Raw genomic sequence first — 66,499 nt, 5'->3', positions numbered from 1 at the left:
TCTCACTGTGGAAATTTTTCACAGATGAAATCACTAGGGATCTGTGCTCATCTATCTATAAAATGAGTCGCTTTGACTGGATAATCTCCAAAGTCCTTTCCAGCTTAGTCTGTCTTCAGGTGGGCAATTGGGAGTAAGGTGAAATTGGAGCTTGGGTAAGGAGCCATTGAGAGAAAGAAATGAACACAATCCCAGAATCTGAAATTGTATTCTGGAGCCAGAACAGGAATCCCCTCCATACTATCCCGAACAAGTGATGATCCAGCCTCCTCTTGAAGATTTCCAGGAGGAGGAGGACTGAGATTGAGGAGTTTAATTCAATCTCATTTATCATGCCCTTCAAAATGGACTTTGAAATGAGAACTATAAGAGGGAGAACTGTGAATCATTGTTTATTAATAATCATTGGTTATTAATAATCATTTGTTTTATTTCTCAGAGGAGTTAAGTAACTTGTTCAACATTGCAAGGTTAGCCACGGTATCTAGAACCAGGACTCAGATTGAGCTTTTGTGACTCAGAATTCAGTTCTTGTGATTGTGCCATGTTAACTCTGCATTCCATGATGCCCCTAGGCCTCTCCCAAGGCATGGGGACTTGTATGTAGTAAGCTATCAATAGCTATTGAATTGAATTCTATGCTCCTGCTGCCTCGCTTACAGTGGAGAAAGCCTGTCTTGCTGTGACAGCAGCAGAACTGTTTCAGGGCTCGCAGGGAACTCTGAGCCATGATCCATATCATGCTGACTGCATCTTAATGGGGTTTCTATTATCTCTTGCAGACAGCATGTGGGAGATTCTTAAAGGTCTGCCCCGCTCTTGGAAGGGCACGCCATGGTTTTTCTTCCTTCTCCCATCTGACACCACCTTTTCTGAGATTTGAAATCATGCTTCCAGAGAAAGGTCTATGATTCAGGCAGAAGCTGTTTTGAAGATGATAAATATGAGAATAACATAATCAAAGCCAAGGTGTTTGGAACTGATTAGATTGTTTCAGCTAGGGGAGAGATATTGTGGAGAGCATCAGAAAATGGCCAAAATGAAGAAAATCTGATAGCATCACAAGAGAAAATCTGAACAATATGTGTGGTTGGTCTTGAACTCACAAACCTTGGGCAGCCAGAGGTCTTGAGACCTTGGTGATCAGTCAAAGGAGTCTTGCAATCAGAGGTATCTATATCCTTGAAGCCGAAGGTCACGGGGTCCTTGTAATTAGAGATTGTGAGATCCTGACTGTCAAAGCAGGTGGGATTCCAGCAGAGACTGAGATCCAGAAGTCAGAAGTTATGGGACCTTTACCACATGAGTTTCAGACTCCTGGGCAGTGGATGCTTTAAAAAAATTTTTTTTAATTTAACATGTTTTTCAAAGAAAACTCAGTAATTTGACCTTTTGAGGACTAGTTTTGCAAGAAATCACTGTTATATTTTTATGATATTTAATCTTAGGAAAAGTAAAAAAAAAATTACAGGGCTATTGATGATCTAATATCTCTAGTTTCTGTTGTTTTGTTTTGTTTTGTTTTTCTGAAGGAATTGGGGTTAAGTGACTTGCCCCAAGGTCACAAAGATAGGAAGTGTTAAGTGTCTGAAACCACATTTGAACTCAGGTCCTCCTGACTTCAGGGCTGATGCTTTACCCACTGTGCCACCTAGATGCCCCCTAATATCTCATAAAATCCTGAGCATGTGTCCTGGATTTGGCCAGCAGTGGGCTGAGGAGAAGACTAGTTAGTTGGTCAGTTAGAAAGAGGGTGTGGTGAGAGTCTAGTAGGAATTTGTCCAGTTCTTGACCCCAGGGTGGAGAAAGCCTTATGCAGAATAAACACCAGCTGGCTTCGGTTGAGCTCAATCTTAGTCTTCTCTGATCATGATTCTTGGCCTAGAGTCCCTACTAAGATGGTCTGTACGGCACCTTCTCTCAACAAACCCAAGCTCTAATGGGAATTCCAAATCTGTAAATAGACTTTAAGTGCTACAGAAAACGATTTAGCAATCGATCTTTGCCCACCTGGGCCTGATGCCCTTAATCAGGAACTATACTACACATGCACACATACCAAAACATGGACACTCTTCATCTTCACTTCTGTAGAGAGCTTTCTCCAGCTCCAGCCATCTTTGGTAACAGGATTTGACAATTGCGTCTTTTTAACCAATTGTGTTAGGAGAAGTAAAATAGCTGGATTGCCTGCAACCTGACTCAGAATATGTTGGGGTCATCCCTATGTTTGGGTCACATTAAGAAGGGGATTTTCTAGAGGGGATATGTTGGGTCCCCTCTGGTTTGAAAATGTGGTCTTTGATCAATCATGACTGGGTTGAGGGAAGCATATAAGATGTGCTTTATCAATGCTTGTTGGACGAATGAACAAATGACACGCAATCCTTAATCCAAAGGAGAATTACATTGGAATTTTCCACACACCAGTGGGGCATTTTAAAAAATTATGGTGCCTTTGATATGTCCTACAATATTTTTTAGGGAGGAAATGTGTTCATTTTACAAGTGAGTATATTGAAAAATGGAGTGGCTGATCCAAGACTCAACTGAAGCAATCTTCCCTTCACCTAATAAGGAAATTCCTGTCCTACCTCTCTTTGCTTTTAGTTGCTTCTCTTAAGGAATTTGTATCAGAGAGAAGGAACTACATGACCAGCTCTCTCAAATTCCTCTGCTGTACCATCTTGGAGGCAGGAGATGTGGCCTCCTCTGGCAGCCTTTAGCCTTTCTTGAGTTAGAGCTTCTCAGAGGCTACATAGTGAGCCCTGAAACAGTTCTGCTGCTGTCACAGCAAGACAGGCTTTCTCCACTGCAAGCGAGGCAGCAGGAGCATAGAATTCAATTCAATAGCTATTGATAGCTTACTACATACAAGTCCCCATGCCTTGGGAGAGGCCTAGGGGCATCATGGAATGCAGAGTTAACATGGCACAATCACAAGAACTGAATTCTGAGTCACAAAAGCTCAATCTGAGTCCTGGTTCTAGATACCGTGGCTAACCTTGCAATGTTGAACAAGTTACTTTTCTCTTCTCTTTCCCTCTCCTTTCTAAACAGAAAATTGATCCAGTATAGGTTAAACATGTGCTAATTCTTCTAAATATATATTTCCGCATTTATCATGCTGCACAAGAAAAATCAAATCAAAAGAAAAAAAAAAAAGCAAACGAACAAAAAAGGTGAAGTTCCCTATTTTAAGGGGTAGGGCCAAATTCTCATTCTAAATTATTTCAATTTTGAGAAGTGTGAGATTCATGACTAAGTCACTGCAAACATGTTAAATTTTTTGATAATTGATTAATTTTATAATTATAATTTGACAGTACATATGCATGGGTAATTTTTTTTTTTTTTTTACATTATCCCTTGTATTCACTTTTCCAAATTTTCCCCTCCCTCCCTCTCTCTACTCCCTCCCCTAGATGACAGGCAATCCCATATATATTAAATGTGTTACAGTATATCCTAGATACAATATATGTGTGTAAAACCAAATTTCTTGTTGCTCTATAAGAATTGGATTCCGAAGTTATAAGTAACGTGGGTAGAAAGGCAATAGTGCAAACATTTTACACTCCTTTCCCAGTGTTCCTTCTCTGGGTGTAGCTGTTCCTGTCCATCATTGATCTATAGGAACTGAATTGGATCTTCTCTAAAACATGTTAAATATCACAGAACATAGTTTTAGCCATTCAATCTATTCTGAATCTATCTAATTGTAGGAGTGTCTACTTAACTTTTTACAAAAGGAAGATAGGGAATCTTATCAGCTGCTTTGACTGTGACTAGTTTTCCTTCTCTCTGTTGGGGTTGAGATACTATGGAGGCCAAATCCTAACATTGGCCAAGATCAGCATGCCACATTGTTGTTTTTGTTTTTGTTTTTGTTTTTTTTTTAATTGTTTTTGTTATGAAAAACCTGTGAAGAAATTGTTGTAGTGTAAAGAATAAAAAAAAATTGTGTAGTACAAAGAACAAAAAACATTCAAAAAATCTTAAAAATTATAATAAAGTCATGTTAACTTCACCTATAGCATTTCTCTGGTCTGCCCATCTAATAATCTTTCCTAAAAAATAAAATAAATAAATGTAATATTTTTGATGACACATTACTGATTCTATGGGATCACTACTTTCCTTTATAGATAATCACTTACCATCCCTAGATCTAGAATTTTCAAGTTTGTGTTTTATCTGTCTGTAGTCCTATAAAATCATTTCTTTTTTCCTAATTAAAGCTTTTTATTTTCAAAACACATGCACAGATAATTTTCAACATTCACCCTTTGCAAAACTTTGTGTTCCAAATTTGTTTCTTTCAGTTTTCTTCCTCACCCCTTCCCCTAGATGGCAAGTGATCCAATATAAACCATTTCTCTTTTGGCACTTTGGGATGTATGTCATCTGAGACATGTGTTTTGAACTCAGCAAGGGGACCCAGGTGCTCCTTTTAAAAAAACAGATCTATTTACTTAGGTTGGGGATCAAATCTCCCATCTTTTTCTATTTACTTACTTTGAGTATTAAATTCCTATGATCTCACCAGAAAACATCCTTTTCTCTTATGAGGTAGGGTTCAGCTGTTAATTGCAAGGGACCCTTTTAACAAGGGGGAACTAAAGCAAATTCTCATATTTCTTATGTCTGAAAAATGTATGTCTTATTCTGCATATTGAGTCCATCATCTTTCTGTCAAATGACTAGTGTGTTTATTATTCTAGAATTTCATTGATCAGATTTCTCTTTCAAAGTTTTTTTTTACAAAGTTGTTGTATCTATTATTCTCATGGTTCTGTTCCTTTTGGATTGGTTCATACAAATCTTTCAGGTTCATCTTTCTCTTTTTTCATTTGCTACATTACAATAATATTCCTTTGCATTCACTCATCTTAGCTTGCTTAGCCATTCCTCAACTGATTATTTGAGGACTCTTAAGTTTTCCAGTTCTTTATTATAACAAAGAGAGCTATTCTAAGTATTTTTGTAAACTTGAACCCTATTTTTCTTAAAGACCACTCTCCTCAAATTATTTTTTATTTACCACTTACTGTGTATAGTGTTGTCTTGGTTCTGCTCACTTCACTCAGCATCAATTCATCTAAGTCTTTTCAGGCTTTTCTGAAATCAAGCCTGTGATGAGTGGGCCTTGTTACTAGAGCTCAACAGTGAATTCTCTTTCTGTCTCTGTCTCTGTTTCTATTCCTCTCTGTCTCTGTCTCCTTTTAAATAGCTTGTTTCATGTTAATATTTTCAAAGCCTGCTAACTTCAAGGTTAATATTCCCATGAAAGATGTGAGTCAGATTTTGATATTCCCAATGGAGATTTCTGAATAGTAGCAAAAAATCACAGACTTTCTTGTTAAGAGAGATTGAAAAACTGAATGTTAAAATCCTAAGACTGAAACCTTCCAATCTTCAGAAGAGAGAGGACTGGCGAATCCATGAAACATGGGATTATTGTTGTTCAGTCATTTTCAAATATTTCCCACTTTTCATGACTCTATTTGAGTTTTTCTTGGCAAAAATACTGAAATGATTTGCCATTTCTTTCTTCAGCTAATTTAACACATGAGGAAACTGAGTCAAAGAGGGTTAAGGGATTTACCTAGATCACATAGTTAGCAAGTGTCTGAGGTCCGATTTGAACTCAGAAAGATGAGTGTTCTTGACTTCAGGCTTGGCTCTCTGTTCACTGCAGGACCCTAGCTATCATAAAATATGGGTTATAATGACTTAATGCTGATTGCACTGAGCTTCAGAACACTACAGGACCTCTTTTGATAAAATCCACAATTCACAAAGACAATTCACACAGAACACTTTGTTCCATCCCACCTTCATCTCTTGACAACTCAATGTAAAAGTACCAAAAAGGTACAAAAAATGAGGATGTATGGATGGGTTCAATAGAGTACCCAAAGTGATGAGGCCACAGATCTATTGATTTATTGGTGTATATTTGGATACTTGCTCATCATTCTAACATTGCTTTTCTCAGAAGGCCCTGAGCCTAGATGAGATGTCCTCTGTTCTTTGGCAAAATCCACATGGCTTAGTGCAAGACTAGGGAGCTAATGTCTCAATGGAATGGAAGACGTACAAAAGAAATAAGACCTTGAGTAAGCATGGTGGCACTTTGGTAGAGATCTCCCATCAAAACATGGGTGCCATGGATTGTAGTCTGCACTGCCGGAAATAGTCGTCACACCAAAGAGATCATGAATTCATTGAAGTATAAGAACATATTTTCTCCTAGTACCAGCTTCATAAAGATTTATTTTTCAAGGACTAAATCATATACATCTCTTTATATAGTTATATTATATAGTTATATTTTGTATTTCTGGTTTTGGTACTACCATCCCCCCAGTTATCCAAAATTGAAACCTTAGAATCATTTTTGACTCTTCTTTGTCTCTCATTCTGCAGATACAAGATCTGTGAACTTTTTTTCTCCTTTTCACCATCTTGCAATGGACTCCCTCTTTTTCTCATCCTAAAACAAGCTCTTTTAATTTCTCACTTGGGTTATTGCAATAGCCTTATAACAGGTTCTCTGACTCCAATCTTTACCCAATATCACTTGGACTGGGTCTAGAGGAATCTTCCTAATGTACTACTGTGATGTTATTACTCTTCTACTCAAAAACCACCAATAGCCCTGCAATGACTGCATAGGAGGGACCAGGCAGTGATAGATTCCTGAAGCAAGTCTTACGGAGGTTCACTTACAGAGTCAGTACAAATACTGCTCTTTGTAGAGAATAATTAAGTGAAGTTAAAATTGCTTCTTTAGCACAGTCATTCCATCTCTTGCCCATTTGAGGGCTCAATGAACACTTATGAAATAGCTACTATTTGACTCTCACAGTTGGCTGTGAGATACAAAGTTAATCCCTACGTCTCAAGGAGCTTATTATAGTCTCTAGAGAGAAACAACATATACATTCACATAAAGAATAAATGCCAAATGAATATAAAGTAGTTTCCTTCTTTCCTTCTTTGTTAATTTTGTCTTCTAGCTATTGATGTATGCCATTAGTCTTTTTAGGTTGTGAGCCCTTGAGGGAAGATCTCTGCAGCTCTAATGTTTCTCCATGTACTGTACATAGAAAGTGCTTAATAAACATTTGTTGAATGTAAGTAAACTGCACTTTGAAAGATTATCTTTTAGCTGAAAACTTTCTAGTAACCCATCTTAGCCACCATTTGAGGGATAGTACAAATAGGCCAGCAGAAGGATTCTTGGGGGCAGAGGCAATTTTTGGCTTTTCCTTTTTTTTTTTTAAAGAACAAATTGTCTGCAGGCTTTGTGATGAGATAATTGTATCTAGGAAGCTATACTTCCTTTTTTTTGATGTTGGGAGGACATTTTTTGGATGTTGGGACTACAGAGGCAGTCATGAGGCATGAAAAAAAACTGGGTGTCTGAATTTCAGAAATTCACAACTGAATGTTTCTGAATTGTAGCTCATACATTCCAATGTATCCCTAAGCACGAGTCTTTTTGGAAGTATCCCTGACAAGGGACAAATATCCCAGATACACTTTGCTTGAAGACTTCCAGAAATTCACTCACATGAGTACATAACGGTATAGTGTTAGCTAGCCAGGTAGTGTAGGGTGGGATGTCAGGACCCAGGGTCCATACCTCTGTATGAATGGTGTTAATTAACTTCTTTCCTCATCTATCAAATGGGCATAATAAGGAAGTTGTTGTAGGATTAAATGAAATTACATCTATTCAAAACTTTTTTGAACCTTAAAGGGCTCCAGAAATGCTAGCTTACTTGATATTAGTGTGCTTATGAGTGTTTGTTCCATCCCTCTAGAGGGATTCAGGCCAAAACATCCAAAATTTCAGTATAAAAAAGGACCTCACAGGCCATACCCTCTCCAAACAGCCTCTTTCAGTTTGGGACAACTGTAATTTGGGGGAAGTTTTTCCTTCCATTGAAACCAAATCCATTTCCTCTTGCTTCCCTTCACTGCCTCCAATCTTTCTTTCTGCATCCTAGCAGAACAAATTTCTTTCTTCCCCCTCAAGCCAATCCTCTGAATGAAGACAGTTGTTATGGATTATTAGAAATGGAATCGGCCAAAGGGGTCATTTTACAGATAAGAAAGCTTAAGACTGGAAACATCTATGGGCCTCAGAAAGGTCATTGAGTGGTAAACCTCATATTTGAGTCTGGCTTCTTTCTCTTCAGAAGAGAACAGTGTTATGAAAACCCGTGGAAGAGCAGACACGTAGGAAGAAGAGGGGTGGGCAAGAATGTCAAATATTGTAGAGAGATCAAGGAGCAAAAAGACCAGGAAAAGGCCATTGGATTTGTCAGGGAAGAGTTACCGTTAATCTTGCAGAAAGCAATTTCGAGATAAAACTAGAACCAAATTACCAGAGTTTGAAAGGGAAAAGAGAAAAAGTGGAAGCAAGAAATGTAGATTTGGTTTTTCTAGTTTTGCTGCATATAAGAGAGGAGAGATAGTAGGTAGAATAAAATGAATTGTGAATGTTTAAGGAGATTTGACCATGTTTGTAAGCAGGCAGGAAGGAACTAGTAAATCAGAGGAAATGGATAATTAGAGAGAATGGATGGTGAAAGGCTCCCAGGACAAAGGGAGGGAGCTAACAAGGAGTTAGTATTTGCAAGAAAGAATAATCTTTCTTTGTGATTCTAGAATAATGAGGGGCTAATGGGGAGGGGAGTTGTGCTGAGTTGAGAGATCTCATGATGGATTGCCTCTGTTTTTTGTTTTTGGGAAAGCATTTGGTGAAATCATCTGCAGAGATTTGAAACAACCATTGTGTGGAGCAAGATAAGAGAGTAGATTAAGTGAGAATAAGCATGGGCTCGCAGCATTGCATTTTAAAACACAGTTGTTGGACCTCTTCCATCTGTGGTTAACAGCACAGGTAAAAGTGCAAAAGATGGCAGGCTAGTCCAATAGTCCAGGACTAGAATTTGGAAAGCAATAGGACAAGGGGACAAGGTTCACAAAGTTGGAAGTCAGTGTAAACTTGGCCTGGGTTAATTACCTAGTCTCACTTGATGATTAACATTTTGAAGGGAAGAAAGATCAGAGTAGGTGGAATAGCCATGGAAAATGGAGTGATTAGCGGCTACCCTGATAATGAAGAAATATCATGAGGGTAGAGCAATAGATTTGAAGTGAAATGAAGAAAACGTGATTTCAAAGTCTACCCCTAATAATTAATATGCCATGTGTTCATAGATTTAGGACTCTTTGTGCTTCAGCACCCCTCTAGTCTTTTCTAATAAGTTCTAGATGGATAATGATCTGAATGGATACTTAAAAAAAAAAAAAAAAAAAAACTGACCAATCTCAGACAGTATCTTGGGAACAGCTGCATTTAGTCCCATATTCCAAGCTTCTGACACTAGGCTTTTATTGGTTAAGTAAATTCACTCACACACATATATATATAATAAAGCTAGCATTTCTATCACTCTTTAGGATTTGAAAAGTGTTTTATGGCTATTAGTCATTTGATCCTCAGAACAAGCCTATGAGATAGATGCTATTATCCCCACTTTACAGATGAGGAAACTGAAGCAGATAGAGGTCAATTCATTGGCTCAAGGTTTCAAGGGGGTCTGAGAAAGGATTTCAATTCCGCTCTTCCTGATTTCAAATCCAACACTCTATTTACCATATCATCCATCTGTCATATGAACATCCTGAAATCTGTAATAACAATAATATATTTATGTAGCTCTATAAATATTTCAAATAACTTAAAGTATGATCAATTCATATAATTAACTTAAAATTAAAAGGAATTCTCAAATATATTTTGAGCATTGGAGGATTTTATAGATCTTCTGTTTCAATTGATACCTGACCAAGAAAACAATTTCTACACACAAGTACCTAAAAATCCCTAAAATGGTCAATTTCTACACACAAGTACCTAAAAATCCCTAAAATGGTCCTCCAGCTTTTCCTTGAAGATGTCCAAAGACAGAGTTTCTCCATACAGTTCATTGTAGTTTGGAATAGTTATAATTGTTAGAACTGTTTACGTTACAACCTGTCTCTGATTTTGTAATGTCACTTTTGCTAGTTCTGCTTTATGGGGCCAATCTGAAAACAAATCTCTCCTTTCCTTCACATAACATGTAATTCCCATAAGCAGATTAGGTGGTACAATGTATAGAACATTGGATCTAGAATGAGGAGGACCTGAGTTCAAATTCAACCTCAAGAATGTAGTAGCTCTATGATTCTGGGCAAGTCATTTCACTTCTGTCTCCTTCAGTTTCTTCTGTAAAAATGGGATAATAATAGCAACCACCTCCCAAAGCTTTTATAAGGAAATATGATAATATTTGTAAAGCACTTTGCAAATTAATTTACAAATAAGATAAACTAAGGGAATCTATAAAGCCAAAATGTATATACTCAGAACTTAATATGAACGTTTTATAAATATGTAATATGTAAGTGACAGTTTTTGAGTGGTCTAATCTCTCAATAAGCTGCATTACAGCTTTTGACCACTAGGTAGAGCCAAAAGACTGATTGTTAAGGTTCATATTGGGTGCCCAAAGCCCTGTAAATGCCTTCTCAGATTACCATTTCTAGATTACTAATCTAGGAAATAAAAGATCATAATATTTAAAACATGAAAATTACTGCAATTATCTTGACTCTATTTCCTGCTCTTTGTGACAATTTATTCCCTGTATCCATTGCTTAGGAGATAACATGAAGATCATTGCTGATTTCCTATTAAGGAAATACAGAAAAATTCTCTTCAGGGGGTAAAGGCGGGCGTTTTAATATTTATATTTTCCCCTTTCCCTTCAGTCTTCAGTTTGGAGGAAGCTCTGTGAGGATGGGGGAGGGGAAAGGATTTTCACAACATTCCCCAGGAGCAAAGGGATGAGAAGAATATGGAAAGCCTCTTTGGCTCACCAGTCTGATCATTAAATAGCATTGTGTTTCTGCAGATCTTGGCGTCTTGGCTTGGGGTGTGTGTGCGCACACGTGCCTCTCTTACCTTCCTCACTGGCTTTGTCTTTCTTTCCTTTTGTACATAATTTCATTCTGAGAGCTTTTCATCCCTTTTGGGATGAATGTACCTCTAAAATTTAAAATGACAGGATGTTATTTATTCTTTTTATTATCCTTTCTATGTGTCTCCCCCCCCATCTCAGTTGTTTGTTGGCCTATAACCAACTATCTTCTCCATCACAAATTCTAAGATGCCATGGTCAGTTCTCCAAGATCTCCAAGAATCCTTTTCACCTGAGTTTGTTTTTGGTGAGAATGAGAATTGACACATCAATTTTTGAAACATGAAATCTTCTCTTAACTAAGTCAAGACATTGACTTTTTTTTGGTGGGGGAGTAGAGACAGAGACAGAGAAAAGAGAGATAAGAGTATCAAGGATATAAGAAGAGATAGGGAAGTATAAAAACAGAAAGATATATAGCAAAAAGAGAACAAAGAGAGACAGCAAAATACAATGATAGAGCAGAAAGAGACAATCATACCTTACATTTTTATAGTACTTATTATGTACTAGGCATCGTGCTTAGTATTTTACAATTATTTTATTTGAACTTCACAACATCCCTAGGAGGTAGGTGTTATTATTATTCCCATTTTACAGAAGAGAAAAGTGAGACAAATAAAAGTTAAATAAATTGGCCCTTTAAATAAAGGGCCACAAGCTAGTAAATGACTGAAGCTACATTTGAACCCAGATCTGATTTTGAAGTCTCCAATCACTTTTATTTCATACCTCATCTTCCCAAACTCCTTGATTGTTTTCTCTTTCCTTCTAGGTAACTCAAGTGACAAAATTATTTTTCTTTTCCCCTCTGTTGTTCTTCTTTCCATTTTCCCCTTTCTGTAATTCCCTTACATGCTGCTGTTCTTTCCTTTCCTGACTCTATCTTTTTCCCTTTGAATATTGCATACTCTTATTCCATTTGGATCTCACCTTACTTTGTTTCTCTGTTACCAAAAACATCAAATTTCCTTCCTTGCAAGAGAATCTATAGTTCTTTTCCTTGGCTTTTATGTTTTGTGAATAATTCTTTAGAGCTCTGAGGCCATGGATTTTTATTTGGGGATTTTCCCATAGATAATGGCCTTATTTCTATTTCCATCTCAAGGTATATATTGCTATTACTTTTTGTCCCTACACTCTGTGATAGATATACATAAAAACTACATAGTTTTCTTTCCCCTCTTTCCTTTTTAAACTTAATGATAAGTTGAATGCTCTAGATAATCCAATTTTACTAGGCGAATTTGTAGATCTTGCCTTGGTCACTAACTTTTGGCTAGAAAAAATGACCATTTTAATGTCCTCTTGGGTTTCTTCTTCACTACTTAATCGGATTATTGTTATACATTTTTATTACAATATATGTGGAGATAATTTGGCTGTATGTCTTTTTGCCCCTCCAGCAAATTTAAATATGCCTATTTCTGAATTTAAAAAAATAATAGCTTACGTTTCAAAATACTTGGATAGTTTTCAACAGTCATCCTTGCAAAATCTTGTGTTGCAAACTTTTCTCTCTCCCCCCAGACAGCAAGTAATCCAACATAGGTTAAATATGTGTAATTTTTCAAACATATTTCCACATTTGTCATGCTGAGCAAGAAAAATCAGATAAAAGGGGGAAAATGAGAAAGAAAGAAAAAAAAAAGCAAACAGCAGCCAAAAAAGATGAAAATACTATGCTTTGATCCACATTCAGTCACTGAAGTTCTCCTTCTGGACACGGATGACTTTTTCCATTCAGAAGTCTATTGGAATTGCCTTGAATCACCTAATTTTTTTTCTTTTTTTTCCCAATTTTAAAATTAATTTTTATAATTATAACATTTTTTGACAATACATATGCATAGGTAATTTTTTTTACATTATCTCTTGTACTCCCTTCTGTTCCGAATTTTCCCCCTCCTTCCCTCTACCCCCTCCCCTAGATGGCAGGCATTCCCATACATATTAAATATCTTATAGTATATCCTAGGTACAATATATATGTGCAGAACCGAATTTTTTTGTTGTTATTGTAGCAAAGGAAGATTTGTATTCGGAAGGTAAGAATAATCTGGGAACAAAAAAATATTAATGCTCACAGTTTACACTCATTTCCAAGTGTTCCTTTTCTGGATGTAGCTGATTCTGTCCATCATTGATCAATTGGAATTAGAATAGCTCTTCCCTATGTTGAAGATATCCACTTCCATCAGAATACATCCTCATACAGTGTAAGGGGCCTTTAAATGGGCTGCGCCACAGCGCATCGGGAGATTGAGGCCCGGAAGTAATTTCTGTGGATATTAGGACTGCCCTTGGGCGGGATCCTGGCCATATTGAGATAGCTTCATAATGGGTGACTCTCTCGCTGATTGGCTGTGTGTGTGACCTCACAGGCCCTATGTAAGCCCACTGCAGGCAGCAGGCGGTCCTCTTTAACCTGGCGTTCTTCACCCTGGCTTCCTAGCCCGGGTGGCCAAGCCAAGATGGGTAGCCAAAAGAGGTAAGGGTTTTGGTAGTGAACACTTGGGTCTTCTGACCAGGTGTTCACTAGGGAACCAACAAGTCAGGGCATCAGGGCATTATGTGAGTAGGTATAATAAAGGCTTTTAAGATTACACGTGGCTGTTCTTGAGCGCGCTACCGGTTATTAAACTATAGATTCAAGAGATTGTGGCCAGAGACCTTAGAAGGCCTCAGAGGAGGCGAGCTGGGTAGAGTTCACACTGCTAAGCACAGTGGTCAAAGGTACTCTGGTGGGCCTAGGACAGACTAGCAATAGTAACTGCCAGGAGAGCACGTTACAATACAGTATCATTGTTGAAGTGTATAATGATCTCCTAGTTCTGCTCGTTTCACTCAGCATCAGTTGATGTAAACCTTTCCAAGCCTCTCTGTATTCCTCCTGTTGGTCATTTCTTACAGAACAATAATATTCCATAACATTTATATACCATCATTTACCCAACCATTCTCCAATTGATGGACATCCATTCATTTCCCAGTTTCTAGCCACTACAAAAAGAGCTGCCACAAACATTTTGGCACAAAAAGGTCCCTTTCCCTTCTTTAGTATTTCCTTGGGATATAAGCCCAGGAGTAGCACTGCTGGGTCAAAGGGTATGAACATTTTGATAACTTTTTGGGCATAATTCCAGATTGCTCTCCAGAATGGTTGGATTCTTTCACAACTCCACCAACAATGCATCAGTGTCCCAGTTTTCCCACAGCCCCTTCAACATTCATTGTTATTTGTTCCTGTCATCTTAGCCAATCTGACAGGTGTGTAATGATATCTCAGAGGAGTTTTAATTTGCATTTCTCTGATCAATAGTGATTTGGAACACTCTTTCATTTGAGCGGAAATAGTTTTAATTTCATCATCTGAAAATTGTCTGTTCATATCCTTTGACCATTTATCAATTGGAGAATGGCTTGATTTCTTATAAATTAGAGTCAGTTCTCTATTTATTTTGGAGATGAGGCCTTTATCAGAACCTTTACCTGTAAAAATGTTTTCCCAATTTGTTACTTCCCTTCTAATCTTGTTTGCATTAGTTTTGTTTGTGCTCTTCTTCTTCTTCTTCTTCTTCTTCTTCTTCTTCTTCTTCTTCTTCTTCTTCTTCTTCTTCACCAGATGTATTTTGTTGGGTTTTTTAAGTCTTAGTTTTGCTTATCACTTCAATAGTTTTGTTACTTTCAATTTTATTAATCCCTCTGTTGATTTTCATAATTTCTAGTTTGTTATTTAACGGGGATTTTTAATTTGTTCTTTTTATAGCTTTTTAATTGTAAGCCCAATTCATAGATTTCCTCTTTTATTTTATTCATGGAAGCATCTAGAGATATACAATTTCTTATTAAAACTGCTTTGGCTGCATCCCATAAGTTTTCTATGTTGTCTCATTATTGTCATTCTCTTAAATGAAATTATCAATTGTTTCTATAATTTGATGTCTGACCCACTCATTCTTTTAGGATTAGTTTCCAATTAATTTTTGGTCTGTCTTTCCATGGCCCTTTATTAATATAATTTTTATTGCATCATGATCTGAAATGGATGTATTTAGTATTTCTGCATTTGATTGTGAGGTTTTTATGCCCTAATACAATTTTGTGTAGTTGCCATGTACTATTGTACTATCCCCATTCAATTTTCTTCAAAGATCAATCATACCTAACTTTTCTAAAATTCTATTCATCTCCTTAACTTCTTTCTTGTTTATTTTGTGGTTAGATTTATCTAGTTTTGATAGAGGGAAATTTAGATCATCTACTTGCCTTGTCTATTTCTTTTTGCAACTCATTTACCTTCTTTTTTGGAAATTTGGATGCTATATCACTTGATACAAATATGTTTAGCATTTATATTACTTCATTATTTATAGTATCTTTTAGGAAAATGTAGTTTCCTTTCTTATCTCTTTTAATTAGATTTATTTTTTCTTTTGCTTTATCTGAAATCAGGATTACTACTCCTGCTTTTTTTTAAAATTTCAGCTGAAGTATAATATATTCTGCTACAGCTTTTTCCTTTTACTCTCTATGTATGTCTCTGCTTCAGATATGTTTCTTGTAAACAACATATTGCAAGATTCTGATTTTTAATGCAGGCTGACATCTGTATCCATTTTTATGGGAGAGTTCATGTCATTCACATTCACAGTTAAAATAACTGATTGCATTTTCTGCCTTTCTATTTTTCCCAAGTTATACTTTTCTCTCTTCTTTGACTTTTCATCTTCTCACCAGTGCTTTGTTTCTGACCACCACTTCCCCTCAAGCTGCCCTCCCTTTTTTTCAGCATTACCCTTTCTTATCCCTTCTCTTTCTACTTCTGGCCTTCCTTCTTTTAGTCTCCCCTTTTCTTTCCTCTCCTACTTCCCTAAAAGGTGAGACAAATTTCTATACCAAACTATGTATTATATTCTGTCTTTCAGCCAAATCAGATGAAATTAAGTTTCAAACAGTGCTCATCCTCCTCCCTTCTTTCCCTCTACTCTAATAGATCTTTTGTATCTCTTTACATGGCATAAGTTACCACATTTTACCTCCCCTTTCCTCTTATCCCAGCACTATACTTTTTTTCCACCTCTAGTTTCTTTCTTTCTTTTTTTTTAATTCATCCCATTAAAATCAACTTATACCTATGTCCTCTAAGTACACCTCTTCTACCAACTTGGAAAAAGATACAGTTCTCAAGAGTTACATATATCATCTTTCCATGTAGTGATGTAAATATTTTAACCTTTAAAAATAAAGTTTTTCTTCTCTTTTTACCTTTTTATGCTTCTCTTGAGTCTTCTATTTGAAGATCAGCTCTGATCCTTTATCAAAAATGATTGAAAATCTCCTAGTTCATTTTATGTCCATCTTTTTCTCTGAAAGATAATGCTTTAGTTTTTATTGTTTGCTTGGGTTTTTTTTGTTTTTCCTCTCATTTTCCACTTTTTGATCTGATTTTTTTTCCTTATGCAGCATGATAAATGTGGAAATATATAACTATAGAAGAATTACAAATGATTAACATATGTTGGATTCCTTGCTATTTAAGGGAAGGGGGGTGGAGGAAAGGAAAGAGAGAAAAAATTGGAATACAAGGTTCTACAAGGCTGAATATTGAAAACTATATTTTCATCTAGTTTGAAAATGAAGGGCTACTATTTAAAAAATAATCTGTATGACCCTGAAAAAAATAAAATTAGGTTCTGTTCCAAAGCTTCAGATTTTTATTCCAGAACTGGTTCTAAGTGTCTGTTAGTAGTATGACTTAAGGAGACCTATGGTCATTACTCTATTTGTCTTTACTCTGGCTTGTGAATAACTACAAGCACTATTTTCTCCCTGGAAATAGCTCCCCTATGTCTCTGAGTTCTACTATTTTTTTTTCCTAGAATTGTGCAATGCAATAGTTTTTTTTACCTAGTGCCAAATAAGGGTCCCCCTAAAATCTTCTTTTGGTCCAAACAAAGTTATTCCCTGTGGCTGAGTGCTCCAGAAGTCACTATTACATTGTTCCAGGGCTCCAGGTCTCACTGCTGGCTTCTTGATTCTAGCCTCACAGATTTGAGTTAGGCTTGAGCTGAATCTCAGGGCTCCTCTGCTGGTTTATTTCTAGGATGCTGGCTTGTTCTACGGTATGGGACTTTGCTGCTCATTTGCCTGATACAGTATGTTGTGGACTAGAAATCCCCTTTTATCTCACTGAGACTGATCTTTTGGGTCTGTTATATTTGGGTCTGTTAGGATAACACTGAAGTTGTTTTGGGCTGGAATATTTTATCAGCTGGTCATTTTATTTGTTTTGTTGCCCCTTGATTTTTTCTTAATTTTTTCTTAAGTTCTCAATAGATGAAAAAAAAAACCTTTTGACAAAGCAGAACTATTTTATGCTAAAAGTTCTATAAACTTTAGGAATAGAGACTTTTTTTCAACTTTAAAAGGATCTACCTAAAACCAAAATCAATCATATCATATACAATGGAGATATGATAGAATGATTTTTAATAAAAACCCAAGTGAACCAAAAATGTCATTCTTCCCCACTATTGTTTGATATTGTTCTGGAAATGCTAGCAACAGCAGCAAGATCAGAAACAAAAACTATCTCCTTTCTTATGATATGATGGTTTACTTAAAAAAATCTAAGATTCTGCAAAGTTAATGATTCAGAGAACGTTAGAAACAAATTGACTCTGAAAGTCAGGCAACAAAGAAATTGTATTGAGAAATAAAGTTCAGAGATAATTGGATGTTTCTGGCCAGAAGCAGGATTTGCCTGGGAAGAGGGAGAATCAGGTACAGAAGCAGACAAGCTTTATGCTGTTAGCTTGTCGCAGTTCCCTCTCCCCAAAAATGGATTGGTTAGTTCCCCTTAGGGTTACATAATTTCTTACATCTTACCTCCCTCATCATGTATCCTATGTTCTATTAATGAGGTTCTAATTCTATGTAGGGTGTGTCAGCTTAGATGCATGAGACTTATTAAGCAAGCTCAATAAAGAAAAGCTTTTTCCAGGTCCTTGAACCTGATCAGTTCCTAGCTTAGATATCTTTTTCAAAAGTTTGGAGCCAAGTGCATCTCTTCTGAAAGCTCATTGGTTAGACATAATGTATTATCTTACATTACCTCGCATCTTTACAACATTCTGTGGAATCTTAGCTTTTCAATATTTCTCATTGTCTGCACAAGGTTTCTGAGGAATTTTAACTATTCTTTTTTTCCCTGAGGCAATTGTGATTAAGTGACTTGCCCAGGGTCACACAGCTAGAAAATGTTAAGTGTCTAAGGTCAGATTTGAACTCAGGTCCTCCTGACTTCAGGGCTGATATTCTATCCACTGTGCCACCTAGTTGCCCCGAATTTTAACTATTCTGTGGAAATTTAAACCCAGTTTGTATCTCATAATAGTTAATAGCTTCAGCAAAATTGCAGATAACAAGAAATGCTCAAAAATCCACATCATTTGTATATAATAACAATAAAACCTGAGAAGCAAAAATAGGGAAACCCCATTTCAAATAAATATAAAATGTATAAAATATCTAAGTATCAACCTACCAAACCACACAAAAATTTGAATAAATTTAATTATAAGAACAACTTGAATAGCCATAGGAATGTTCAGTATACATGACTAAGCTATACTCAAATGATTAAAAAAAAAATAACCTTTTAATGTTCTAGAAAGTATATCACCAAGAGAATATTTTATAAAACCTGATACTATAACATCAAAATTCATTTGGAAAAACAAAAGACAAGGAATATCAAAGGAAATGATGAAAAATGAAGAGATGAAGGGAGAATAACACTTCCAGATCTCAAATTGTATGATAAAGAAGCAATCATCAAAATCATCAGGTATTAGTTTAAACAAGAGAGCCAGATCAAAGGAATATACTAGAGGAGGGAGAAACAGACATATTGAAGCTCAATTGCTTGGAGGCTGATAATATAGGAAAAAATATAAAACATTTAGGAAAAAAACTCATTTGGTTTTTTAATTTTAAAAAATTAATGCTTTTTATTTTCAAAACTATGCATATATCATTTTCAACATTCATGTACGCAAAACCTTGTGTTCCAATTTTTTTCCTTTCCTTTCTCATACCCCTTTCCCTAGATGGCAAGTAATCCAGTATGTTAAACATGTAAATCTTCTATACATATTTCCACAATTATCATGATGCACAAGAAACATCAGATTAAAAAAAGAAAAAAATGAGAAAGAAAACAAAATACAAGCAAATAACAATAAAACAAAGTGCAAATGTTATGTTGTGATACATACTCAGTCCCCACAGTCTTGTCTTTGGGTGCACATTGTTCTCTACATCACAAGACCATTGGAACTAGCCTGAATCACTTCACTGCTAAAAAAAGCCACGTCCATCAGAATTGATCATTGTATAATTTTGCTGTTACTGTGTACAATGTTCTCATGGTTCCATTCATTTCACTTAGCATCAGTTCATGTAAGTCTCTCCAGGGCTCTCTTAAATCATTCTTCTGATCAAAACCTTTTTATTTGAAAAAAAAAGATATTGGGAATGCTATTCAGCAATATAGCAGAAATTAAGCTTTCAATGACACTTTATACACTATTTCATAATGCATTCTAAATGGATATGTGAGCTCAATAGATATCAGATCGTATATTTTTCATAGATATGGATAAGGAGATGTCATAACCAAACAAGGGACAGAGGCAATTACTAAATATAAAATAGATAATTTTCATTATTTGAAATTGTAAGGCTTCTGCCCAGACTCTAAACAATGTACATGTTTTCAGGCTTTTTCTTTTTATTTCCTTCTTCCATCTCTTTTGTCTCTTCTGTCTCTCCCTTCCTTCCTTCCTTCCTTCCTATTTCTTAATGGCACAAAATGTTTATAAGTACAGTTTATATACATATCATGAACTGCATATAACAGTACAAAGTATTAATAACTAAATGAATGAAGAATGCAAAATCACTTTAGCTCACTTAATTCTAATCATTTCATCAAATGATTCAATTTCTGGAAAGAATCTGAATAGTGTTTTGTGATCCTAGGCAAGTCACTTAACCCCAATTGCCTAAGGGGAACTGAATGGTGGTCTTCAATGTTTTATTTTCCCAATACAGTGAATGCTTTATTACAGCATGCTAACTTGCTCAATTTTTCACTGTGCAGATTTATGCATTTTTGTTCTTGATCCTGTTTACAAATGTTTTAAGCCAGTTTTCATTAAACATAAGAAAAATGAAGCCTACTTTTATTCCCAAAATTGTAAATAGCATAAAGGTTTTAAATTGGGATTTTTCAAAGTAATGATCAGTGTAGCGAGCTGTTGTCTCTAGAAGCTGCCGGATCACTCTCTGGGAAGAGATCTGCTGTGTCTTCTACTCAAATCTCTCCAACAGATTCTTCTTCCTGTAGTGAACCGTTGTCTCCATGTAGTTGCTGTTAACTCTTGTCCAGAGAAGTGACTTCCCTTCCTGCAGAGAGCCCCGTCAAGCCTGATGCAATGCAGAGTCTTTTTTTTATCTCTGGGAGTCCTCTCTTTTATTCTCCCAGAGAATGGGCGTGGGATAATGCAAGGGCTTCTGGGAAGAACCACCTCAGCCAATGAGCCTGCTCCTTCCATCAAGTCAACCTGAGTTCTCACCTTGTAATTGTCCAACCTGAATTCTCACCTTGTCACTATCCAGACAACCTGAGTTCTCACCTAGTAATCCCAACATCTCCCCCTTTCTTTTGATTTAGAACATAGGACAGTCATGATCTTGAAACATAAATCCATCAATATGGGAAGTATTACACATAATTACATAAATTACATAAGCACATAGTAACATAGTAGTATAATACATGCTAGAAGTATATGACAAATAACATAATCAAATAATCATAAATTGAAAATTTATAAATGTCCATATGTCCATTGTCCATTAGTCTCATCTTGTGTGAGGAAGTCCAATGATTCCTGCTGGTTTTTAAAGTTCTTTAACAGTCTTCTTATTATCCATGCTCTTTCAGTGTCAGATGTTTCTTAGATCTTCTCCTTTATTTTGAGGTCTTTCTCTTTTTCTGTCTCTCTCTGATGGACAAGGCGAATATGACTCGTTGGCACCCATCTGATTCCTTCTCCTGCTGAAGAAATACAAGCAAACCCTCTCCCCCAGGCAGTTAACCTATCTGGTCCCTTCCATTCACCACTTTCTGGATCTCTCCACATCACCTGGCGATTATCTAAGGACAGTGGAGATGCTCGCACTGGACACTGCCCTTCTGGTGGGTTATAAAACCTGTCTGCTGGAGCCAGTGCATCTTTGTCAAAAATTAGAAAATTAATGGTATAGAGAACTAAATTTAGAAGTTCCCTAGGGCTACCTGTGGCTCCCCCTTTCTTTTGTTTTTGGAGGAGTGTCTTAATATCTCTGTTTCTTCTCTCTACTATTGCCTGCCCTTGAGGATTAAAGGGTATGCCCGTGGTATGTAAAATCTTATACTGTGCACAAAAGTGTGTAAAATGTTTGGACGTATATGCAGGTCCATTGTCTGTTTTTATTGCTTGTGGCACACCCATAATTGCAAAAGCTTGTATAAGGAATTCAGTGACCACTCAGGCTGTCTCTTTTGCTGCTGGCATTGCAAATGTGAATCCTGAAAAGGTGTCTACCACGACATGAATAAAAGATAGACGACCAAAAGATTTATAATGGGTCACATCCATTTGCCAGATTTCATTGGGTCTCAAACCACGAGGATTCTTCCCTGGAGGGAGTGTAGGAGCATGGAAAGGAAGACAAGCTGTACAGCTTTTTACTATGCTCCTAGCTTCCTCTCTTGTGATTCCAAATTGTAAACGTAAAGCTCGAGCAGCCTGATGATATTTAGAATGAGATTCTTGTGCTTCCTGAAATAAAGGACTACTGGCTAACATGGTTAGAAGGCTATCTGCCTTTGAATTTCCATCAAAAATGGGACCTGGAAGTCCACTATGTGAGTGGACATGCAAGATATAAATCTTGCCTGGATGTTTTCTCACTTGCTCTTGAAGTTCCTTAAAGAGTTGATAAATATTGGAGGCTGCAAATTTTATTTGGGCTGTGGCAATTCTTTGTACTACACCTACTGAATAGGCTGAATCAGTAATTATATTTACGTCTCCTGGGTAATAAGTAAGAGCTAGCATGATAGCAAATAATTCATTCTGTTGAGTGGATTGAAAAGGAGTCCTGATTACTCTCTTTATGGTTAAATCATGAGAGTATATGGCACAAATATTTTCTTTGGAGGCATCTGTAAAGATTGTTGGTCCTTTAAGAGGAACCTTAGAAACCTTTTCTTCAAAAATCCATCGCCAATTATGTAGTAGCCGGGTAATCTTTAATGGAGATCCATGTGCAAAATTTGGAGCGGTGGCCAATAAAATTTGCCATTCTGGGATGGTCTCACAGCATACATTAATTTGTGCCTTAGTATAGAATGTGTATATTTTTTCAGGACTTATTCCAGATAATTGTGTTACTCTCTTAATAGCCTTTAATAAAATCCTAGCCACAAGCACTGGGTAAGGTGTAAGGCTTTGTTCTGGTTGTGCTGGGAGGTTCACCCACTCAATCACTCTGTCTCCTTGATGAAGGACTGCTGTGGGTGCCTCTTTTGTAGCAAAAACTGATATTTCCAAGGGTTTTTGAGTGACTCTTTCAACCACATTGGATAAAGCCAGTTCAACTTCTCTCAAAGCCTCTTGTGCTTCTTTTGTAAGCTGGCGTGGTGAATTTAAAGCACTGTCTCCCCTTAAAATGTCATATAGAGGTTGTAGTTGATTGGTAGTTAAGCCTAACACTGGACGCATCCATTGGATATCTCCTATTAATTTTTGAAAGTCATTTAAGGTGTTCAACTTCTCTGTTCTTAAAGAAAGCTTTTGTACTGTGAGTGTCTTAGGATATACTTCATATCCTAAATATTGAAAAGGAGCATGTCTTTGAATTTTTTCTGTAGCTATATGCAGTTTGTAGTACTTTAATGTTTCCATGGTCCTTTGTAGACATGCCTCTAACATTTGTTCCTCAGGTGCACATCCCAAAATATCATCCATATAATGTAACAATATTACTTTTGGAAAGGCTTTTCTTACTGGAGCAAGAGCAGCTGCGACATACATTTGGCACATAGTAGGGCTGTTTTTCATTTCCTGTGGCAAAATTGTCCATTCATATCTTTTATAAGGCTCGGCCAAATTAACACTAGGCACTGAAAAAGCAAATCTTTTCATATCCTCCTTATCTAGAGGAATAGAATAGAAACAATCCTTAATGTCTATAACCCATAGAGGCCATTCTCTTGGCAACTGAGTAGGAGATGGAAGTCCAGGCTGAAGAGTTCCCATAGTTTCCATCTGTTCATTTACTCTTCTTAGATCTGTTAACATCCTCCATTTTCCAGATTTCTTTTTCACCACAAATACTGGGGAATTCCAAGGACTTAGAGAAGGCCGCAAGTGTCCTTGGTCAAGTTGTTCTTGCACTATGTCTAATAAGGCCTGAATTTTATCACTTCTTAAGGGCCACTGTTCTACCCACACTGGTGAATCAGTCTTCCACTGAATAGGAACTGGTGAAAGTGCAGGTAGGCCTTCAACAGCAGCCCTGCCTAAAAAGCCGAAGTGCTTATTTGTAATCCTATCTGCTGTAAAATGTCTCTTCCCCACAGATTGATGGGGATTTTTTCAACCACAAAAGGAGTAAAAGCTCCTGTTTCTCCTTCAAATACCCATCTCAAAGGCCTAGCACTAACTTCTGCTGCTATTGATCCTCCCACCCCAGACATATAGGTGTCTGCTTTAATCTTTGGCCAGTGACTGGGCCAATTGGCACCTCTAATAACTGTACGATCTTCACCCGTGTCTACCAATCCTTCAAATGGTATTCCGTTTATATAAATAGTAAGCATAGGTCGGTCAGCTGTCACAGCTGCTGTCCAATATATTTCCCTGTTCGGGCGCCAAATTGCAAAGGTCTGGTCTAGCTCCTCTTGTCAGGATAAGCAAAAGTCCTTGCCCCATGTTGGGCGCCAATTGTAGCGAGCTGTTGTCTCTAGAAGCTGCCGGATCACTCTCTGGGAAGAGATCTGCTGTGTCTTCTACTCAAATCTCTCCAACAGATTCTTCTTCCTGTAGTGAACCGTTGTCTCCATGTAGTTGCTGTTAACTCTTGTCCAGAGAAGTGACTTCCCTTCCTGCAGGGAGCCCCGTCAAGCCTGATGCAATGCAGAGTCTTTTTTTATCTCTGGGAGTCCTCTCTTTTATTCTCCCAGAGAATGGGCGTGGGATAATGCAAGGGCTTCTGGGAAGAACCACCTCAGCCAATGAGCCTGCTCCTTCCATCAAGTCAACCTGAGTTCTCACCTTGTAATTGTCCAACCTGAATTCTCACCTTGTCACTATCCAGACAACCCGAGTTCTCACCTAGTAATCCCAACAGATCAGTTGTGTTGATTTTTTTTCCTCTTCACAATTTTTTATTTGTTATGTGGAATGAAACTCTGAAACTAGGAAGGAGAAGCATACTGGGGACAGCTATGATAAAGTAAGAAACAGAAGATATAAACTGAAATATTAAAAATTGAATGTTCTCTCTAATGGCTTTCTATTGACTAGAAATCTTGTTGCATGGTGATTAGTAAAGGATGTGCTTAATATTTCTTCTTTTCTGCATTTCCCTTCATATATTGTCAATTTTAGTAAATTGATATGCAATACTGAGAAATCACTATACTATTTAGTTGATATGTTATTAATATTATTCCAATGTCTATGTTGTTTTTCAGGAAAATATATTTTTCTATTTATTTTAATTCTGTTTTTGATTTTGACATTTCTAAGATCATGATTGCTACTTTTACTTTTTTGTTTTAGTTGAGGCATAATAGATTTTGTTCTAGTTTCTTATTTTAACTCCATGAATCCCTGGTGTTTTAGGTGGATTTCTTGTAAACAACATAATACTGCATTCTGCTTTTTAATTTATTCTGCTCTCCTCCTCAGTTTTATGTATGAGTTTATTTACATTTATGACTATTAATTGTGTATAATTACCTCCCTCCCACTTTCTTATACTTTTTTGGTTTTGTCCCCTTCACTCTCCCTTCATGAATAAGAACAGAGTAGTAAAAATTGAATGTGCTCAGCAATGGTGTTCCATGATTCATGAACTATCCTTCTATTCAGCCTGCCACAATCACAGATTTTTAAACCTTCTGCTTTTTACTTTAAAAGCCTCACTTTTACAATCCCTTCACTCAATTTAGAGTTTGTTTTACTTATAAATAATTGTTCACTCTCTCTAGTGTCCCTCTTGGTTGATACAAGCTGTGTGATCTCTGATTAATCTCTATCTCAGTTCCTCAATTTTAAAAAGGGGATAATAGGAACATCTACCTTCCAATGTTGTTGTGAAGATCAGATGGGATAAAATTTGTAAAGTACTTAGTAGTACAGTATTGGAAACATATTGGATATTTAATAAATGCTTGTTTGCTGCTTCATCTATTTTTCCTTGTTTCTATAGTGATTTCATCTTTTTTTCTCCTTTTCTTTCAAAATATATTTTTTTTCTTTTAGTTTTTCTCATGAAGTTACCAAAACAAAATAAAACAATCTGTAGCCAAACTTTATCTTATATCTTGACAACTAAGGACTTCAGTATACACTTGCCTTTTCTCTTTTTCATATATAAATAATCCATTCTTAGATAGTTCCATCTGATTGTTCATTCATACTTGCCTCTGAGAGCAACTTAAGACACTTGAACACTATAATGCAAGTTAGAAGAATATGACTTCAACTTCAGAATACATAAAACAAAGCATTAATTAAATGAATTCTCACAGAGATTATCTCAAGAAGGAAAAAACATTGTATGAGCCATAAACTTAAAGGAACATTATAGCTAACATTTACAATTGCAATTATAAAAGCAACAAGTTCTTCCAGTGACTAGAGATTCAAGTATAGATGGAAGGAAATTGAAATAACATAAAACTATACTTTCTCCACAAGAAACTATAGAAGCAAATAGAATAATATATTCTGAAAAGCAACAGAGCTCAAGATGCTATCCAAAATAACATCCTGTTAACCTGGGATTGATCAGTAATGAAAAATGATAAAACAGAAAGATTTCAGCCACTCTGACAAAAAAATTTAAAATACAAATGCATAAAAATTCTTCAATTTTCAAACATCTTGGACAAGAGAAAAACAAAGTTAACAAGAAAAGCATAAATATTGAAGCATATTACCTGATCTTCAGAAAATACTAAAAGGAAGAAAAAACTAGAGAATGAAACCTTTTAGGTTATTAAAGAGAAAATAGCAGAAGGATAATTCAGAGATTCCTTACCAAAAGTATACAAGGGGGTGAGAGTGGAAGCATAATTTAGAGAAATAGAGATCATAGTGGAGGAAAAGGCCTGAAATACCATGGATTAACATACACCTTTGCCCTACAAATGAATAAATGTTTGTAGGACAAAACAGCAGAGTAGATGTGTGCATAAAAAGTCAGAGAGAAAATGATAGAGGAGTAGGTATGACATATCTTAAGTCAATGGTAAATGAAAAGTAATAAATCCTGTCATATTTCAAGAACAAGAGGGATCTTGGGATAAGTAGCAAGGTGGTGAAGGGAGGGATAGAGAAGGGAGTGGTCTCACCGAAAAACACCAATGTGGGAAGAGATATGTTACAGGGATTTGAAGGAACCTTACAATAGGTGTAATCTTGAAAAGATTTGAGAGAGAAGTGGGATTCCATGAATAGCATCTTTTTAAAAGACAAAGGGAACCAGAGTTCCTGGGGGGGGGGGGGGAGGAATAGAATCCAGAAAAAGTCCCAGAGAGGAGAATACATTAAAAAGAAAAAAAATTATCATGATGAAGGCATATGGTAGAACTGGACTGTTATATTGTGAGTTTCTTGAGAACAAGAAATGTTTTTTGCCTTCCTTATCACTGAGCACAGTACCTGACACATACACTTATTGATTACTGACTGAGTGACATGATCAGGGACATAAGAAAACTAACATTGGATAATATTTTTATCCTCTCCTGTAGAAATGGATATATTTAGGAGTGAGTCACAACAGAAAAAGTGATTTGCAGCAAATTCTTCTTAGAAACATATAGAATTCCTCTGTTTCATTGAATGACCATCTTCTTCCATGGAAAAAGATGCTAAACTTAGCTGGGTAGTTCATTCTTGGTTGCAGTCCTTGATCTTTTGCCTTACGGAATATCAGGTTCCAGGCCCTTCTATCTTTTAATGTGGAGGCAGCCAGATCTTGGGTGACCCTTATTGTGGCACCTTGGTATTTAAATTGTTTTTTTTTCTAGCTGCTTGCAGGATTTTCTCCTTTGTGTGGTAATTCTGCAGCTTAGCCACAATATTCCGTGGTGTTCTTTTTTTAGGGTCTATTTCAGAAGGAGTTCGATGAATTCTTTCAACATCTACTTTACCCTCTGTTTCTATTATCTCTGGACAGTTCTCTTTGATAATTTCCGGTAAAATAGAATCTAGGCTCTTTTTTTGGTCATAGTTTTCTGGAAGTCCAATGATCCGCAGATTATCTCTCCTAGATCTATTTTCGAGGTCTATAGATTTTCCCAGTAAGTATTTGAACATTGTTCTCCAGCTTCTCATTTTTTTTTTTTTTTTTGTTTTGTTTGACTGATTCTTGGGTTCTCTGTGAATCATTCATTTCTATTTGTTCCATCCTGACTTTTAAGGAGTTATTTTCTTCTTTCACAGTTTTTAGTTCTTTTTGTAAATGCCCAATTTCGTTTTTAAATGAATTATTTTGCTCTATTGAATTTTTTTCCATTTCCCTAATTTTTTTTTGAGAATTATTTTCTTTTTCCAATTCAGAAATTCTATTTTCTTGAGACTTTTTTATCTTTTCCAATTCAGAAATCCTACTTTCCTGTGTTTTTTTAACCTTTTCTAATTCATAAATTTTGTTTCCCTGCATCTCCTGTGAATTCTTTATTTTGTCCAACTCCAATTTCAGGACGTTGTTATTCTCTATCATAGCTTCCCTTTCCTTTCCCCATTTTTCTTCATACTCCCTTAATTTTTTAAGAGTCTCTTCTAGGAGAGAGTTATGTGATGGGGGCAGGGATCTTTCCCCTTTGGGTTGTTATCTGCTGACTCTCTGCTGTTAACTTCCTCAGGGTTGGATACCCGCTCTTTCTCTGTGTAGAAGGAATCTATAGTTTTTCTGTTTTTTTTGTTCATATTTTAAAAATCTTTTGGGGTCTGTCCCTGGGGTAGGAAATTATTTATTTACTTCTTTACCAGCTTCCTCCCAGACCGGATGGATGCAGCGTCTCCTGCGCCTGAGCTAAGATAGAGCTCTGGGAGAGAGTTCCCCACCCCCTCCCTGGAAGTGCCTCAGAGGTGATTAGCACTGCTGTGCCCTGCGGGCGCTGAACAGTAAAGGCAGCACAAAGCCCAGCCTATGCTTCCCGGTGGGGCATGGATGTCTGCAGCAGGTGACGTGAAAAGCCCCTGTGCTCAAACTGGAAGTGTCTGCCAGAAACAGCGGTCCCTAGTTCAAAGGTTCCGCTTCTCTGGGACTTCCTGGAGCTGAGTTCCACTCCCTCCAGCTAAACTAGGCAGTGTGTGTTGCCTTGGGCCGTATCCGCCCACTTGTCAATCTCTTAACTATTCTCAGGTGGTAGCTGAGGCCACACCCCCTGGTGCCGAGATCTGCTGAGTCACCTCCAGGATCGGGGAAAATCTGAGTTTTTAAGGTATTTTAGCTTTCTCTTCTGAACTGCTAAATAATTAGCAGAGAAGAGCTAATAGTCTGTGCCAGATTCCTTTATCTCAGTGGCTTCTCTGATCCCAGAGCCCTCCCCAGCGCGATTGGCGCTGTATGCTAGCACCCAGTTGTCTGTGCTGTCCTCTCTTCTTCCTCCCCTGAGGACTGACCTTTTCTGTTGAAACTCCAGATTCTCTTCAGCTGGTAAGTCGTGCTTCCAGTCCTTGTGGTATCTATCAGTCCTGGGCTTATTCTGAGGCTGATTTATCTAATTGGTTGTGAGGGAGTGAGGACCTTTACAGAGTCGTGTGTTTCTTCTCCGCCATCTTGGCTCCACCCCCCACAGCAAATTCTTTTAGGGAATAAAATAGAAATTCTTTAGAAAAGGGAACTCAAAATTGATCTATTAGATGCTTTAATTCCAAGAATAATATAAAATTAAAGAAGGAATGAATAGATAGCAGGACTATCAATCAAAGAATAAAATTTTAAGATACAACAGAACTGAAAAAAAGATGTAGAAAATCAAAAAGACCAAAAAGTTGAAAGGGAAAAAAAGATGGGCTTTTAATTTTTTTTTCTCACTGGAAGAAATAAAGAGAAGATTTAGATTAACAGGTAAAACAAATATTAAACAAACAGGTTAAGTAAAACTTGGAAATATTAAAAGGAGTGACATGGGAAGGGGAAGGATTTGAGGACATGAAGAGGAGACTGTGAGAGCAGTTATCTCAAAAGATATCAAGCAAAAATAGCTAAAAAGATGTACTACTTATAGAAAAGAACCAGTTCTCTTCCCCCAATTGAGAGAAAAAGCAATATTAAGGAGAAATAAAGGAAATACAAAATTAACTCTCAAAACTTTAAAGTTTTTTTTTTCAAAATACAGACAAAATTAGTTTTCAACATTCACCCTTGTCAAACTTGTGTTCCAAATTTTTCTCCCTCCTTCTCCATTTCTCATCTCCCCTGGATAGCAAGTATCCAATATAGGTTAAATATGTGCAATTATCATAAACATATTTCCACATTTATCATGTGGCACAAGGAAAATCAGATCAAAAGGGGAAAAATGAAAAAACAAGCAAACAAAAAACAAAAAAGATAAAAATGCTGTACTGTGATCCATATTGAGTCTTCATAGTCTTCTTCTGGCTCCCAATGGCTCTTTTCATCACAAGTCTATTGAATTGCCTTAAATCATTTCATTGCTGAGAAGAGCCATGTGCATCATTAAGTTTCAAAATATAAATATGAATGGATCAAATAATCTGATAAAATTAAAGTAACAAATTGCCCAAGAAAATAAAATATTATAATCTGTTGTCATGAACAAAATAAAAATAAAGTAAAAAAGCAAGGATTGAGATAATGCACCTGGATTTTATGACAAAATGGTATGTAAAGGTAATTGGAGCTCCAAGGTTTTTCCTGACTCAATTCTCTCAGTCTTAATGTTAAGAAAGGAGTCGGGGATGGCCATAATATATATATTTTTTTATTCAGGGCATAACAATTTTCTATGTTATAACTTGCAAGCAGTGTGGGGCAGTGATTGTATCTTTATCTTTGTAGTTAATAAGCCTATATAAAGAGTCTGCTATGTGTAAGGTACTGTCTGTGGTGCTGGAGATACTGACAAAAAGGGTGAGACATTCCTATACTCAAGCAGCTCATAAATTCACTGGCAGAGTTAATGTATTCACAGATGAGTTATATTATATTATATACACAATAAATACACAGTGACTTGGAGTGGGACTATCAATTATAGGAATCAAGAAAGATCACTTGAAGGAGGATGTTCTCTAGCTGAGACTTGAAGGATCATATGGATTCAAAATATAAATGTGGAGGAGCACTGGCCTTGGAGTCAAGAGAACCAGAATCCAAATCCAGCCTCAGACATTTAACATTTACCAGCTGTGTGAGCCTGGCAAATCACTTAATCCCAATTGTTTTACACCACACACACACACACACACACACAATCCCCCCAAAGTGAAAAAAAATAAATCAAGATATAAAATAAGGCAATCTTTGCAAAGAACCATAGAAAAGAGATGGGATGTTACAAATGACATTGCAGTCTGAGAATATTGGTCTTCAGATAATGATATTGGTAGTACCCTCTCTATATTCTGAGCAATTAACTGATTTTTATGTATTTGCTTCTTAGAATTTCTAATATATCCCATATTGGGTGCTTAAAAATTCTAGGTGCTTTACCTAATTTTTTAGTAATAACCTGCCCTTTCTTCAAACATGTTTTTAAAATGTCCTAATCATTAATGTTATAATTGCAATCATAATACACTTAAATTTTAAAAATTCTTCCACCTAAAAAGGGACAGATTGAAAGTTGCCATCAAAATATGTGCACATGTGATTGTTCATCACATTATCTAGGACTGAGTCTTCTGATATATAACATTACATTAGAGGCTGCATGGTTTGTGTGCAATTTGTATTTTAATTTTGTCTTTTCTCTTTTTGTGTAAATTTAAACTGTTGTAAAAAATTGTTACTGTACTGGTAATAATAGCTAACATCTGAATAGCACTTATTATATGTCAGGCACTATACTAAGTGCTTTACAATTGTTATCTATTTTGAGCCTCAGGACAACTCAGGGAGGGAGGTGCTATTGTTACTCTAATTTTATGGAAGAGGAAACTGAGGCAAATTGAAGGTTAGTGATTTGCTCAGGATTACTGATCTAGTAAATGTCAGAGGTGAAATTTGAACTATCTTCTTGACTCCAGGCTCAATGTTTTATCCATTACTCCCCAGCAGAAAAAAACAAAGTACACTGCAATTTTTAATTAGACAATATTTGTTAATATTTATAAATTTGTGCTGACAATTGAAATGTAAATTCCAATTCACCTCACTAGCTTAAATTATAATTTGATGTGTATTGTATAATTAATACAAAATCGACTTCAAGAAAGAGTAATTATATCTCAAGATTAAAAAAAAACCCATGATACTTTGAAATATAAACATTCTATCTCTTGCTTTGTTTATACTGACAACACAACAAATAGTATTCAATAGGTATAATTAAATCATGAGTGTAAGATACAAAAATGTACCCATAAAATTACTTATTTCTTTGAAAACAAATATTATTAGGACTGCATAGATTTACACACACATACACACAAAGTGCATGATCCAATTCCAATATATGATAAAATTTTTATTCACTATGTTTTATTCTTGGACACACGTTATGGCAAAAAGTCACAATGTATTTGATTTTTTTCTTAAAATATGTATTGAGGAATGATGGCTGGATAATCAGTGTATTCTAATTTCAGGATCAGATGGTTTTGAAAACACTTTCTAAAAATGAAGCTATTGATCTTCATGGCATGTTGAAGGACTACATAGGATCAAGGTATGCCTAAAATATCTGAGAAATGGTGAGAGCTGGGAATAACATGGAAGATAAATGAAAGGATTCACTCTTTCTCTGTCAATGGGTCATGTACCCTGAACAGAATTGCAATTCAGCTGATGGCATGGACTAAAATAAAAATCTAAATGCAAAAAATTATTTCAGCTCCATGCTCTTTGGTGTTTTAAATCACAATGCCTCTTATGAAAAGGTTAATGTGATAAGCTTATTATTTTGTAGCTTCATTGATAAATCAGAGTATTTCACATGAGTCCATTAAATTTATAATACATTTTTGATGATTTTTTTTCTGGTTATACATGAATTCTTTTAAAAAAAATTCATTTCTTTATAAACCATCTTGGGAAAGAAAAATAAGAACAAAAGGGAAAAACCATGAAGAAAAAAAATAGAAGAAAAGAAAAAAATGAACATAGCATGTGTTGATTTACATTCAATCTCCATTTGTAATACATTTTTAACCAAATTGTGTACATAAATAGGATATATGTGTACATATATTTGTAGTAGCTTTAGATATATCTGTATATATTTGTGTATATTTTCATAACTTAGGGATGTCTTTTGTAATGGGGGAGCAAAAATGCAAAAAAAATTTACAAATTTAAATGGAAATCTAAGAGGTAAGGAACTAGTGAAAGGATGGAGGAGAGGGAGTATAGAGAAGGCCTCTGCAGAAAAAAATTTGACCTGAGTCTTGAAAAAAGCCAAGAAAATCTAGAGCAAAGAAAAGTTTGGAAAATATTATAGGCATGGGGTGAAGTCCATAAAAACATGTGAAATCTTGGTGTCTTTGGGTCATGGAGTATAAAAAGAAGGATGAAAAGTAAGAAGTTGAAAAAGGTAGGAAGGGACTAGGTTGTGAAGGTCCTTCAAATCCAAATAGAGAATTTCATTTTTGATCTTGAAGGTCATACATAGGCTGTCCCAGGGGAAATGAATTATGGGAAAATATAAACTTCCTTGTGACTCTAACTCAGATGGGCTACTGGACTTCATAGTTATGGTACTTTGATTTCAATCCATCAATTTATTTCAATTCAATCCAACACTAGCAAGTGGGAGCTGTGGAAATACCAAGCTTATAGACTGTCTATGACTTATAGAGTGCAGTGTATATAAAAATCACCCTCAAACTGATCAGTACTTTCCTCTTTCAGATTCATAATAGTCATGCCTCATTATTTGCCACCAGAAAACTGCCATAAAATAAATATTCAGCAATAAGGAGCTGATGCATTGGTCATGATTGGCAGGATGGCAGGTATGCTGGCTGAAGTTGTCTATTCTGTTCTTCTTTTATACTTCCAATTCCACACTCCATTCTTATGTGGGAGTACATAAAGTGTTAGTTCTAGAGTCAAGAAGACCTGGTTTCCTAATTGTCTGTAGGAGAAGATATTTACCATTTTAATGTCCCCAGAAAACTCTCTAGTGGAATGTTTTAGGGAAAGTGGCCACTGTACATTAGGAAAGGACGTGTATCGGTAAGAGTGTGTGCCATAGTGGAATATCAATTAATCTTTCAGACTGTCATTGCACAAAATTGACATGAAGCTTTATGCAGAGTTAAAAGGCATGGGTACAAATCCTGCTCTGCCATATCCTGTTTTTACATTTGTCTAAGTCACTGAAGCAGTGACCTGGTTTTTTGCACTTGAACAATGAAGTAAGTGATGATTGCCCTAAATTATTTCATAGAATTCTCATGAGAATTAAGAAAAATGAAGTCTGCAAAAAGCTTGGTAAATCATAAAGTACAAAAGAGAGTCAGAGGATTATAGATCTAGAGCTGGAGGGAAGCTTGGAAATGATTGAGTCCAATGGCTTCATTTGCTATGTGAAAAACTGAAGCCATAGTTGGGCCAAGGTTACATAAATAGTAATCAGCAGAGATTGGATTTGAAACCAGATCCCCTGACTCTAAATCTAGGTCCCTCCTAGGATCCCAAATTATCTCATTATGTCCACTGCTGTCCTCACAGGAGACTTGTGATGATCAAAGGAGCTGGTACACCCAAGTTGTATTTTATAATTTCAAGTGCTATTGTTATGGCTAGGAGTGACTTCAAAGCCATACAAGATTTGATAATGACATAACTTTTCTCATTATTGCCTCCAAACTGAACCTCAGCATGGAAATTGGAATGAAATAAAATTGTCCAGAATGCTTTGCAAGATTTGAGTGTGTAATGCCCCAGTCCCATTTTATCCACAAATGGGAACTCCTGGAAGATCTCATCACCCAAATGGAAACCTTTCCTACTGTCCACTATGACAGTGCTAAAAACTGTTCATGAACATGTCTCTTTGTTAATAATGATTAGAAGATTGAATCAAAGTAAGTTCTCTCCAGAATTCACATGACTTTTGTCTTGCAGCATATATCTTCCATCTGTATGAAATCCATTAGCAGTAATTAAATAATAGCTGTGCTACATTAGATACACAGATAAATTTCAAAGAAATTGAAATTTATACTTGCTCACAAGTTAGGCCAAGTTCAAAAGAGTTTAGGAACAGTCACCAGAGTCCATGTCTCCTATAAACAAAGAAAGAAGTTGATTTCTGTTCATAGTTCAGGTAGGATTCCAGCTTTGCCTGCCTCTTATTGAGTAATTTGCTTTCAGATCTTTGTGCCCAAATTTCCAAATCGTTAAACTGAGTGGGAGGAGTATGTGTTAGGATGAAGGACACAAAGGTTTAGGGATGGTACCAGTGGGTAGTGCCAGGATGACATTTCTGCTATTATTCTCAAGTCACGCAATTGCTATTTAGTTCTGTTTCCACATTTGTAAAGAGGTAATATTAGCACCTAATTTTTCAAGTTGTTGTGAATATTAAATGAGATAATGCTTATAAAGCTGTTAGCCCAGAGTCTGGGACCTAGAAAGTGTCATGTTATGATTATAACATACAATAAGAATTCTGTGATTGTATCAGTGGCAGAACTCTCACTCACAATGGAAAAGATAAGCAAGTCATACCTTTCTTTGCAGGATAGGCATTTGTCTCCCTGATCACAATGATAATGACAATCTGAAGGATGATTAAAGTGAGCTCCCTCCCTTCCATCTGTGTGAAACAATTAGTAGGAATTAAATAATGGCACTGTCAGATTGGTTACACAAATTTAAAGCTGATCAGAAATTTGTGCCAAGTTCAGAAGAGTCCATGAGAGGTCACCAGGTCTATAAACATAGAAAGAAGTTCATCTTGGTTTGAGTCCATAGTTCAGGTAGGATTTCAACTCAGCCTGCTGGTCATTGGGTATGTGACCTTGTATCAGTATCTTCAGATCTCTGCTTACATTTTCAAATCTTTGAAATGCTATGGGGCAGGATTTGTTAAGGACAGAGAGAGGGAATCACAGGGTCAGTAGGGTTTATCATTTGAGAACAAGATCTTCTAGTCCCACACTCCCAAGTAATCAGGGAAGAAAACCAAGATCTAGGCCTAAGAAGGGATTTGACCAAGATCAGAATGGTAACAGGTGGTAGAAACAGGATGATATTTCTGCTGTTATTCTTAAGTCACTTAACCACCATTTACCTCAGTTTCCACATCTATAAAATGGGAGTAATAACAGCACCTACTTATTTGGATGGTTGTGAGAATTAAATGAGATAATGCCTATAAAGCTTTTAGCACAGTGCTTGAACATTGTGTCTGTCTCATTAATGTTACCACAATTATTCTTTGTCTGTTTTTGTATTTTGCTGAAGTAATTAGGGTTAAATAACTTACTTAGGGTCACACAGCTAAGAAGTATCTGAGGCTGGATTTGTATTCAGCTTCTCCTGACTTCGGGACTGGTGCTTTATTCACTGACCATCTAGCTGCCTCAAAACTTTGCTTATTTCTTGGTGAGGGTATTGGGGCTAAGGAACTTGCCTAAGGTCAACTAGTTGGGAAGTGTTAAGTATCTGAGGTCAAATTTGAACTCGGGTTCTCCTAACTCCAGGACCAATATTCTATCCACTGTACCATCTAGCTGCCCCCATTATCATCATTATTAATACATGCACCAAGCATTCTGTGATTATATCAATGAAGGGACTCTCTCTAGCAATGAAAAAGGTAAACCAGTATCTACAGGATAGACAGCTCTTCTGCAATTCTCCTAAAAATCCTCTGCAAGAGCATAATACAGGGTTGTGCTGTTAAATGTTTAACAGTAAACTTTCCAGAAAAAAATATACCTGTTACTTTTAGATTGAATCTACACTATTAAAATTTTCTCCCTCACCTTTTAAAGTCTAAAAATAAAATGATAAACTAAGCCATGATTTGTGGAATTTGTCAGATGTACAAGGTATCAATGGTTACATTTAGAATTTAACAACCAGTTCTCTTGAGATGAATTGAGTTGGCTTTAGAATACTCCTGAGCAGGAATCTTATTTCTTTATCTTTTTGTCTTTCTGAAATTCTCAAAATTTCCTGTTTCAACAGAGCAAGAGGCTCTAGTAGAATAGCATCTGTAGACAAACTTCACAGATGATGGGTTTTCTATGAATGGAAGAGAATTTGATAAATGAATAGTGACTAACTGAGATCCTACACAAATGCATACAGCCCTTTTTGATGTGCTCTTCATGTGCTGATCATTGATGGCACATTATGTTACCTTTGGAACTTTAATGATCATAAGTTAAGCATAGGGCAATGTTGTGATACAGGAACCACCTGCCAGTGGCTGCTGGAGGTCTAACTCAGACCTGTAGAATGAATCTCTTCCTGTGAGAGGATGATGATGATACAAAGAGACTGAGAGGCAGTTGTGTTCTCTGACCTCTCCACTGAGAGTTAGTTTCATTGTCTGTCTTCCCTCTTCCCTCTTGCCTCCAATTTATTTCATTCCCAATCCACAAGGAACACCTATGCCAAAGGCTGCTTTGCAACTCCTTCAAGTGTTATGATCCACAGCTGCACAGGCTCTCAGAGCATTGACCTGCCCCTTCACTTAGGCATGGTCCTTAACAGGGCATTGCATACATTCCAAGGAGATGCTCAGAATTTTGCACCCGACATGAAAGCAAGGATCATTAGAAACAGAGAAATGTGTTCCATATCAATCCAAAGGGGAAGACTGCAAAGAGTAACAATATCATCACAGTCTCAAAGATTTGTGGTTATTCTCCAAGTTAGAATGGAATAGGTAATCCACAGAGATCAATGAGAGAAGTAGGCTCATCCTCTACTCGAAGTGTCATTAGTAGATGAGTAGCAAGGATGATTGGATGGTGAGTATCATCAGGGACTGATATTAGCTTAGAAAAGGCAAAATCTAAAAAATCATGGGATGGAAGACATTTTGTAATGTAAGAATATTGGGGACACCAAAGGTAATCAAGAAGAGTAAGAAAGGGCTTTGTTCTTTTGTGTAGAACATTTTTCAAGGTGGAGAAGAAAGAACAATCATGGTTAAGAAGTCACTTAAACTCTATGTAGCTTAAGAGATAAGAAGACAGCACCTAACCCCATTTGATGTGATGTCAAGTCTGCAGGATCCTGGTATCTGGACTCCATAAACAAGCTGAATTTGTATAATTGCTCTCTCCTCAGCTCAAAATAGGCCAGCTTAGATTTTATTGTTAACAGTTCATGACTCTTCCCTACCCCAACTTTCCCTATTCAATTTTGGGTCAGGAATAGATTCCAAAGCAAGAAATCTGCCTATATTTCTTTAATCCACTTGTTTGCTTGGTTAATAGAAAACTAATCCTGTTTGTCTAAAAGAACTATCAAGTTATTGGCTGGGCAATCCCACCCCTTATTTTTTACCAATGATTATAAAAGTCTGACATCTGATCCAGAATCTCGGAGAGCGGTAGGACCATCTTTCAGTGCAATGGATCTTTGGGGACTCAACACTACTGCCCTCTTGGCTTGTGTCCTTTTCCTGATCTTTTTTTTCCTATGGAACCAAGGATTCAAAAGGGAGAAGTTCCCACCAGGTCCTATTCCTCTTCCATTTCTTGGCAATATCCTGCAATTAGATTTAAAGAACATCACTGAATCATTCTCACAGGTAAAGGGGCTGGATTTGGGTTTTGGACCCTAGATGATTGGGTTGTAAGGGGAGATACAAAAGCTTAAAATGAATAATTGAATTAGGGCTCATGATGATTTACAGAAGATGTGAATTAAGGATTCTATGAATTATATCTCAATTGGCAATGATGTTAGACATGCATTGATTGTTTTGTCAAAACTTTGATAATGGCAGAAGAAATTCAACAAGACTAAATGTTTAGCATGTGTAACACACCATAGGCTCTGGGGATACAAAGGCAAAAATAAATCATTCAATTAATGAGAAATTCTTTGGTACCTACTATGTTCCAGGCACAGGAGAAAAACCTATAGTGTATAAAAGAATCTCTACTTGAAAGGAAATTGTTCTTGTCCTTTAGAAGTTTATGTTCTACTAGAGGGATTCAATAACTTCATAGATAAGGAAGTGGGAGGTAATTGGAGGATAGAGAAAACACTTGTAATTGGGGAATCCCAAACAAGTTTCAAATAGATGAGAACACCTAATGTAAGAGGAAGTAACAGATTTGGATTGGAAGAGAGGGTGGGAATGAATTTGAGGCATGGGAGACAATCAAGGCCAAGGAGTTGGGTGATAATATAACAATCTTAGCAGTGCAGTTGGACAAGAAGGTAAAGGTTGTGATGTAATACAAACTAAATCTGGACAGTTAGGTTGGATTTATAGAGACATTTTAGTACCAAGTAAGGGAGGCAGTAGGGAGCCCCTGCAGACTTTTGAGTAGAGGAATGAAGTGGTCAGAGCTGTGCCACAGAGATATTGAGTTGTTAGATGTGACAACTTTTCATTGCAAAGAACTACTAGAAGCAGGGGATTGAACTTGGAGGTCATTAAAAAAAATGGATGAAAATAGAATTTATTACGTACCTACTATATGCTCAGTATTTTGGAGATAACACAGAATAAGAGCTTTCAGCAGCATGTCAGTTGGAAACGCATTTGTGGTTTTTGGGGCAAATTAGCAAAATTTGTTAATGTTAAATGGAGCACATTGATAAAAATCATCTTTTCTGATGATGAACAATTGAACAGTGCCATGGACTTTGATAATCAAATTTTTCTTTTTTACTGTTCAGTACCTGAGGCTTCAGCACCTAAAGGAGAAATTGGCAAGAGGTTCCTGATTAGGGTTGATGTTGAGGGAGGCTGGCACTGAAATAGGAACAGTGGTCTGAAGGGCTGGGTTGCCACTCCCAGGAATCTTGGGCTTATTTACTTGCCAGAGACAATTGTTTAGTATTTAGCAATGGTGGTGGTGTGGAAGGTGGGGCCTTCCTCCACAATGATTGCTACTCATTTTAAAGATGACTGTTTGAACTGGACTGAAAGTAGATTCAATGGTCTTAGGAGAGGAGTCATTGACATGAAAGGCTCTTGAGTAACAGTTCTGGGCTGTCTCTCTTACTTTCCAAGGGAAATTGGTGGTAGTTTGATTTGCCTGTCAATTTCATCATTTTCTCCCCTCAGCATGACTTATTAAGTTAACTAGTTGGGTGCCTTTCTCAAAAGTCTTATTATACTATTCTATTATACTTTTCTACTAGTTTAAACAAAGATAGAGAGAGAGGGTCTTAATTGGATCAGTAATTATCTGAACAGATAAGATGGAATGGAAGTGGGAGACATGAAGATATAATCTACTAGGCCTGGCCATAGCTAATTGTAAGTACATATAACATATAGGTAATTATGAAAAGTAAAATATATATTCATGGCTGTAAATCAGTGTTGATGGAGGTGTGTTCAAGAAATCCATTTGAGGAAGCAAAAATAGCAGAGCAGAGGCAGGGTTTCACCCAAGTTCTCCCCTGAACTCATCCAAATATCTTTAAATAATGACTAAACAAATTCTAGAGCATCAGAACATGCAAAAATGTGGTATGAAGTAAATTTCCAATTGAAGAGAACTTAAAAGAAACTCCAGGGTGGGAGTGGAATGCTGCCCAGCACAGGATGGGTTAGCACAGCCCCAGCTCCAGAAAACCATCAACAGCCCTCAGGGTGATTAGTGGCAACAGTGGTGGTTTCACAGCCCACAGACACCAAAGATGACTTAGAAGGTCATCAGGAAATATTTGTTGCACTTGGATGAGAGAGTAGCACAGTGTTGGGCAGGAAGAATTGGCATACCACTGCCCCCAACAAGCTGGGAGAAGGTCTTGGAGCCTTTGAATCAGTAATGGATTCACATCCCAGATGGGAAGGGAGTTGAATAGTTGATCAGAAGGAGATTACAAGAATTTCTTTGCTAGCACTGAGGTAAGAATCTCTTGCTTAGCCCATACTCATATCCAGGATCCAGTCCTGGTTCACAATGCCAAGGCAAAGAGCAATACTAGTAAAATAGTTTGCAGTCACAGTGGATTAAGGACACTCCTCACAGTTCCAGGGCAGAAAAGAATAATTGTGGTTGCTCACAGATGAGAGAACAGGCAGAAGAATTTCTCCTTAGGTCATACCACTTTGAAAGAACTTAAAGCTTACAGGTTCTTAGAAGGATTTCTGAAAAGAAGTACACAAAACCTGCTGAAGCTTAGAATGTTGAACCCTCCAACAAAGTCAAGTGGTAGGCTGAGAAAATGAGCAAAAACAGAAAAAGATTCTGTCCATAAAAAGTTACTATGATGACATGGAAGATCAATACTCACATTCAGAAGGAAACAAAGTCAAAGAGTCAATTTACAAAATCTCCAAGAAAAGTAAGAATTTGTTTCAGGCCACAGAAGAGCTCAAAAAGAATTTTGAAAATCAAATACTAAAGGTAGAGGAAAAATTGGGAAGAAAAACAAGAATGATGTAAAATGAAATACAAAAAAGCCAATAAAGAGAAAGATGTCTTAAAAGGCAAAATTGGCCAAATGAAAAATAAGGCATAAAAACTGACTGAGGAAAATAATTCCTTAAAAATTAGAATTGAGCAAATGAAAACTAATGGCTTTATGGAAAATCAAGAAAGAATAAAACAAAACCAAAAGAAAGAAAAATAGAGAACAATGTGAAATATCTCACTGGATAAACAATTGACCTCGAAAAAAAGATTCAGGAGATATAATTTAAAAATTAGTGGGCTAACTGAAAGCCATGATTTAAAAGAGCCTAGACATTATCTTTCAAAAATTTATCCAAGAATGCTGTCCTGATATTTTAGAACCAGAAGGTAAAATAGAAGTTGAAAGAATCCACCAATGACCTCCTGAAAAAGATCCCAAAATGAAAACTCCCAGGAATATTATAGCCAAATTCTGGAACTCCCAGTTCAAAGAGAAAATATTGGAGCATACAGAAAGCTCAATTCAAGTATGGAGGAGTCACAGACAGGACAACATAAGATATGGCAATTTCTATTTGTGTGGAAAGTGTTTTGTAATTGTGTTCATATAGATTCTGACTTTGCCTCAACAGGTAGACTCCCAAATACTTTATATTGTCTACTGTTATTTTAAATTGGATTTCTCTTTCTATCTCTTGCTGGTGGGCTTTGCTAATAATATATAGAAATGTGCATGTTTTATATGGGTTTATTTTATGTCCTACAACTTTGCTAACATTTTTAATTACTTCAAGTAATTTTATAGTTGATCCTCTAGGATTCTTTAAATATACCATCTTATCATTTGTAAAAAGTAATAGTTTTGTTTCCCTATTGCCTACCCTAATTCCTTCAATTTCTTTTTTCCCCTTATTGGTAAAGCTAACATTTCTAGTACAATGTAGTAATGGTAATAATGGGCATCCTTGTTTCACCTCTGATCTTATTGGGAATGCTTCCAGCTTCTTCCCATGACATATGTTTCCTAAGGTTTTAGATAGATGCTACTTATCATTTTTAAGAAAACTTCATTTATTTCTATGCTCTCTAGTGTTTTTATGAAGAATGAATGTTGTATTTTGTCAAATTTTTTGCATCTATTGAGATAATCATATGATTTCTATTAATTTTTTTCTTGATATTATTATAAATCATACTAATAATTTTCCTGATATTGAACCATCTCTGAATTCCTGGTGTAAATCCCACTTAATCATACCATAATAGATTGCCAATACCTTGCTATAATTTCATTGCTAATATTTTATTTAAGATTTTTGCATCAATATTCCTTAGGGAACTGCTCTATCATTTTCTTTATCTGTTTTGGCTTTTCCTCTTTTAGGTATCAGCTCTATATCTGTGTCATAAAATGAATTTGACAGGACTTTTCCATATTTTTTTTCAAATAGTTTACATAATATTGGAAGTGATTGTTTTTAAAATATTTAGTAGAATTCACTTGTAAATCCATCTGGCACTGGAAATTTTTTTCTTAGAGAGTTCATTGATAGCTTGTTCAATTTCTTTTTCACAAAATGGGGTTATTTAAGTATTTTATTTATTATTCTTTTAATCTGGACCATTCATGTTTTTGTAAATATCCATCCATTTCTTTTAGACTGTCAGATTTATTAACATTAACTTGGGCAAAATAGCTACTGATTATTGCTCTAATTTCTTCCTTATTGGTGATAAGTTCGCCCTTTTCATTTTTGATGTAGGTAATTTGTTTTTTCTTTTCTTTCCTTTTTTAAAAAAAAAAATCAAATTAACCAAAGATCAATCTATTTTGTTTTTATTTTTCATAAAATAAATTCTTAATTTTATGTATTAGTTCAATAATTTTCTTACTTTCAATTTTATTAATTTCTCCTTTGATTTTCAGAATTTCTAATTTGATATTTAATTGGGGGTTTTAAGTTGCATTCCCAATTAATTGATCTCCTCTTTCTCTACTTTATTCATGTAAGCATCTAGAGATGTAAAATTTTCTCTAAGAATTGTTTTGGCTGCATTCCATAAGTTTTGGTACATTGTCTCTTTATTGCCATTCTCTTGCATGAAATTATCAATTGTTGCTATGATTTGTTATTTGACTCGCCCATTCTTTAGGACTAGATTTAGTTTCTAATGAAGTTTTGGTCTATTTTTCCATGGCCCTTTATTACAAGTAATTTTTATTGCATCATTATCTGAAAAGGAAGCTTTTAATATTTCTGCTTGTCAGCATTTTATTGTGAGGTTTTTATGCCCTAACATATGGTCAGTTTTTTTCCTTGAATCATATACCAATATTGACCTCAGGCCCTTTTTTCAATGTCTTTACATTAGATAGGTATTCATAAGAGAAAATACTGTACCATATAATTGCAGAAGTTCTCAAGAAGTAAACTAAATAAGAGCATTGCTTTGTTGTCCCATGGCTTATGCCTTTGAATATTTAGAATTCATTAACTATATATGGTGTCATGCACACATAGGTACGCATATATACACATGCATCTGACATATTATGGAGCAGTTGTTGGGATAAATTCCAACTTTTCTAATGTTTCATCCTGAACTTCATTCTATTTTTAACATTCTTTTCACAGCTGGCTGAAAAATATGGCCCTATATATACTGTTTATATTGGAACTCAGCGTGTTGTAGTGCTACATGGATATAACATTACTAAGGAAGCTCTACTTGATCAAGGAGAGATTTTTATGGAGAGAGGAAATATACCAATATTTGAAGAGATATCCAAAGGAAATGGTAATTTTTATTTATTCAAGAGTCACAGAAAAGCAAGATATATGACAGATCATATCTGGTAGAATATACCTCTCTGGAGTAAAGTTAGTGGTCTTATTTTTGTTGTTCTAGTCCCAGTATGTAGAACAAGATCTTCATGTGGATGGTATCTGATACCTCCCATTCTGCATTGCATTTTGGTTTGAATTGAATAAAATTAAACTTGATCAATGAACAGCCATCTTGCACACAATGGAGGTGCCCTCCACCACCTCCAATCTTAGAATGACCAATGTCCTGTTCTTTTTCTTTTTCTAGGAGTTGTTTTCAGTCATGGAGAGAAGTGGAAACAAATGCGTAGATTTTCCCTTATGACCCTAAGGAACTTTGGGATGGGGAAAAGAAGCATTGAAGAGAGAGTTCAAGAAGAAGCTCAATGCCTGGTGGAGGAGCTCAGGAAAACAAAGGGTTGGTTTTCAGTTCTTTCATCCTGGTCGTGTGGGAGCCAATTACTCATCCATCCCTGGTGCTAAATGCGTCTTGCTTTGGGTACCATTCTAAAAATCTTTGCTTTGATCCACTCAAAGATTATCACCCTGCTAGGTCAAAGAACTCCCTTCTTTTTTTTCTTATACTCAGGCATTATAAGCTTATCTAGCCTCCTCTTAAACAATAAAAGAAATTGTTCAGGAGAATAATAATCAGTAGCCTGAAAGGAAATAAGAACCATACCCAGGTGTGAATGGAAAAGATACCCAGATGCCACCTGATTGGAAACATTTCTATTCAAGGTGCTCTTTTCCTCCTTTGGTAACTTTTTTTTTTCTTTTTTGGTATCTTTTTTTTCCATGTTAGGTCAGCCCACTGATCCCACATTCATCCTTGGCTGTGCCCCCTGCAATGTGATCTGTTCTATCCTCTTCCGTGATCGATTCAAGTATAATAATGAGAAATTTCTATATCTGATGAACTTATTAAATGAAAATTTTCATTTGTTTAACAAACCATGGTCACAGGTAAGAACAAAGGTGTCTTCTTATTCAGTTGTTGATTGCTGAGTTTTAAAAACATAACTGGTATATCATAGGCTCTCATCTCTTAGCAAGGTCCCCAACATCCATGAGCATACTTATACACTCACATTCATATACCATGTACTCAAGGCTGTTAACATCATGTGATATCTTTGGTTCTCAAGGAAAATTGTAGGTAGATTTTCTGTTTCTAGTAGGCATCTGAACTAGTTCTAGGTCATACAAAAGTTCAAGTTAAAGGGAGAAAAATCTGTTTGGACCCTGAGGTATCCCAAATTAAATAATGTTCATAGATATGGTCAAGAAAAGAGTTAACAGCAAAGAATAGGCCATTCTAGAGAGAAGAGGAAGGACATCTGGTCAAGGCTAAGGGGAAAAGTCATTTAGGCCACCAGCCTTCACTGATTCCAGGGGTTTTCTGGTCGAACTTCTACAATGGAGGGAAATGTGTCTTTTCTTATGACCAAAGCTCTCATTCATTGAAATCAGAACTAAGGATCCTCATCCAGTCCAGAAAACTACTTACAGCATGAAATACATACTTTAATAGAATCCTTCTCTGGTAGAATTTAAGCATTTTTGAGGACAAAGACTACACCATAGCCTAGCACAGAACTTGCTTTCTAGAGAACATTGAATAAATGTTTGATGTATTTCATTAACCTAATGTGAATTGAATTGAATTAATTAAATACTTTGTCTCATTTTTATCTTGACTATTCAAAGTATATTTTCCCTTACCTCGAATATCAGCTTCTTTTGAACAAGAACATAATATTCTGCTTATAGCGTAATATTCCATAGTATAGCACTGGACATATTAGTTTTGAGATATTTGCCAATTTAGGGATAATTTGAAAGGATTCATGAAACTCTTGGGATTTGTGCAAAATAGCTCCCTATTCCTAAGTGCCCAGGAGGGCTATTCCTTTGACTGCTCTTTGTATTAAAGGATCACAAGATAATAGGATTTAGAGACAGAAAGGGATTTAATAAATACAGGACTAGAATTGAAGTCTGGAGGAATGAGTTTAAAATCTACAATGAATACTTAAGCATTGTATAGTCCTTGGAAAGTCTTTTCACCTCTCTCATCCTCAGTTTCTTATTTGTAAAATGGAGATAATAGTAGCACCTACTTCCTGAAGTTGTTAAGTGACTCTAATGAGCTAATATATGTAGACACTTTGGGCTTATACAAATATATATTAATACTAATTTTTATTGTTGTTCTGATTATTACTGTAGAGAGGAGGAAACTGAGATACAAAGCCATGCCATGATTTACCTGAGTTGATCTTAATATATCACAAGGCATGCATATTGACCCAGATCTCTGACTCCAAATCCATTGATCTTTTTAATAAATCATTTTAATAAAAATACATTAATTAATCTTAGGAAGATGAATTTTTAACATCTCTAAGTCTTTTTCAGCACCAAGATCAGGGAAAGCTTTCTCAGTCTTGGCAAGGGGAATGAGTGGTTACAATTTTATGAAGTGATTATCTTAGTTTCCTTCTTCAATTTTATAGGAACCAGAGACTATCCTTCTCTTCACTCAGCACCCGTTTCCTTTTTATCTGATAACTATCATTGCCACCTGGAGGTTAAAAATATCTTGTTTGGGGTATAGAGATAAACAAACTTGGCTTTCGCAAGTAGTAGAAAACAATATCCAATATGTCTGTCATTCCAAACCCTCCAAATATTTCATCACCTTAACTTTCCTGCTTGATCCACATACTACTCTTTTTCATTTACTTTATGACTATTTTCTGTCCTACAGTCAGACCTTGTTCTTCTTTGGCATTGTGGTTTTGTCTACCCTTTCCCCTATTCCTTAAGTATTTTTCAGGTTCCCTCTGTCTGTTGAATTTCTACCTATCCATTAAAGTCCAACTCAAATGCCACCTACTTCATTAAGCCCATCTTGTTGCCTGCAATTAGCAATAATCTTGTGCTCCAAGATCTCCCATTGGATTTTATATGCATCATTCTGTTGCACCAATTATGTATTATTTGTTTAAGCACTCTCTTTGTTCATCTTATTCCTCTTCTAAAATATGAACTTCATGTCAACAAGGATTGTATCTTTTAGAAACTTCCTTAATACCTAACATTCTGCTCTATATTATTATTACTCTACAGTATTCATTGAATTGTACTTAATGAATTAGTAATTCATCAACACAATTTATTTAGTTTAACTTATGATGAGAAAGCTCATTTTACTGATTCCTTTCCCCTCTCATACACACAAAATACTAAGAATATGCCCTAGCTTCTCTTGCAAGTCTTTCCACAGTGTTAAAAGCTTCTAGATCCTTTGACAATCCAGAATCATGTCCATGCTAGAACTAGGTATAACAGGAAAACTTCAGGAGGAAATTTATCAATTACTGCTTACACCCAAACTGGCTTTTCATTTAGTAACTTCAGCAAAGTCACTAGATGTAAAATAAATTCATATTACTCATCAGTATTTCTATATGTTCTCAATAAAACTAAACAGGAAAATATAGAAAAAGAAATTTCATTAAAAGGTATGAAACATAAAAATACTTGGAATCAACTTACCAACATGCACATAGGAACATTTTTAATAAAACAAAGTTCTCTTATATGGAAATAAAGACTGACCTAAATAACAAAATGAATTGTAATTATTTATAGGTTGGTTGAACTAATACAAAAATTCTAATATTACATCAATTTATTTACTTATGTAATATCATACAACTTTAAAGTTTACCTTTAAAGTTAGAAAAAATAATAAAATTCATCTGTAGGACAAAATGTCAAGAATCTCTTTTAAAAGGAAAAATCATGGGAAAGATGGAGGAAGAAGTGAACCTACCAAATCTCAAAATAATCTGTTTTAAATGTAAGAATAGAGAAATATATCAGTGAAGTTGATGAGGGGTATGTTGTGTATAGAAACAAGCTAATCTGGAAGCCTCATGGTTAATAAACAAACAAACAAAAAAGCCCATAGCTATTTTGGTTTGGGAATCTCTGTTTGACAAAAAGTCCTGTAGAAACTAGGAAATATTCTGGAAAAAAGTGGTTATGACCTACAGCTCATACCTCATATATAAAAATTAACTTCATATTATACACGACATAAAAGTAAATGTTGTAAATGAAGTAAAGAGTAAAAATACTATTGCACATACAACTTAGAATTACAAGGAAGAAATTATCTTCTGGATGTATGAATATGAAGAGTTCATGTTAAAACAATGATTCAGAGAACCACAGAAGATAAAAGGAACAATTTCGATAGGCAAAATTGAAAATTGTTGGCACAAAGAAAATGAATGCTGCTATAATAAGAAGGGAAACAGTTACTTGGTGAAAAAATTTGCAACAATTTTTCTGATAAAAATAATAATGACAAGATTTATTAGGAATTCAAATTTATTGTAGCCATTTTCCAACTGATAAATGGACAATGGATATGAACAAGTATTTCTCAAAGGAAGACATTCAAGTACAAACAGTTATATTAACAATGGTTACAAATAATTAATAATTAGAGAAAGTAAAACAAATATTACTTTCATTTAGAAAAGATGATAAAAGGACAAAAGGATAAATATTGGTGCAGAAAAAGGTGGCATATAAATATAGCATTAGTGTAGTCATTCTAGAAAGTTATTTGGAAGTGTGCCTTATAAGTCACTAAATTGTATGCTCTTGGTATTAAACTTTAAACATCAGAAAAAGAAAAGATTCATATTTACAAAAATATTTATAGTAACTTTTTTATTATGGTAACTGGAAAATGAAGGGATTCAAATCAATTTGGAAATGATTGAAAAATTATTATATTAATTTAGTGGAATTCTATTTTATGAAAGAAGAAGCCTAGGAAGAAATGTATAAACTTATACAGGGTGAAATGAGAAAAAAAAAAAAGGCAAAAAAAGGAGATAATTTTATTCTATGGCAACAATGTTATAAAACAAGCAAACAAAAAAAACTTTAAAAGACAATGACTTATCAATGTTGTGACTAATACTGATTACAGAGGACCCATGATGAAATATGCTATCCTTTTTTTAATAAAGAGGTGACAAATTGAATATGCGGAATGAGACATATTTATGGATAAAGACAATGTGGGAATTTTATTTTCTTGGAATATTCATATTTGTTATAGTAGTATTAAGAAATTTTAAATTCAAGGGCCATAGAGAAATGATATTTATTAACTGAAAAACAAAAGCAAAGAAGTAAATTTTATACTTTCTGCTCTAAAGAGAATCTTTCTCTTCCTCTTACTTCAAGTGCTGAGCTTTCCCTGATGGGCAGATCTTTTCTTTTTCTGAAGTGTCTGATTAATTGTTCCTCTCTCCCCCTCTCCCCCCTGCCCCCCCTGCTCCCCCCCGCCCCGCCACCCTGCCCCAATCCTTATTGCCACCCATAGTAGAACTTGGCAGCATTGTACTATGCCAACATCCCATCTCTGAAGGAGAAAGAAACATTGTCTTCTAGCCAGGTTTCTTTTTCTGCTCCATGCTTATTTCAGGCAGACAAATGAAATTGTTTCTCTCTGAATTTTAATGAGGCTAATGGATTTTGACTTCCTTATTTTTCTTGTGTAAAACCCTGAAACTTGCCTTGCTCTAACTAGGATATTATGTCTTTGATGGCAGCTAGAAACTCCCCATCTTTCAAAACTTAACACTCAGTCTTTCCTGAATGTATGCCTTTAAAAATATTTTGTTAGTTTATATCATTTTAGAAGTTGACACAAAATTGTGACATTAAATAATGTGGACAATGTCTGACTTCTTCTTCCAAATGTCTCAAAATGCATTTAAACAAAGGTAAATAATACAATTTGGAGGCACTGTGGGAAAACCAGCACAATGACATACTCTTGGTGTATCTGTGAATAGGTTCAGGTAATCTGGAAAGCAATTTGTATCTATCCCTCTCAAAGAAGTAATGTAAATCCTCTGAATCATCAATATTAGTACTTGACCACTACTCAAAAAAGAATCTTTAAAAAAGAAAATATTTACAATTGAAAACTATATGTAAAATATTGAAAGCAGGTTTATTTTATGGCTATAAATAACTAGAAACTAAGGAACTATTCAGCAGCTGGGGAGTAGTTAAAACAAATTATGGTTTATAAACGTAATGAAATTTTACTATGTTGTGAAAAATCAGACCTAGAAAGACTTTATAAATAGATGTCAAGAAAAGCAGGTAGCTATGTGGCAAAGTGGTGAGAGTGCTATCCACTCTAAAGTGGATAGACTCTAACAGCCTAAAGTCATCTTCCTGAGTTTAAATTTGACTTGAGACACTTACTAACTATGTGACCCTGGACAAGTCACTTAACTCTGATTCTGTAAAATGAGCTGGAGAAGTAAATCACAAACCACTCCAGTATCTTTGCCTAGAAAATACCAAATGAGTCACAAAAAGTCACATGATTGAAATAACTGAAGAACGACAACAAAGTGAGCCAGAATCAATTTCTAAAATAACAAAAACACTGGAAGGTCAAATACCATGCAAGATTAAAGAAATCTGTTATTGCAAGGACTCACAATGATTCCAGAAGAAGCACAATAAATCATCCTTCCTACCTCAGGATAGAGAAAGGAAAGATTCAAGATGTAGAATGTTATACGAGTTCCTGGCTGTTGTCAATGTGGGGATTTGTTTTGCTTGATTATATTTGTTTCAAGGATTTTGTCCTTTTTCCTCCCCCAATGTATAGTGAAGATGAGAGTGAAAATACATTTTGTTAATGGAAAGTTTAGCTAAATTTAAAAATAAATCCAATGCCTTTGAATAAAATATAAGAGAAATTTAGTTGTTTCTTCATGGCAGTAAACTCACATGTATTTATTTGGTTTGGGATTTGGGATTGTAGTTCTACAACTTTTTACCAGCGTTTAGAAGATACCTTCCTGGAGAACATAAAATAATTTTTAAAAATATTGAAGAAATGAAACGTTTTGTTTTGGAAAGAGTAAAGGAACATCAAAAGACAGTGGACCTCAATAACCCTCAAGACTACATTGACTGCTACCTTTCTAAAATGCACCAGGTAAGATCCATGGGGTAAGCACCTTGTATATTGAGTAAAGATGATATTTCAGGGATTCTTAGAGTCCACTTTTTTGGTGACATCAGAGAGAGTCTAAGTTCCCTAAGGATGCCATTGGCTTTCTAGTACCTAGGCTTTGTTTGATCTGATCTTGTCCCCTATCTGAATTTCATATATAGAAAATGAGATTGGATTAGTTCTGCTTTGTTGGGTGATGAGCTGCTGATATGGGCTTTCCTGTTTACAGAAGTATGGTGTATTTGAGAATGATAATAGCAATCAATTACTAAATATTTACTGTGTTCCAGGTACTTTCTAAGTGTCAAAAAACAAGAAAAAAAGAAACAATAAATATCCCTTTTCTTCAAGAAGCTTACAGTCTAATGAGAGAGATAATATGCATTCATACATTGTAAGTTCTAAATACCAGAAATAGGGTGCAGAGCAAGACATGGAGTCAAAAAATCAACTTCAGACACTTCCTATCTGTGTAACCCTGGGCAAATCATGGTACCACTATCTGCCTCAATTTTCTCATTTGTAAAAAGAGCATAATTTAATTTATCTCCCAGAATGGTTATATAAATAAAATATTATGTTTTGAAAGTAAGTTGTTAACCTTAAAACATTTTGCACATACTAGTTGTCATTATAAATGCTAGCTAACTAGCTCCCATAAAAGTTCAGAAGCCTTCCAGAAATCTACAAATGAATTAAGAAAACAAATATAGAACTTATAGTTTCTCAAACTCTCCCCCATGGAAAATTTACCCAGCATTGCCATCCTTAATCCAAAATTCCAATTAATCCTTATCTATCTTCCAGTCCTACATTGTTCCACTCAGACTGAAGAAGAAGTTAAGTCATGGTATGGAAAGAGTAGTGACCCTGCAGTCAGACATGGGTACAAATCTGGAGTCAAAGACTTTATAGAAGTATAAAGCTGAGCAAGTTATTTCACCACTGCTTGCCTCCATTTCTCCAACTATAAGATGGATATAACAATAACATCTGCCTCCTATGGCCAATGTAAAGATCAAATGAGATAATGTTTGTAAGGTGCTTATCTACATAGTGGATACTTGATTCATACTTATGACTTCCTTATTTTATAAATTAATCCAGTGGATTAAACATCCCCTAGAAGGATAAATAACTGTGGGAGTGCAAAACAGTGCTGAACATGATCTGAACTGTCCAAATAATTCATGATAATGTGTGGGTGAGGTGGGGAGGAGAGAGCAAATGTGTTCTTTCTCCCCAACCCCATCATGGCAATATTTTGAACTTTTTCATCTCTGTATTGACAACACAACTTCCCTAGTTCAAGTCAACATCATGTTTCACCCAAGCAAAGATAATTCTCTATTACGAGTTCTTCAGACATCAAGACCCTCAATCCATTTTCCTCCCAGAAATCTGCAAAGTTAGCATAATAAAGTACAAGACTCACTGGGTCACTCCCATGATCAGGAAGTTTCAAGGCTCTGAAGACAAACACAAACTCATCTGTTTGACATTTAAAGTCCTTCAAAATCTGCCTCTAGCTTCTCTTTCTAGGTTGTTTACTCATTTTTTTCCCATCTCACTAACTGTATGTTACAGTTAATGTGGCCTTCTTGTTCCCTGTACACAGTATTCCATTTTTTGTTTCTTTGCCTTTATATGGTCTGGCCACCATGCTTGGAACGCTCTCTCTCTTTCCTCAGTTCTTAACAGATCTAATATCTTCCCATGCTTAGCTCCCTTGCTACCTCCTCCAAGCAGCCCTACCTTATTTCTTTTATTGTAAGTATCCTATCCCAAACTTAGTGTGTTTATTTTTTATTGATTCCATATATACTTATATTTAAATATACTAAATACTACATTCAGTAGAATGTAAACTCCTAGAACGTAGAGACTGTCATATTTATCATTTGCTTTTATATCGCCACTACCTAGTATTCTGCTTGACATGTAAAAGATATTTCTTACATATTTGTTTATTGATTTAACATACTTATAAACAATATTAAACAGTATAAACCCAGCATAGGTCACTGAATGTTCACTAGAAACTTTCTTCCAGTTTCAAATAAAACTATCCTTAAACTCTCTTTTTATCCTCTCCCTAGATATTTAGACACTTTCTTTCTTTTACCTCTTTAATCATTTCCCTTGTTTATTTTCTGGTAGCTCTGAGACAATGGTAGATTTTTAAAAAATAATGTTAAATTGACATAAAAGTATAGGTGTATTAATTCCATCACTTAATCTTTTCTCATTATTGTTTTTAGTTACCTCATGTTTTTCTGGTTTGAAGTTTTCCAAGTCAAATACTTGTCTCATGTTCATATTTATTTTTAGAAATATCTAAAATATGTCCTTTTTTCTATAAGGCCATCCTTTAAAATCAGATATTTATTTCCTCTAACCTAGTGAAGAAAAGATAAAAAAATCCTTGTTAATACACAAGCATAATCAATTTTATATTGACCATGTCCCAAAATATGTTATTTTGCCCTGGTTCATCAATTCTCTCTTTTAGAAAGCAGATAGCATTCTTCATTAGTTCTTTTACATATAATTAATAATTGTAATTATATGAGTTCAAAAATCTTTAAAATTGTTCATTTTTCAATATTGATGGCTGTAAATTCATATTTTTGCAGGTTTAAACTCATCTTTGAAGGATTACTTATTTAATACCATAACCCAATGTGCTTTTTATTTCGATTTTATTTTCTAATTTCTTCTTGGATTTCTTAGAGAGAAAGCAAGTCTTAGAGAGAAATAGTAGTCTTGACTTATTCAAATTTCCTCCCCTTAGTAGGCAAAGAGCTGAGTTTTCATAGCTCAGAATACTTGTTTACTGTTGAAGATATAATGTTTGACGCTGTTGAACTTGGTGCTCCTTCCTTCCTTCCTTCCTTCGTTCCTTCCTTCGTTCCTTCCTTCCTTTCTCTTTCTTCCTTCCCTCCTCCCTCCCTTCCCTCCTCCCTCCCTTCCCTCCTTCCCTCCCTCCCTCTCTCTCTCTCTCTCTCTCTCTCTCTCTCTCTCTCTTTCTTTCTTTCTTTCTTTCTTTCTTTCTTTCTTTCTTTCTTTCTTTCTTTCTTTCTTTCTTTCTTTCTTTCTTTCTTTCTTTCTTTCTTTCTTTTTCTTTCTTTCTTTCTTTCTTTCTTTCTTTCTTTCTTTCTTTCTTTCTTTCTTTGTTTCTTTTTCTTTCTTTCTTTCTTTCTTTTTCTTTCTTTGTTTCTTTCTTTGTTTCTTTTTCTTTCTTTCTTTCTTTCTTTTTCTTTCTTTCTTTTTCTTTCTTTCTTTCTTTCTTTCTTTCTTTCTTTCTTTCTTTCTTTCTTTCTTTCTTTCTTTCTTTCTTTCTTTCTTTCTTTCTTTCTTTCTTTCTTTCTTTCTTTCTTTCTTTCTTTCTTTCTTTCTTTCTTTCTTTCTTTCTTCCTTCCTTCCTTCCTTTCTCTTTCTTCCTTCCCTCCTCCCTCCCTTCCCTCCTCCCTCCCTTCCCTCCTTCCCTCCCTCCCTCTCTTTCTCTCTCTTTCTTTCTTTCTTTCTTTCTTTCTTTCTTTCTTTCTTTCTTTCTTTCTTTCTTTCTTTCTTTCTTTCTTTCTTTCTTGTCTGGTTTTTAACAGTTCTGTATTCTTTTCTTTATTGATGATATTCAGGTTTTTAAATTAATTCTATATTTCTAATATATATATATATCTTTATTTATTTCTTCATTTCTAGCTTCAAGATCACTTTAACTTGTGTTGTCACTACATTTTGTGTCAAAATTTCTCTATTTTCTATGACCAAATATGTTGGTTTCAGATTAAAATAATCTATTCATCATATGTTTGGAAATTATCTTTTAAATTCTGTGACCTGCTATTTCAGTACACTCTTTATCCTTTTTTCTTCTTTTAATTATTTTCTATTTGTGAATAATTTTAATAAAAATAACTATAGGATTTATATCACGCTTCAGAAATTTCAAAGGACTTTAAGAATATTCTCTCACTTGGGACAGCTAGGTGATGCAGTGGATAGAGCATCAGCCCTGAATTCAGGAGGACCTGAGTTCAAATCTAGATTCAAATGCTTAACTTCCTAACTGTGTGACCCTGGGCAAGTCATTTAACCCTAATTGCCTCAGAAGAAAAGAATATTATCTCACTTGAGCATCACAGCAACCATAGGAGTGTTTAATCATTTTAGAAATGAGAAAATGGTGTTGGGCAAAGGTGAAATAACTTGCTCAAGATCATAAAGCTAGAAATGTTTGAAGCTGGGTTTTTATTTAGGTCGTTCTGATTCAATGTCCAGTATTTGATTGATTGAATAAAATTCAATAGATGAAATTGATTTTTGCCTACAAAATTTGAAATTTTGTATTCTCCACCACAATTTTTTTCTCTAAGCTTCTCATTCTGAAAATCTGAAATTTCCTCTTCTTCATGTTGCTATTCTTCTTATCAAAATGTTGCTTTGCTTTTTGGTAAAAATATCAGCATGAGGGATCACTTTTCAGGTTAATATAATAATATTAATAATGATAAATATAATATAAATATAAAATAAATATAAATAATAATAAATGGTATTAAGTGAAGAACTTGATCAGGGCCTCTCCATATCATATGTATCGTAGATAATAGAGAGCTGAATGTTATCCAACTCTTTCATGTTACATATGAGGAAACTGAGGCCCAAGGAAAGTCAGTGTTTTTCCTTTGGACTCGCCTTTCAACTGATGCTTAAATTTAATCCAGGTCTTCCTGATTCAAGGTTGGCACTCTATCCTATATGCCAAATTGGTGGATGGAAGAAGGTCACCTGGGAAGGGCAAACCTATATTTGTATGAAGGCCCTAGAACATTAGGAATATTCTAGTCTTTTGAGATGGGGAGTTTCTAGGACAAACATTTTGTACTTTATATAGTTACTATAAGTTTCCCTGCTGCTCATTATTACATCTATTTTGCACCTCTCCTTTAGGAAAAAGATAATCCCCAGTCTCAATTTGATTTGGAGAATCTAACAATGACTGCAGCTGACTTATTTGCTGCAGGAACAGAGACAACCAGCAGTACTCTAAGATATGGCCTGTTACTCATTTTGAAACATCCTGAGATCCAAGGTAAAGTACGAAAATTGCCATTCTTGCAGACCAAGCTTATTTTCTCAACCCTATACCTTGCTGAGGAGCTGGTCTTATAGTTCTACCTTTTAGATTTGCTTGACTCTCACACAGAGCAGCAATAGATCAGACAGTAGCATATTTTTTTTTAAAAAAGAACATTTGGACAAAACTTATTATTTAATTATGTGAAGGTCTTTCGTGGGGAATTTAATTCAATTTAATAGACATATAAAGCTCCTACTGTGTACCCTCAATTCTTTGCTTAGGACACAAAGACTCAAATGAAAGACCCGCTTTCTTCCAACAACTTACATTTTACCAGTGCTGGTTCTATTGGATCCAAAGAGACAGAAGCATGAACCATGATAAAAGTTACAAATAAATGGAGACTTCATGTGAAAAAAGACTTGCCAACTGTAAAAGTTCTCCCAAAGCCCATTCACCTGCCCTACAAGTAATGAGTTCTCCCTTCTAGAGTTTCTCAAGCAAAGGCAGGATGACTCTTTGTTCATTTTATTAGAAACGGGATTCCTATTCAAGTATGGTTGATCCTAGGTGAAAATCTATCATTTCTAAAGTAGAGATTCTTTGCCTCAGTAACTTAGACTATTGATACAGGAGTGGAGGTACATACCTGGGGAATGGTCTAAATCTAAATCATCACTATCAGATTCAAATGAAGACATCTACTTTTCTTTGAGAATTATAACTGTCATCAATATAAAGGATGTAAGGTTTATAAATTACTCAACATATTATGTCATATGATGCCCTCTTAGGGAGATGAAGTTATTACTTCCATTTTACAAATTACAGCATAATAGATTTTGAGGAACCTTAGACAATACATACTTTTTGATCCTCATTTTTCAGATGAGGAAAATAAGACTTTACACTGATGGTGCCTCAAGAGGAATGTACAAAATGTAAAAGGAATGTAAACAAGTTCTTCCTATAGCCTATCCACTAAGACATTGAGAATTATCTCATTACTGCTGCAAAAGCCTTCAAATCCTTGATTGAGTAGAAGGAAGACATTGAATATATCTGAGAATCATCTTAGGTCATATGATCAGGCAGATATCCACACAGGCTGTGTTAGACATTCTCAAGAGATCAGGAAATTCAATGGTTATTCCTATTTTTGTCCCTGTAGCAAAAATTCATGAGGAAATTGATCGTGTGATTGGACGTAATAGAGTTCCTTCCATAAAGGACAGACAAGATATGCCCTATATGGATGCTGTGATACACGAAGTGCAAAGATTCATTGACCTCATACCTTTGAACCTGCCCCATGAAGTGACCCGGGACATACAGCTTCAACAGTATGTCCTTCCCAAGGTAAGCAGTCTATGGGGGAATGGACTCTTGGGTTTGAAGAGATCTTCTGGCCTAATGATCTCATTTTAAACAGAAAAAAATCAAGTCCTATTGTCATGATTTCACAAGAATTTCCCAGTAAGGAAGTCTTTTTTCTCCCATATAGCTACTTTAGATGTAGTGCTGAATGGAGAACGAGGGGAAAATGTATACTTCTTTTGGTACTCCCTGAATCTCATTCACCACAGCAATTCTCCAGGAGGAAAATGTATAGAGAAAATCATAGAATTAGATTGCTGAAGTTTAATTTTTGTTTGTTTCATTTTCTTTTACTAGATGTGAAGTGAATGTGAATATTATTTACATAGTGTCCCATTGTACAGGTGGAGATATGGAGTTTCAGATCAAATAACTTCCAAGGTCATTAAAATTGTTGTAGTTGAGATTAGAACTTAGGTTTTTAGCAAAATACTTAAGTGTATGAGTCATGGTTCATAGTTTGAAGAAATTCAAAGAGATTCTCCTGTAGTCACAAAAGACTTTATTAATGCCATATATAGAGACTAGTCTCTGAGAGTCTTGCTATTAGAAAGTGTTTAGAAGAGCATCATATACAAAAATTGGGGGTTTCAGCTATCAGGTCAACAGCTACAAGATTGTAAAATGTAAAAGAGAGTAAGAAAGATCAGGAAGGAGCTAAAGGAAGAAAGGTGTTATTATTTAGGGAAGGATAAAGGTAAGAAGCCAGGATGTAACTTTTACAAATAAGAAGTCAGGTTGAGGTTTTATAGGAAACAAATAAGGAATAAGATATAAGAGGTTTTATTGCTCCATATTCCTTAGCTAAATATGCAGTTTTGAGTAGACTCTGGGTGCTGACTCATCAATACTGCTTTCTAATATTATTAAATAAATATTGATTGAATTAACTTGAATTAGAATGAAGTTTCCTATCACTGGCTCAGCATAACCATTAAGGAAAGAAGAAAAACTTGTTCCTTCAAATTTCACATTTAATATACCCCCATTGAATGCATTGTGCAGTACAAATCATCACGGCTTCAGTAAAAACCTACTATGTTAGAAATATTGGGCCAAATACTGTTGACACCAGATAAGAATAAAAGGGTGTTGGACTTTTAAGGACCTTAACTTCTCCTGAAGGGAGCACAACTTGGCCCAGAAAAGTTCACGTAAAGTATTTTTTCTTTCCTTCAAACCAAACTGTGATTTGATAGGCAGAGTGACTTTATACTGAAGAAGTTTTCTTAGCAAAAAATCTGGTTTGATTCTAGAGGCTTTAAACATTTCGTGGGGTACTGGCAATTTCCATATTCTGCCCAGAGTCATATAGGCAGCAGGTGTAGACATGAAGGAATGACCAAAGCTTCTTAAACTTTTTCCACTCACGACTTCTTTTTGCCCAAGAAATTTTTACAAGACTCCAGGTATAAACATATATAAATGGGGAGGATTCTGAAAAAATGACGAGAATGGGTCAGAAAATTTGAAGCTCTTCAGATTTCTCCCATTAACAAAATTAAATTGTGTTCCAGCACAAATTGAGACCAGTAAAAAAAAACAAACAAATAAAATTTGGGGCAGAACAGGGACAACCTATGAAGATCCAATGAAAGGCTTACCTAGTGTAAAGTGTAAAAAGAAACAGCAAGTGGGGAGCACAGGGGCACAGAAGAACAGAGAAAAAATAATTCAGGTATCTTGGAGCTACAATTAGAACTGCATAGGATTTATCAGCAGGTCCTGGAAGATTATATGTTGATAATCAAAAGAAGAGGATCTACAGTCAAAAATAATATCCAGCAAAACTAAGCATAATATTGAACTTAAAAAAACCTGGAGATTCAATGAACACATAAGATTTTCAAGATTTTATCTTAAGTAAATCTAAACTTAACAGAAAATTTAGCATATAAGAGTCAACATCAAAGACTAATTTCCAGGGACTTCATAATGACAAACTGTTTATATTTTATACATGGAAATATAAGCCCCACGTCTAAAATTAACATCAGTAATTTGGTAGTTAAAAAGAAGGAATGGGACAAAACTGAGCATGAACTGACTCTAAAAAGAAAATTGTCCAGGAAAAGGTAAAAATATTAATTATACTATATGAATAAAAAGGTGCAGAGGAAGTAGAGGCATTAGATGGTAGAGGAGACCTTGTAGTTCTGAAAACCTTCTCACCTTGGGAATGGATTAAATAGAGAACACCCTCTAAAATCTATAAAGAAATAAGCAGGGAAGGCATAGGATAAGAGGAAAGGTATGTAGTGGGACAAAGTGTGTAGATTAATGGGGAAGGAAAAGAAAGGGAAGGAAAGGATGTCATAGGATAAGATAGGGTGCAGAAGAGTGTTTATATTAATGGAAATGGTATAAAGAGGGAGAGAAAAGGTATCAGAAGATAAGCTATGGATCAATGAGTGGGGAAAGGTTAAGTTGCAAGGCAAGTTAAGGATCAGAATTAAAGTAGAAGAGTTAGCAAGGATAGGAAATAAGTGATAGACACAAATGCAATTGGAAGGTTCAGGAATAGAATTTATTGAAAAAAAAGTAGGGCTAGTAATTACTGATCTCAGACAAAGTCAAACTTAAGGATCATTTTAGCAGGAATCCCAAGAAAGGCATGAGGTGAACAATAATGGGAAACAATCTAAAAAGCTACAGTAGAATCATGTAGTAGGATATTAGGATATTCTAGTCTATACAATACACAAAGAAGTATGCATTTTTTATTAGAGATATTAGAGTATCATATAAGATTCTTGGGATTGGCATAGCAAGGATATTCATAGTAACAACTGACTTTCCCCTGGAATTTTTTCCCTCTAGGGCACAACAATCTTCCCAATACTCTCCCCGATCTTGTATGACAACAAAGCATTTCCCAACTCTGACCAGTTTGATCCCAAGCACTTTCTGGATAAGAATGGAAAATTCAAAAAAAGTGACTACTTCCTGCCTTTTTCCATTGGTAAAAAGAAATCCTTCCCATTTGTACTTCTCACTCTAAGGGGAGAATCCTGTTCCCCTTCTCACCCTCCTCTGTCTGAGCTATCTCCTTATAGTTCTTCTAAGGATACATCACTGTGGCATAAGACACATTTTCTTTTCTAGTATTCCTATGGCCTGGCTTTTTCTAACATCTTTCACCAGATCTTAGCCTTGTGGTTGATCCTTTATTTAATGAAACCATCACTAGATTGCATGATCTACTGTATAAGGGCTCATTGTGGGAAGAATGGTGTGAAAATAGAATTTCTTCTTGTTCCTAATGATCATTAATGACTGAACTGTAATTCATAATAATATTTCTCACCATTTCTGCTCATCTGCATCCTTCTCTTTTCATCCATTGTTGTCCTAGTCCAATTGGGTCTGTTACACGTTAGCTGATACTGTAATATTCCATGTCAAATTTTAAGTAGAATTTTTTTTTCCAGGAAAACGATCTTGTCTTGGAGAGGGCCTGGCAAGGATGGAATTGTTTTTGTTCTTTACCACCATTCTACAGAATTTCACTCTCAAATCAGTTGGAGATCCAAATGAAATAAATATCAAAACACATCGTGTTGGGTTCACCAATGTTCCACCACATTACCAACTATGCTTTCTTCCTCGTTAAGGTAAAAGGCAAAGTTGAATGAGAAAAATTAATCAGCTGGTTTCATCTTTTGAACACAATATTCTCATGTTTTTGACTGGATTTTTTTTTTGGGGAAAAAAGTTTCCCACCCATTGATTAAAATTACTCTTAATTTTCAAAGACAAGATAGACTTTCATAGTATTTTGTATGACATTATGTAAGAGGGGGCTGCATTGTAGATATTCAAGTACAACTCTCATTAATATCTGCCCTCAATTCTAGTTTTACACTGTGGAGGAAAATCAGTAAAACATAGCCCCTTAAATGCATATTAGTTTGTATTTTCTTTTAAAAATTTACTCAAGGATGATCTTATTTTGTATTGTAAACCTTTTGTTTGTGAATTTAAGGTGCAATAAAAAAGCTGTATTTTAAATAACTCTTTACACACAAATGTGTGCTTATACTTCCATACACTGAGGATTCATAACTTCAGAGGCAACATGGAACATGGCATGGAAGGTTTTGTCTCAGGGGACCTGAGATAAACCTTGCCTCTAATGCTAACATCTTGCGTGGCCTTCACCATTTATTCTCACATCAGATTCTCTCTCATTCAAGGAAAGGTTTGAACTACATGGGCTCAGAATTCCCTAATGAATTTCTATCTATGATTCTTTGATCAGTGGGATTAGTCCATCTAGCCATGCCTCAGGTCCTCATTCTATCTCACATCCCATTTTCCTCCTTCCAGCATTCTGACTAAATATTGAACAAGTTCCATCTTAAGCTGATCTCCATTTTTGAATCCTATGTCCCCTTGTCCAATGGGGCCAAGTATTTCCTTACTAAATTATAAAGAAATATTGCTACCACTTCCCTCTTTGTTCCAATAACCTTGATTCTCAACACTGGTCTTTTTCCTAACTACCCACTCCCTTCAGTTTCTATTCTAAGATTTTTCTTCTATTTTGAAATCTTTCCCATCAATTCACCCCTTTCCTTTCATTGAAAGACTGAACTCAATATATCATTGAAACAAATTGAACATATATATTGATAATTTTTTCTTTTTTTCTACAGATCTTTATTCCAAATCACTTCTCCATCATCACACACATTTTCTTTCTTTTGTTCTAGTATAGCTGAGGATATGGAGGCCGTGGAGTGGGAAAAAAATAACATTTCTCCTTCCAACCATTTCAACTTGGGCCTTCGATGTCATCTCCTCTCCCTTCTGAGAGGTTGCATCTCTCCTGTCTTTTCCTAATTTTTTATTTCTCTATAGCCACTTATTCCCTTCCTACTGTGCTTGCAATAAAATGTACTTGTCCCTCATCCTTAAAACAAAAACCATCCATCTTATTCCCAAAGATTCCCTGAGTTGGCTTACTATCTTTTACTTAATACTCCTGTCACTTCCAAAGAACAAAGTATGCCTTTTTGAAAAAATGCTGATTTAACAATCTTTTTTTCAGCTGACTAGACAATGAGGAGTTGCTTCAACTTCTGAAAGGTGCAGGTCATCTGAGTCCTGAAAAACTGCCTTTTCATCTTATAGGTGCAAGGGTGCCAAGTCACAAGTGGCCAGCAGGAAAACCTTCTGGGAATCCCTCTACATGCTTTGTCCAACCCCAATTATAAGGATCTTTTCCCTCTTTCTTTTTGTTGTCAAATTACTAAGAAAATTATGTAGCCACTGGTTTCTTCTCACCTCTTTTTGATCCCATTTAGGCTCTTCTTGGGAAAGATACGTTAGTGGTCTGACATTTCCTTCTCCAGCTCTATTAACAGATGATATATCCACTGAATTACCTAGGTAGAAAGATAAATAACACTGAGAAATCAGAAGAGACTGTACAAGGACATAGTAATTATATCTTTCACCCATAGCTCCAAGAAACTGTAGCGGGTACAATGGCCAAATCCTATTAAAACCATCTTGACAATCTGCTGGTTAGCAACATCCAAGTTCCAGAGACAATAGTGAATAGATCACTCCTTAGATATACCTTTGGACCATAAAATTAGCATATCAGTGACTAGATCTCTCTGCCTTTCCCTATAAATTTGTCTTATTGTTTCTGGTTCTTTGCCAAATCCTTTTGGAACTTAATTCACTTCAATTGGTGTTACAATTACAATAAACTTAGCCACTTGACTTGGAGACGGATTTAAGCCTATAAATTCTTTTGAGGTTCCTCAAAACACCAGTTTGTGATCCCTTTTGGAGTCTCCTTTTGTATGTCAACATGGGGGTATGAGATTATAATCATCTGTGACTTTAAAATCTGAACACCTGCTAGAATATCTTCTTTCAACCTCTCTCCCTCTCTCTTTTCTCTTCTTTTGCTATCTTTCTTTGTCTCTGTCTCTCTGTGTCTTTGTCCTTCATTCTCTTTCATTCTTTTGAGGTGGAATGCCAAATGTAGACTTAAGAAGACCTCAGTTCAATCTAGCTTTTGATACTTACCAGCTGTGTGGTCCAATTTACTTAATTTCTGATTTACTCACATCTATAAAATGAGGATAATGATAAACCCACCTCTCAGAATAGTTTTTTTTGTGAGGATCACATGAGAGATAATCACTTTAAAGAAGTTAGAAGAGTGCCTGCATATTATAAGTTCTATAAAGGTGTTAGTTATTATGTTATCTCTGTCTTCTTTCTCTTGCTCTTTGTTCTCTTTCTTTGCTCTGATTTTCTTCTTCTTCTTCTTCTCTCTCTGTCTCTCTTTTCTGTCTTCCTGTATCCTTCTTTTTCTGTCTCTCTCTTCTCTATCTCTGTCTCTTTGTCTCTCTATACATACATATATACAGTATATAATACACATTATATGCATGTATATACATATATGTATATACACAAACACACTCATACACTTCCCTAAATCTTGTCTTTATCTTCTTGACTCTCTTTCTTTTCTATATTTTTAATAGTCTGTCCCTGTCTCTCCATTACCTTAAAATAAAAATGTCATATTGTCTTGACTTAAAATTAAAATTAAACATTTCAAATTTCAAAAAGTGAAATGTCAATTCTGGATCTTACTCTCACCATCCTGGGATGGAAATGAAAGGACCATTTAAAAGAAAGGACCACAAGTCATTTTAGCATTTGAGATAGAGAAGAAAAGAATTGGTTATAAGCTTGCCCAGAGTTGAGATAAGGAAGATAGATCCATAAAATTTGGAGAAAGGATAGCTAACATCCTATGGAGTCAAATTCTACAATTACATTCAATCCAAGAGGAAAACTTTCAGCATTAAACTATATAGGGGAAAAAAAACAACAAGGAAAACAAAGCTAGTGAGGAAGATAAGAAAGAGGGATAGGTACACGCACATGCATATATAAACACACACATATACACACATTTATATATATATATAAGTATACATTTACACCATACCAAGACTACTCTTTAAGTGTTTTGTTTAAGTGTTTCAAAAACTACTTAATGACCAGACTGGTGAGCCAAATAGTCTTTTGGTACTCTGCTCATCCCTTTGTTTCTTAAATATTCTGTGGAAATACTTTCCCTCCCTCCATCCTCTCTGAGATTTCCTCCCTGAGATTACCTTAAACTGAAGAAAGAAAGAAAAAGGGAAAAGTAAAGAGAAAAAGGCAGGTATGAAAATATGTGACTTTACCTCCTCTTAACAGAGCTTTTATACATTTCATTTATATAAAATTAATATGATCTTCCTATTGCCTGAGTAAGTAATGGATACAGAGAATAAATTATCCCTGAGAATACGAATCAGAGTTTGGATAATTGCAACATTTTTTATATTTTTAATAGTATGATTTTTATTTCAAAGATTAGGGATATGGAAGTGGTTGTTTCAGAATGGATAAATGACACTTTCAGAATCAAACATGAAAGTGTGGAAGTGCTATCCTCCATGCAAAAGAGAAAATGATCATCCCTTAGTGATTAGAGAAGAGTATGACCAGGAAAGCAGTGACTACAGAGCAGTGACCACATTCCTTAGATCATATACTTCAGAAGAATGTGAAACTTACAGATTCTAAGAATTAACTCTGAATTCAGCAAGACAAGTCTTAAGCTTTAGATAGTACCCCTTCCAAACTTAATATAAAATTACGAAATAGGATAAAAATGAACAAGCATAAACAACAACAAAAAAAGATCCTGACTATAGAAAATTATTATGGTAAAAAAGGTCAAAACAGAATCTCAGAAAAGTTCAACAATGTCAAAGGTCACATGTTTGATCTTAGACATAAAAAGAAGCCATAAAAGAACTTAAGAAGGATTTAAAAAATCAAATAAAAGGGGTAGAGAAAAAACTTGGAAATAAAATGAGGGTGATGCAAAAAGAAAATAATAACTTAAAGAACAGAATAGGCCAAATCATAAAGCACACAAAAATCTACTGAAGAACTCTTTTTTTGTTTTAAATTGAATATACAATTTTCTTTTCTTTTCTTTTCTTTTTATTCATTTTTCCAAACCATCCCCTCCCTCCCTCCACTCCCTCCCCCCGATGGCAGGCAATCCCATACATTTTACATGTGTTACAATATAACCTAGATACAATATATGTGTGTAAATACCATTTTCTTGTTGCACATTAATTATTAGCTTCCGAAGGTATAAGTAACCTGGGTAGATAGACAGCAGTGCTAACAATTTACATTCGCTTCCCAGTGTTCCTTCTCTGGGTGTAGTTATTTCTGTCCATCACTGATCAACTGGAAGTGAGTTGGATCTTCTTTATGTTGAAGATTTCCACTTCCATCAGAATACATCCTCATACAGTATTGTTGTTGAAGTGTATAGTGATCTTCTGATTCTGCTTATTTCACTCAGCATCAGTTAATGTAAGTCTCTCCAAGCCTCTCTGTATTCCTCCTGCTGGTCATTTCTTACAGAGCAATAATATTCCATAACCTTCATATACCATAATTTACCCAACCATTCTCCAACTGATGGACATCCATTTATCTTCCAGTTTCTAGCTACAACAAAAAGAGCTGCCACAAACATTTTGGCACATACAGGTCTCTTTCTGCTCTTTAGTATTTCTTTGGGATATAAACCCAGTCGTAGTACTGCTGGGTCAAAGGGTATGCACAGTTTGATAACTTTTTGGGCATAGTTCCAAATTGCTCTCCAGAATGGTTGGATTCTTTCACAACTTCACCAACAATGTATTAGTGTCCCAGTTTTCCCACATCCCCTCCAACATTCATCATTATTTGTTCCTGTCATCTTAGCCAATCTGACAAGTGTGTAGTGGTATCTCAGAGTTGTCTTAATTTGCATTTCTCTGATCAGTAGTGATTTGGAACACTCTTTCACATGAGTGGATATAGTTTCAATTTCATCATCTGAGAATTGTCTGTTCATATCCTTTGACCATTTATCAATTGGAGAATGGTTTGGTTTCTTATAAATTAGGGTC

General features: G+C 35.4%; 1 protein-coding gene across 1 annotated transcript; it reads left to right on the top strand.

Moving 5' to 3' along the window:
- The first annotated feature begins 38,117 nt into the window (after positions 1-38,117).
- On the top strand, positions 38,118-61,502 carry LOC141558752 (cytochrome P450 2C23-like). The gene is made up of 9 exons (XM_074296431.1): positions 38,118-38,322; positions 43,756-43,918; positions 44,216-44,365; positions 44,753-44,913; positions 50,834-51,010; positions 55,982-56,123; positions 57,283-57,470; positions 60,309-60,450; positions 60,920-61,502. The coding sequence occupies exons 1-9, from the start codon at positions 38,143-38,145 to the stop codon at positions 61,099-61,101; spliced, it is 1,485 nt and encodes a 494-aa protein (XP_074152532.1). The 5' UTR covers positions 38,118-38,142; the 3' UTR covers positions 61,102-61,502.
- Positions 61,503-66,499: the final 4,997 nt, after the last annotated feature.

Source organism: Sminthopsis crassicaudata, chromosome 2, assembly GCF_048593235.1.
Source record: "Sminthopsis crassicaudata isolate SCR6 chromosome 2, ASM4859323v1, whole genome shotgun sequence".
NCBI classification, from domain to species: domain Eukaryota; kingdom Metazoa; phylum Chordata; class Mammalia; order Dasyuromorphia; family Dasyuridae; genus Sminthopsis; species Sminthopsis crassicaudata.
This window is presented reverse-complemented; position numbering and strand designations above follow the sequence as displayed.

Excerpts from the sequence above, each read along its gene's own strand:
- LOC141558752 (XM_074296431.1), top strand. The coding sequence starts at position 38,143 with ATGGATCTTTGGGGACTCAACACTACTGCCCTCTTGGCTTGTGTCCTT. Across the intron at positions 43,919-44,215 it reads AGAGATATCCAAAGGAAATG|GAGTTGTTTTCAGTCATGGA; the intron begins GTAATTTTTATT and ends TTCTTTTTCTAG. Across the intron at positions 44,914-50,833 it reads TTAACAAACCATGGTCACAG|TTCTACAACTTTTTACCAGC; the intron begins GTAAGAACAAAG and ends TTGGGATTGTAG.